The 72,089-nt window shown below is 32.7% G+C and overlaps 5 protein-coding genes across 16 annotated transcripts; 1 reads left to right on the top strand and 4 right to left on the bottom strand.

Annotated features, from left to right (window-relative positions):
• Window positions 1–7,737: 7,737 nt before the first annotated feature.
• LOC105762585 (uncharacterized) lies at window positions 7,738–8,848 on the bottom strand. The gene is made up of 2 exons (XM_012580350.2): window positions 8,483–8,848; window positions 7,738–8,407 (listed from the first exon to the last, which is right to left on the bottom strand). Exons 1-2 carry the CDS (start codon window positions 8,573–8,575, stop codon window positions 7,997–7,999), a joined length of 504 nt encoding a protein of 167 aa, XP_012435804.2. The 5' UTR covers window positions 8,576–8,848; the 3' UTR covers window positions 7,738–7,996.
• Window positions 8,849–14,227: 5,379 nt separating this feature from the next.
• On the top strand, window positions 14,228–27,930 carry LOC105762586 (uncharacterized). Of its 8 annotated transcripts, none has more exons than XM_052625133.1 (5): window positions 14,232–14,560; window positions 14,688–14,831; window positions 21,050–21,229; window positions 22,349–22,578; window positions 22,681–27,930. In XM_052625133.1, exons 1-4 carry the CDS (start codon window positions 14,396–14,398, stop codon window positions 22,553–22,555), a joined length of 696 nt encoding a protein of 231 aa, XP_052481093.1. In that variant the 5' UTR covers window positions 14,232–14,395; the 3' UTR covers window positions 22,556–22,578; window positions 22,681–27,930. The 8 variants fall into 8 exon arrangements, with proteins under 8 accessions (XP_052481092.1, XP_052481093.1, XP_052481096.1 ...); XM_052625136.1 differs by having other exon boundaries at window positions 14,234–14,560; window positions 22,359–22,578; XM_012580354.2 differs by lacking the exons at window positions 22,349–22,578; window positions 22,681–27,930 and adding exons at window positions 16,494–19,065; window positions 19,719–20,751 and having other exon boundaries at window positions 14,257–14,560; window positions 21,050–21,499.
• Window positions 27,931–29,787: 1,857 nt separating this feature from the next.
• Window positions 29,788–35,615, bottom strand: LOC105762582 (uncharacterized). Of its 2 annotated transcripts, XM_052625141.1 has the most exons (13): window positions 35,462–35,615; window positions 35,090–35,344; window positions 34,862–35,008; window positions 34,647–34,761; window positions 34,459–34,553; window positions 34,116–34,219; window positions 33,935–33,972; window positions 32,781–33,016; window positions 32,419–32,512; window positions 32,120–32,310; window positions 31,212–31,431; window positions 30,324–30,491; window positions 29,788–30,118 (listed from the first exon to the last, which is right to left on the bottom strand). In XM_052625141.1, the coding sequence occupies exons 2-13, from the start codon at window positions 35,300–35,302 to the stop codon at window positions 29,976–29,978; spliced, it is 1,764 nt and encodes a 587-aa protein (XP_052481101.1). In that variant the 5' UTR covers window positions 35,303–35,344; window positions 35,462–35,615; the 3' UTR covers window positions 29,788–29,975. The 2 variants fall into 2 exon arrangements, with proteins under 2 accessions (XP_052481101.1, XP_012435796.1); XM_012580342.2 differs by having other exon boundaries at window positions 35,090–35,530.
• A 6,813-nt stretch (window positions 35,616–42,428) lies between these two features.
• Window positions 42,429–51,444, bottom strand: LOC105762583 (cysteine protease ATG4). Of its 4 annotated transcripts, none has more exons than XM_012580347.2 (9): window positions 51,286–51,444; window positions 50,303–50,864; window positions 50,146–50,231; window positions 49,920–49,970; window positions 49,450–49,829; window positions 44,819–44,957; window positions 43,080–43,135; window positions 42,923–42,993; window positions 42,429–42,811 (listed from the first exon to the last, which is right to left on the bottom strand). In XM_012580347.2, the coding sequence occupies exons 2-9, from the start codon at window positions 50,763–50,765 to the stop codon at window positions 42,591–42,593; spliced, it is 1,467 nt and encodes a 488-aa protein (XP_012435801.1). In that variant the 5' UTR covers window positions 50,766–50,864; window positions 51,286–51,444; the 3' UTR covers window positions 42,429–42,590. The 4 variants fall into 4 exon arrangements, with proteins under 4 accessions (XP_012435801.1, XP_052481343.1, XP_052481342.1 ...); XM_052625383.1 differs by having other exon boundaries at window positions 51,295–51,315; XM_052625382.1 differs by lacking the exon at window positions 51,286–51,444 and adding an exon at window positions 50,933–51,274.
• A 9,437-nt stretch (window positions 51,445–60,881) lies between these two features.
• On the bottom strand, window positions 60,882–64,905 carry LOC105762581 (chloride channel protein CLC-c). The gene is made up of 8 exons (XM_012580339.2): window positions 64,762–64,905; window positions 64,426–64,630; window positions 64,143–64,343; window positions 63,766–63,943; window positions 63,314–63,576; window positions 62,732–63,001; window positions 61,445–62,573; window positions 60,882–61,357 (listed from the first exon to the last, which is right to left on the bottom strand). Exons 2-8 carry the CDS (start codon window positions 64,602–64,604, stop codon window positions 61,268–61,270), a joined length of 2,310 nt encoding a protein of 769 aa, XP_012435793.2. The 5' UTR covers window positions 64,605–64,630; window positions 64,762–64,905; the 3' UTR covers window positions 60,882–61,267.
• Window positions 64,906–72,089: the final 7,184 nt, after the last annotated feature.

The raw sequence follows: 72,089 nt of genomic DNA, 5'->3' as shown, positions 1-72,089 counted from the left end.
ACCCTTCGAATCGGCAGAGAGCCACCACCGATGGTGGTGGAAGATGAAGCGATGAGGTAAGTTTTTTTTAAACCTTGTTTTTTATGCTTTCTATGAAAAATAAAAATAAGAGATTAAATAAAAGGACCACCTTTTTTAACTTAGTTTTTTTTTTTGTATTCTCTATAAAAAATCCATTTTTTTGTTACAAACTATTTTCGACTTTTATAGCTGAAATATATTACAAAATAATATTATATTTTTTTCTTTCTTTTCTCTACTTCTTTTTCTCTGTTTTTTGGAGGTAGTGGTGGCAAGGACGAGGAGGTGTTAGGCCTCAAATGGCACGCTTGCTGACGTGGCGAGGCGATGGGAGCGATGGTTGGAGACTTTAGGGGGAGCTAGGATTTCTAAAATTTTTTAGGGTTTTGGGCTTTAGGCTTCGATAATTGGGCTTTGGGCTAGGTTAGCAGATGGACTCTTAATTGACTTGTTTTTGGTTTTTTTTTGGGGTTTGGGTTGGATGAATTTGGCTTGTTACAGAATGTTTGTTGTTGTTATTGTTTTTTTTTTTTTACCTTTTTTTTAAGGATCAAAATGTGAAAAGCCTCTTTTCTTTTCTTTTTTTTCCCTTTCATTTCATTTCATGTATATATACTACTTTTCATACTACTTTTCAATCTTGCTTATTTGTAAAGAAAAAGATAATAATAACATTTAATAATAATAGTAGTAATGATAATAATAATTTGGGCCCTTGGTAGGTCCAAAAAGGAAAGAAAAAGAAAAGAAAAACAAAGGCCTCCAATTGGGCTCAGACAAAAATGGGTGTCTATAGCTACTTTATTTATATGTTATAAGCATATTAATTGCTACTATATTGATTTGTTATAAGCATGCTAATTGCTATCTTATTGATATGTTATAAGCATGTCATATTGTATTGCATAGGGGTGAGACGATATGTACGGAGGAAGATCGATAGTTTAACTGCAAATATTTTGTGCATCCTCAACTCATTGACAGCTATTACTTGCAAACATGTTGTGCATCCACAACTAGTGGCAGATTTTATCTGCATTATTTTGCTATGTATCCATAACCCAGTGACAGCTTTCATCTACAAATTTTGTTGTGTGTCCACAACCATTGGCAGTTTATCTGCAAACCATTAGTTGTTAAACCACAACCTAGTGTATATGGTTATTGAAGTTCAAGGGAACTCCCATTATGGTGTGTAGCGGAGTTGGGTAGGATCTTTATTTTGATATATTGAAATTACATTGCCATACACAAACATGTGCATACATAAACTATAAATTGATAATTGATGGTGCTAATTCTATGCTATGCTATTTAGTTTTTTTTTTCCAACTGTTTGCATTGATTTTCTTATGATGGAACTCACACTAAGCTTCATAGTTCACTCCCCTTTTACTTCCATCTCTACAGATAAACCATCATTTTCGAACACTCGTTCCTGGTGTGGAGCAAGCTATATTTTGAGATCGTAACGCAACCCATTTTCAAACCTCACGCACTTATCCTGCTCTGTGGCGACCATTCATTGGGCATAACGGCTGAGCCTAAAAAGTTCAACCTCGTATTCTGCCAGTCTTTTCTCCTTATTTTAACTCGATAAACTTGAGTCTAGGGGTTTCTACAAACCTAATGCCCACATACTTCTTTTGAAAAGCTTCTTGGAAATATTCCCAGGTTATACGTTTGGTCTGCGTACCCCTTACAATAGACTGCCACCAACGGTAGGTTTCTTCCCTAAGCAAGGACACAGTTTTGTTTAGTTTTTATTCTGGAGTACAATCCAAATCCTCTAGAATCCTCTCCGTCGACTCCATCCAGTACTTGGCCACAGTAGGAGTCGTTCCAACAATACCTTTAAATATTTCTTCCCCATTCAATCAGAGCCTCTCCATAATAGATCTACGACTCCATCCAGCACTCGACCACAGTAGGCGTCGTTCCAAAAACATCTTTAAATATTTCCACCATATTCAATCGGAACCTCTCCGTAATAGATCCACGACTCCCCAATCCAGTTTGGGTTCTAACAACCTTTTGCAAAACTCTTAGCACTGCTTGCGACACTACATCGTGTCCATTCTCGTAACCTCCGCCTTCCGTTGGTAGTAGAATTTTCTACATACCCCTCAAGAATTGAGTTTTCTCCTTGAATAGTGGGTGACTCTTCCAGTGCAATCCTATGCGACCTGCCCTTACCACGTCTACCTTGAATGTTCATAATGATCTCACGAGAATCTAATATCTAAAAGGTATCTACAAGTTTCGAATAGAAGGCGTTCAAGCATTAGCTATTTCCTGGGTATTTACAATCTAACAATCATAGTTTATTTACAGTTTCAAGTGTGTTAGTGACTAAAGTAGGACTGGCATCAGAGTCTTGTATTCAATTTCCTGTAGAAAATTAATTAATTTTTTTTCAAAACTTGTAGCATGATTTTTCCCAAAATACCCCTTTTTGATGCATGCATGTAGATTCAATCAAATTTCATAGTCTGATTTTAAAAAAAACATGTAACTCTGATACCACCTAATGCAACCTCCCCAACCCGGCCTAGACATTAGACCTGAATTCGGGAGATTACATTGGCCACCGAAATGGCCTGGTAAGCTATCGAAGTTTATAAATTTTCATTTTAGAACGTTCGTATTTATTTTATGAGAAGACTTGTCCTATTTTTAAAAAACTCGCGAGTTAACAAAACTGATTAAGTAAAACATTTTCCTTGTAATGATGACTGGCTTTGAAAACTTAGTTAATTTTCAATTTATTTATTACTCAAAATTTATTTATAATCTAGCAGCAGAAAAAATGATATTCAACTTAGTTTTAATTAAGAAAAATCAGAATAATTTTATGCATATTTAATCTTAAATCCATGTTTCAATATCCTAACTTCAAATTCATTACCATGCATGGTAAATAAACTGAAAATAGAAGTCTCATGCCACAATTCAAATAAAGCGATACAATTCCAGAATAGCAGAAATTTTAAATAGTAAATCTAAAATACTTCTTAATAAAAATCAATCCAAGTCAAGCCCTCCGTATGTCGAGTCCGCGTCCTAATTCCTAAACACGGTTTGCCCCAATTTACTTGTAAAAGAACACACACCTTTCACCGGGAGTCTGATCGTAGTTCCTCACGCCTGATTCTAATTTGATTCTCTTAAATTCGATCACTGAAACGACATTTACACATGAATTAATGGTTTATTTTAAGGTTAATTAAGATTATCGAGAGATTTGTCAAGAATCGAAAAAGATTATTTAGTTGGGTTGAAAGATTATTGTCAAATAAAAATGCTATAAAAATTCAAGATTTATTCATCGGGATCGAGATGTACTTACCAACTTTTTTGGCAAAGCTAGGGGTGTTATTGACATTAATTACAAGCCAATAGAAAAACATTAGAACTGTGAACGGTTTGATTTGAGGGAGAAAAATAGTTTTCAGATTTTAAACGGTGAACAACAATTCGACTCCCGGTGAAAGGTGTGTGTTCTTTTACAAGTAAATCAGGGCAAACCATGTCTAGGAATTAAGATCACAGGGTCTCCCACATGGGCGTGTGGACCACACGACCTCTCACACAGCCATGTACCCTAAAAACCCTAGGCTAGTTCGTGAACCACATGACCAAGACCCTTCTACATGGCCTGCCACACGGTCGTGCCTCCCGTGTAGGTTAATTTTTGCATTTGCTACACGTCCACAATCTGTTACACAGCCTGGCCACACAACCGTGTAGCCCATCCACACGGCTTCAACCCCCTTACAGGGTTGTGTGACCTCTGTTTTACAATTTTACCCAAAAATTCATGTATTGTTTAGTTTAGTCATTGAATAATCCTCGAACTATTTTTCGTGTTTTTTTTCATTTAGTTGAGTCCCTGATAATATGAATAATGTTGGAACACATGATCTGATTGATTGAATTATTATTGTATATGCATGAGATAAAAATATTACATGTTTACTATCACTGTAATTATGATGAACTAATAATGTTTTCCATACCACTGTGATACCAAATGCATGACATACATGCCTACTATTACTGTTAAACCAAATTCATGTTAAGCAAGTTTCTTGCTACTGTCATGATCTGTTATAAGCATGATAATTGCTACTGTATATATATATTTGTTATAAACATGTTATTGCTACTGTATTAATTTGTTATAACATGTCATGTTGCATTGTATGGGGTGGAACGATTCAAATGGAGGAAGTAGTTAGCAGTTTATCTGCTTGACCAGTGGTTTATCTATAACGTATTTTAGTCGGCAGTCATTTGCTCAACCAGTGGTTCATTCACAACATACTAACAACTATTATCTGCACAAATGGATGGTTCATCCACTAATATTTTAGTCAGCAATTTATCCGCTCGACCAATGGTTCATCCACAATGTATTAACAATTTTTATCTGCACAGACGGATGATTCATCCACCAATATATTTTTATCATTAACAATTCTTCAGCAATGATCAGTGTTTCATTCACAACGTGGTGTAAAGGTAAAGGAAATCTGGGGAACTCCTATTGTGGTGAGTAGTGATGGGGTGGGAACCTTTTCTGATAAACTAAAAATGCATTGCATTCATAAGCATTTTCATAGTTGTGAACATTGAAATATTATGGTGATGAGTTGATTTGAAATACCGATATTCTGAATTGTTATTCAATTGTGTTCATTGTATGAGTTAATAGTCTATACGATTTGTCTACTGTTTGCACTGGTATTCTTATGATTGAACTCACACTAAGCTTTTGAAGCTCACTTCTCGTTTTTATTTCCATCTCTATAGATAACTCACCAAGTTAGGATGCGGCATTGACATATGGAGGGCTCGACTCGAATTAATTTTTATTAGGAAGTGTTTTAGATTTACTATTTGAAATTTATGCTATTCTGGAACTGTATCACTTTATTTGAATTGTGGCATGTGACTTTTATTTTGGGTTTAATTAGCATAAATGGTAATTAATTTGAAATTAGGATATTGAAACATAGATTTAGGATTAAATATGCATAAAATAATTCTGAATTTTCTTAATTAAGACTAAGTTGAATATCACTTTTCATTGCTAGATTATAAATAAATTCTAAGTAATAAATAAATTAGAAATTAACTAAGTTTTCAAAGGTAGTCCCCATTATCAAGAAAATATTTTACTAATCGATTTTGTTAACTCGCGAGTTTTCTGAAAATAGGCTAAGTCTTCTCCTAAAATAAAAATGAATGTTTTAAAATGACGGTTTATAAACTCCGATAGTTTACCAGGTTATTTCGATGGCCAATGTAATCTCCCAAATTCGGGTCTAACGTCTAGGCCGGGTTGAGGAGGTTACACCTCATATCTATTAACTTGACCACCTAGCATGTCAAGGTTGTGTCATGTGGCGAAATATGACAATTTTACTTAAAATAGTGTAAAACATTATAAATTTTTTTTCTAAAAATACAAAAAAATACAATTTTGAAAATCTTAAAATATTATAATTTTAAAAATTGTACAAATTTAAAAATATAAAATAATATAATTTTTTTAAAATTTTTTATAAAAATTTAGAATTTTAAGAAATATATAAAATATTAAAAATAATATAAAATTGCAAAATTTTACAAAATTACAAAAAGTATAAAAAATTATAGAAATTACAAAAAAAAGTAAAAATTATATAAAATTGTAAAAAAGAGTTTGCATGGGTCACTAACGTGTCACATAAAGAATTAACTGCCGATAAAAAGAACCAGAATTGGGCTAAGGTCAAAGGGGAGAGGTTCAGGTTCCCTAGTGATAGCATCGTGTTCCCACGCAACATTGATGCTTATATTGATAATATCTACAAATTGATCAATGTCAAAGATGGATCTATAAAAAAATGTAATTTGTTATATTTTCATAATTTTTATATAGTTTTATATATATATATATATATATATATTGCCAATTTTATATTTTTTTATAATTTTTGAAAAATTATAAAAAATCAGATGCACTTTTTATAATCTTAAATTCTAAAGCTTTTTTAAATTTTAAAATTTCTTATTAATTTTAATAATTTTTGTTTTTTGAATTTTTAAATATTCAAAATTCTATTTATTTATAAAATTAATTATATATATATATTAATAAATATCAAATTTCGCCATGTGGTACAATCTTGGCGTGTTATGTGACAAAGTTAATGAACATTAAAGATTTACACGGAAATTGATTTTTCAAAAGTTTAATTGATTGCTTATATTTGATTAAAGGCTTAATTGAGTGCTATTTTTTATTGAGGGCTCAATTGACTATTGTATTATATTTTACAAGAAATTTTTATATAATAAGCCTTTACATATTTAATAATTTTATATACTTTTCCATTTATTAAAATTTTATATAAAGTCGTCTTAAAATTATTATAATATGTTTTTATAGATTTGATTATTATATGTTCTAATTTACATAATATTTAAAAATAATATAATATATTATGAACTTTGAAAACAAGTCAGGTTAGATTTAAATATTGAATGTTGAAGTTCAAATTAAATTTATATTTTAAATAAATTTAAATTTTTACTTAAATTTAATATTTTTATCTACATCTTTTCAAATTTATATTGGACTTGCAGATAATTTGATATGAGTAAGGCTCCCATTGGACTGGATTTTACCCTTGAGATGAAATATTGGGTAAATATTCCTTTTCAATGGACAGATTTCTTATTTGGAAGATTTGAGAATGTGCAATGTAATTGAGCACTCTCACCACATTGTTGCTCTCAATTTTCACTGGAGCCAAAGCTATTATTGGAGAAAAATTTGAGGTTAGTTTCTTTATTACCTTTCTTCTCTCTTTTTTTTTTTGAGTTTTATAGAAAGTAAAAATATTATTATATAATTTTTGTATAACAATCTACTAAATATATAAATTTATTATCATACACATATAAGTTTAATTATATTTAATATAAAATAATTTAAATATATTTTATTATTTATTATGAATATAATTTAACAATATTTACATTTTATTGTATATGATTTTAAATCATTTTATAAAAAATAAAATTTTAGTTTATGTTATATTATGTAATATAAATATAAATATAAATATTTATTTATTATAAATACATTGTAAACTAATTTCTATAACACTAAGGGCACGTTCGCTGTAATGGAATTGAGGTGTAATGGAATAGAGACGTAATAGTAATTCAATTGTTTGGTTGAATGTAATGGAATAGAACTGTAATAGTATTCTTGTGTTTGGTTGAACGGAATGATGTTGTAATAGCATAAGGAAAAAACTAAAATGACTAGAATACCATTAGCGAATTTAAAATAATTATTATTAAATATAATTTAATAAAATATATAATTTTATAAAATTCAATATAATTATTCTTATATGAATTTACTAAAATCATAATATATAATACTATAAACATAATATATAATCTACTTTATTATTTTTAAACGCAATACATATTTAATGTGCTAAAATATCATTAGTGAAACAAATAATTTAATTATTCTACAATAAAAAAATATTAGCAGTAATAAATAACTTGAGAATTATATTTTGCATAAACATAATATTCATATATTAACAAAAGGTTACATGAAATTCATGAAATTCTATGTCATAATCCATATGTTATACAGTTTTACAACATCAAAAAGTTAGAACATTGTAATGGTATACCATCCCAAATATTACAAACAGAAAAAGTTATGAAAATATCATCAACAGAACCATGATTTTTAATGGTCAGCAAGAATTCTTCTGACCCATTCCAACCACACATCAGAAGGTAAACTAAAGAAAATGAGCATTTGCGTTGGATGATCTGAAATTTTGTTCAATGCTCGATAACGCTCATCCACAGTTAAACCTTCTATTTCACATAAGGTTGGATATAAATTTATAGCTTTTTCTTGGATGATCTGGAATTTTTCTGACTTTTGTTAAACTACCACATCGGAGGCAATACTCCTACTGATTTGTTTGCCAATGGCCCACATGTTTTCCGCCAATAAAGTGGCAGCATCATGAAATGAAGAAGAAATATGATTACTTGCATCAAAATTCTTTTTTTTCTTCTTTGAAGATGTGGAACCCCCTTGGTTTCTATCTGGTTGCGGTTCCGTAGCAGAAACATCCATGTCATCCAAAGAGACATCAACTTCGCAGTCATAGAATTCGTTTATTTCTTCATTAATATCTGTAGTAGGTATATCCTGAACATTTATTTCTTCAATAACATCAGCGGCTATTTGAGTATCTTTTCCAGTCGCTCGATCTCTTGCGTAGATGGCAGTAAGTTGGTCGTAGTAAGGGAAACTACGATGTCTGAATTGACCGGCTTCTTTATGACTCTATAAAAATGAGGAAATCATATTAGTTATAAGCTTGGTAAAAATAAGATAATAAAGACTAGAAATAATTCTTACATTTAAATAAGAGTTCCAAACCGCATCTTCAGCAACAACGAGCTGCCTATGCTCATCCCAACCAAAACCGCTATAATTTTGGCCATTAAGCATGTCGTACACGATTGACCAATCCCTTTTTAGTAATCTAATCCTCGATTAAATATTAGGTCTAGCCTTCAACATTGCATTGGGTAAAGCCTTTTCTAACATTTTTTCCAACTCGTTTAAATAACCGGCTTTGAACCCTGTATCAGCATTAAAGGTTCCAACATTGTGCAAGTCCACCATACAGGAAACCAATGCTGCATCTTTTTCTGGAACCCATTTCCTTTTGGTTCATCGAGAAGCTTGGGAAGAAACATTTGATTCTGAAATACCTGACATAATTATCTTAAGAAAAAAACAAATTAAAATTAAGTTTAATATCATGAATCAAAAGGTGAACCCTTTATAAAATTAAAATTAAGTTCAATATCATGAATCAAAAGCTCAACACTTTATAAAATTATAACACATGATGAATGAAAAGAAATTAAATTATAATTCAACAAGTTTAGTACAATACAAAAAATAATTCAAACACCACTAAAGTTTCACAAACTAGATACATAAAATAACATAAACAAATTAACTCAAACTCATTTTGTCCCTAAACCTAACAAATTAACTCAAACTAATTTCTAGATGCTTGCCATTCATTGAACATTTGGTTGGCTAGTTCCATCCTCCAAGTAGCCCATGCATCCGATGGATGAATATTTACGATATTCGGTTCATCGTCATCTACCACATTACTAGGTAATCCTTCTCCCACCTCCGCATCAATAGGATCAATACTCATATAGGTTCGAATAAAATTATGGAGCAAACAACATGCAATAATGATTCTATTGTGCACCATTACAAGATAGAATGATGGACTCCTAAGTATTCCCCATCTAAGTTTTAATAACCCAAAGCATCTTTCAATAACATTACGTGCTGGTGCATGTTTCATATTAAAAAATTATTCTGGAGTACTTGGCTGATAACCCTAACGCCACTCATTCAAATGATATTGTTGTCCTCTAAAAGGTGCAAGAAATCCCTCACAAATTGTGTATCCAGCATCAACTAGATAATAACAACCTATAAATTTTTTTTTTTAAAATGATTAATTCCCCAAAAAAGTTTGATCCTAATGAATAATTCAAAGTCCTCTAACTTTCCACTTTACCATGAGGAACTTTTAGTCCATGTCTCCTATTAATGGCATCTGGAAGAACCCGTCCATCAGCAACGAAACCTTCCCAACTAGGAAGAACATAAACAAATTGCATATCAGGTGTACAAACACCTAGCATATTTGTTGCTATGTCACCTTTTCGCATTCGATATCTTGGTTTATCAACTGTTGGAACCCTAATCTTGATGTGGGTTCCATCAAGCGCACCTAAGCAATTCTATATCACATGTTATAAAACCTTGAGTTAGAATACTAAATTTAAATTTAAATCAACTAAATTATGTACAAGCTATATATAAAACTCAGTCCAATACCTTAAACCATTTCCACCTTGTGTCTGAAGAATTAGTTGTAATTGGCTCTGCCTTTTTAAATAACACATCTTGTAAGCGTATGAAAACATTTAAAACACTATGAAATGATCTGCTAATAGTTTCCCCAGACCTATTAAAGTGATGCTTGATAACTCGATTTTAAGGTGATGAGAAATGATATGTAAAAACATTGCCACTTGCTCATCAACAAGCATGTTCCTTGACGACTTCAATCCCCCTAACGTTTGTAACATCTCACATAGTTTCAAAAAGGCAATTCTATTCATCCTAACTTGTTCAATATAGGTCTCGTCACTAGCATATATAAGCCTTTTCACATAATCCCGTTTTGCATAAAAATCTAAAATATAGGACCTAATCCTTGGTCTATAAGTATGTAGGCTATGGCTGGCACCCAATGTAAGTAAGAACCAACTCACAATTCTACAGATTTGCAACCATATTGTCAATACAATACCAATTCTTTTACGCCTCACACTTTGTGCAATAAAAGGTAGACGAGCCATTACTGCAAGATATTAATGTGTCTTCAAATCGTAGTAAAAGGGTCACATTTCTCCAATCATAATTTCAATAACAGTAAAATAAAATTAAGTAATTTAATTGCCAAAGAACTTACAGTGATTGTGTGAATACAAGACACTCAACTGTGGGTGGAGGAAGCAATCAAACAAGCCAAAGAAGAAGAGGAAACAATAACACACTATCAAAGAAAAATGAACAATACAAATTTAGAATCTTTACAAAGCAAAAAATGGAAATTAAAATTATCTTTGCAACTTGAAAATCATTTCTTTATCAAATTAGTTGTCATGATATAAAAGCACTTTAGGCCTCGATAATACAATCACAGATGGCATGCCTTAGTCTATTAACCAAAACCTTATGTAGAATTAAACTATCCTTGTGAGGTGAACAAATTTTGAAAATAGTCTAGAGCAATTTGCATAAATTCTTCGTCTTCAAAATCTTTGATCATGTTATTATGTTAATGCTTTGTAGGTATATGTATAATTGAGCTAAAATTAAAATTTCATCTATATATTGAATTAAAATAAAATTTTAAATCACATTCTACATCAAATTAAAATTTAATGTAATTTTAAGATTTATTTGAAATTTTGTTGTCACTAGCATTTATTCTTAATATTCATTACAGTTAATTAAAACAATATTTTGTTAATTAAAACAATTAAAGACTTTGTAATTATTAAACGGCATTTAATAATTAAATATATAATTTAATTAATTTTATTTTAATAAATTGGAATATTAAAATAAAAATATATAATTTAATTTAATTAATTTGCAAATATATAAATTAATTAGTTTTATGCATTTAATTAATTTTATTTTAACAAATGCATTATTTAATAAATTGGAATATTAAAATAAAAATATCCAAACTTTACTTGAATTACAAAAATAAACAAATGCATTATTTAGTAAATTGAAAAACAATTGCATAAAACCAATCCATAACAATAAAATTAAAACTTGAATAATAATTGAAAAATAATAGTTAAAATTAAAAATAATAAAATAAACTGCTTTTGCACTAACTATTACAATAGTCACTCAAAACTGATTTGCACTAACTATTACAACCACCTTAGTCAACTAAACAAATAATCGAACAAGAAATGAAACAAACAAGCTAGTCGAAACACTAGTTGCGCATATTCTCAGTAGAAATCAACTCTTAAAACTTGATCAATCCCAATTAATCATCTGCTAACAGTTTGACTTTCATGCTTATCAAACAGTTTACTAGTGTTTACTAGTGTAGATATATAGCAATATGACTATTCTCGATTAAAACAGTTTACTAGTAACCAACAAAGAAATCAGAGCTGTTATGTTTTCATTGAATAGTGATAAGAGCCCTGGCCCTAATGGATATATGACTACTTCAAAATTGGTTCAATGTTGGCTGCTTTTAATGTCACTTTGGTGCTTAAATGTCTTAACCCAATCTTTATAAAAGAGTTTCGACCAATATCATACCATTTTGTATTTTATGTGTATAACCATGATTCATGCTAATAGAATTCAAGCTCATCTTCCAGAGGTTGTTAACAATAACCAAAATGGTTTTTCATTCCTAACATACAGGTGAACAACCATGTGAACAACCATATGGAGGTAGGATCTTCCAAATATATAGGAAAGTAATAGAAAAAAATTTAGCATGCCTGTGCTGGAAATACAAGTGATGACAGAAATTAAGGGTAAGTTTGATATTATCACTGAAGATCATGTCTGAGCATCATGGAATTCCCCATGACCAACCTCTTCATCAATCCAAATAACTTGTACACACAAATAAAAAAGTCACATATAAATGCTTTATTATATGTGATTCAGTTCAAATCATCAACTAATTGTAGGTAAATGATTCCCATGGATGCTAAAAATAGAGACTTTAATCTTTTCGTAAATTCTACAAGGAAACCTCTCAAAGTCTAAACCACCCGGCATGGACTTTGATGTTAATATGTCTGCTTTATGCCCAAAATAAGAGGCAAATATAAACTATCATTTCGTATATTATAAGATACCAGTAAAAAAACTAGTCATTTACAAGGTACACAATACAAAGAACAGACGAGCATGCAAATTCTGAAATTCAATCTCAATCAGCTTTTGGCAAAACCCAAATGTTCTACATTTAAAGACCTTAGAAAGTAGAGAGAACCAATCAAATAATCATGAAGAAAACACCAAATGTCGAGTATATAAATACTAAATGAATAGATTAATCCAGGACACAAAAACAAAGAAATTTGATCTTTTTTTATCAGCCAAGGGGTTAACAAGGAGTGAATTTGCAATTGTGATTCTAACTTAATTGGCTTAGCTTCCATTGATAAGGCAGTGACACTCGGGGTTAATGAGGACTGAATTCGCAATGGTGATTCTATCTTATTTGGCTTCGCTTCCTTTGGTAAGATAGCAACACTCGAAACTTGCATGAGTAGAAAGACAATATACTATATTAACCCAACCGATGTAATCAGCTAAGCTTCAAGTTTCATTTTCCCTTATTTGGAAAACAGACAATCATAGCTGAATTGAAATTCTACATTACCTGAAGCCTCAACCTACAGTCTCTACCAATTTCTTAACTCATTCAACCTATGTTACTTGGATTCGTGTGTGAGAGTCAGATTGGGTATATTCCGACAGGAGTATGCCCATTTCCCTCCAAAGTTTTTCCATGTGTTTGAACAGTCATTGAAGGATTATATCCCCATACCCATACCCCGATATTTGTCGGATAAAAATGCTTCTAACAAAATGAAGAATCTGAGCAATATAGAATCTAACAAAAACCATCTTCATTCTACTTGAAGACCAACAGGCATCAGTCGTAAGAGTTAGCTCTTTCCTAGCTACCTTCTAAATAGGCTTAACTTAGCAACACAAACTTTGTCAAAAAGTTTAATTGACAACAAAAGTATCAGTTTCATAAAAGAATAAAGGGAAACCAAAGTGCCTTATCAACAGAATCAGTCAAACATGCAATAGAATAAACAAGTAATAGAACCACATTGAAAAAAATTTCATTTGTTCAATCGAACATGCAATAGAATCAGTCAAAGAAAAGCCGAATGAAAATCATAAGAAAGGAATCAAAATTAGGAGAACAAAAAACAAATATTCCATATTTGAGCAAAAGCAAAACTACCTGTAAAATAAACAGGGAAAGAGTGCGACCTGCTAAAAGAGTGATGGTAACGACCTGTCACTCAAAACTGAAGAGTTAGAAAATGGAGAAAAGAAAAACGAAATCGATTTTACAGAAAAGAAAAGAAAAACAGGGAAAGAGTGCGAGCATTTTTCGTTCTTGATAAAATGGAGAAAAGAAAAGAAACGTAAATAGAAGAAAAGAAACGTACGAGAAGAAGAAGCAAAAATCGATGAGGGCAGAAAATGTAATAGAAAATAAGAAACGGATAAAGAATCTCTAATCAGCACCAAATGAAGGGAATAACTATTACAGTCAATGGAGGTAATAAGGACGGAACTGATTCGGGCCGTAATAGCATTACAATCAACCAAACGCCTTTTTGGTGATTGGGCCACAGAATAGGTTGGAATACATTCCTATTCCCCAACCAAACATGTCGTAAGGTTAAGTCAAGTTTTGGTATTTGCAACAAAATTTATTTTTTGTGGCTCGAAATGGATCTGTCATCCATGGAAATGAGCAGGGCTGTCATATTAGCTGCAGTCCTTTGTTTGTTTGTTTTCGGCCGGAAAAGCTCGTTGAGAAATAAAAAGAAGAAGAAGAAATTGAGTGAAGAAAATTAGTCTTGTGGAGTGACAACTGAGCTGATTTGATGAGATCGCAAACAGCTGAAGGGGATGGAGGTGGAAAAAGTGAAGAGATACTTGGAGAGCTCAGCCACCATCGATGGAGATAAGCTGCCTTTGAGATTTTTCCAACGCCTAATTATGCATGGTCTCCGCGTTGAACTCATCGAAACTAATCGCGTTGTTTGCTCTTTTAAGGTCACCCCTCGTCTGTTGGTAAGTCACTGATCTTATTTACGAATCATCCATTTAGGTTAAGATTTCTAGAGAGCAAATTAATAGAACCATGGATATCCCTTCCTTTCATGTTCTAGATTACTGATTATAATATATTTGTGCAAAGAACGAGGGAAATTACTTGCATGGTGGAGCCGTAGCGACATTTCTAGACATGGTTTCCTCCGCAGCAATATACACTGCTGGAGGTACCTTAACTGGAACTTCAGTTGAGATCAATATTTCTTTCATGGATGCTGCTTATGCTGATGTGAGTATTGCTCCTGCTTTTATTTTATAGTAACAATTTGAATGACTAACAATAATGAAAAAGAAAAAGAAGAGGTACTTTCATGTTTTACTGTGAAAATAAATTTTGCTTGAGCAGTTTCTTTTATGTGCATAGATAGGCATGAATCTTGACCAGTTTTGCAACATTTTTGAAGTCTCATACCGTTGCTAATTGCTGCTACACGTCTTTTTTGATAGGTTACTGGTTTTTGTTAACACTAGGCTTGAAACTTTTTAGTTTCTGCTCCAAATTTCCCCTTAATTTGTTCAGTATTTTGCAATGTTCACTACTTGTTGGGTTTCAATCAGTTGCATAGTAGACATTCTTGGATAAACAAACTAGCTATTGGAAATAAAATATATGTGAATTTCTCTAGTATTATATCCTAATTAAAATCATTTTATGTTGTTATTATTGAGGAGTGAACTTGATATATTTAAACTTGATGTGAGAAGAGAAACTACAGGACAAAGAAACACAAACGGGCCCTGGAGTTGTTTTAGTGTGCCCTCCAATGATCTAGTTACAGGGAAAAGGTTTATTGAAGTGTTGACAGGGTTGGAGGAGAGTAACTAGATATTAGAAAAAAAAGAAAGAACGCAGGGAGAATATTAGCATACGAATCACATGCTAAAATACTAATAGTTAGGTAACTTCTGGTTAAGATAACTATCGTTAGTAGCATAATAATGGTTGTTAGTAGCAGTTACTTCAAGAATTTAGCTTAGTTGAGATTCATTACTCAAGCTATATAAATAGCAACTGATGTAAACAGAAAAGGAAGTCTTCTATTGAATACAATTCAGATCATTGCTTAATTTCTTTTAAGTTTTCGGTATTTCTAACACTAGAGGACTCTTTCCTTTAATACTTAATAATGCTGTTATACCTTTTGCAAAGCCTTGACCATTAATTGTTGGCTGTCAAGGTTGCTGAACGTTTCTTAATTGTAATGTGGCACAAGGTGCAATCTAGGAGATCAAGAGACAGCCCTTTTAGTTCCCTGGAGTGGCTCTCCTTCTGAGAGAAATGTTTTCACTAGGAAGAATTTCTTCTTAGAATCGTAATTTGTGTAAACGTTTCTTTTCTTTTCTTACTATGATGGCCAAAGTGTTTTTGAAATTCATCAGCATAAGAGTTGCATTTGTTCTTTCCAACTCTACTTAGCATTTAAACTATCAGCATAAGAGTTGCATTGTTTCTTTTTCAACTTTACTTAGCATCTAAACTATATCTCTCTTGAAAAATGAACTGAAATTTATTGTTGTGATCTGATTTCTGTCCCTTGCATTTCACTGTCCAGAACATGCCAGAGAAATACCAATTTAGCCACCTTTTCTTTATGCATACACTTATTTCTAAGATGTAACCAATTTAGCTACCTTTTCTTTATGCACTCGTTTATTTCTAAGATATATCCTTTCTTTTTGGCATATCACGTCTAAATTTATTGGTTTTGCTCTCAAGTTATTAAATTGGAGATGGTGAAGGTTTATGACAACTGGCCATCAACCCTAGGACATTGTATTTCATTTGTATGATTATTGTTGTTGTGGTGGTGGTGGTGTTTCTTTCCAGCAAGCTTGTGTGAAATAATAAATTAAGCCATTTATGAATTTGCGTAATGTTATTGCTATGTAGGAGGATATTGAGATAGAAGCAAAGGCTTTACATGTTGGGAAGGCTGTTGCTGTCCTCAGTGTTGAGTTTAGGAAGAAAAGTACTGGTAAAATTATAGCTCAAGGTCGTCATACTAAGTATCTACCTCTACCAAGTAAAATGTAGATAACATATTAATGAGTAATCGTACTCATATATAAAATGTATTATTTCCTTGCTTTTATGGGAGACCTTTAGTTGAATTTCACATGAAATAACTTGTGTTTTCTACATATATTGCCACAACTTGCCTTGTTTTGCGTGGTTCTTCAAATTGCTTCCTACCATTAATAATTGACATCTTTGATCAAGTAGTTAATTGTTTTATGCATAAATATGCCAGGCTGATGAATTCTAAATAACTTTTTGTTTTGTGAAAGCAGAAAGTAATAACTTTAACAATTATGAGGTGTTTGATTTACGGAATCTAAAATTACTTAGCACCTTACTCATATGTTACGTTACAATGTTTGGTTTATTTAGTTAGAATATAAAATTTTGGCTGTTTGGATGACGGAACCTAAAATTACTAGAAAGTACATCTTACTAAATGATCCTTATAAAAGTTGTTATTCTTATTATTTTTAATACATAAAGGCTGAAACTTTTAGTATTTTATTATTTTTGTAAATGGATGCATTTCTTTAATAAATTAATTTTATATCCCTTTTCTTAAATAAATAAATTGAAATTGGAAAGTTATAAATAGTTAGGGCTTTTCTTTTAATCAGAGTGAGGAAAAGAGAAAATACAGTTTTATTTTAACTAAAATGATATAAAAGAATATTTTGGACAAAATTTATATAATAGACGAAATAATAAATTTCCTCATCTTATAATAATAAATATAGAGTTAACTTAGAATTTGTACCTTAACTATACGTTTTTTATCTTGGTAAGTAAAACTTTTTTTTTTTAACAAGTAGTGCTAAACTATTTTTGTACTTTGGTTACTAAAGTTTCTTGTTTTCTCTAAACAAGAATAAATTCAAAATTATTGCTTAAGTTATACCTTTTTTCCCTCAAGTTGGCATCTAATTTTTTTTTTTTTGTCATTAGTTACTTAAACTATTCTTTCGTTCTCATTTTACATCAAAATGTTATATCTGTTAAAATATTGTAGCCAATATTAGATTGCCACATCATATAATTTTTAAAATTATTTCACTTTTTTTTTCATAATTTTTCTTCTTCCTTTATAATGTTTGTCAATGCCAACAATGCTCGAAATTTGCCCTTGTGAAGTTGAGACGTTGGCGATTCTATTTTTGAACTTCACCTCTTGCTTGCTCAACTTGATGGGATCAAAAAAGTTCTTTCATCGATCAGAACTGGATCAAACTGGTCGGAGTATCGGTTCAGAGACAAGGGCTGAACTGATTGACCTACGAATTGATATCGACTTAGATTGGTTGAACTAAGCTAAAAATCCTGATGAACCGCTTCTTTATTTTTTGAAATATATTTTTATTTTGTTATTATTTTTATGATTTTTTTAATAATCTATTTGATTGAACCAGTCAAACAAAAAATTGGTGGCATGATTGGTCAACCATTGGCTTGAATTTGAAAACTTTGATCAAAGCCATGAAGCCCAAAATGCTTACAGTTGTAGAAAAAACCTAAATGAGAGTAGGAAGAACGAAAGAAAATATAAAGTAAATATATATTAATGAAAATAGTACTTTTTGTTTTTTTTTCCACATGGTCATTTTTATTTGTTTTTTTCTTAAAGCTTAATGCTTGAACTAATACAGGTACCAACTTGGGGAAAAAATAGCTTAGGTGCCACTTATGACCAAAAAAAAAATGTAGGTACCAAAATGAAGAAAAAAAAAAAGAGAACACAGTTTAGATGTCAACTTGTAGGTTAAGCTTTGTGATTTTTTTCTTTTCTAAATTTGGCTAATGGTTGGACTAATGGAGGTATCAACTTGGGGAAAGAAATTTTTTAGATACCACTTGTAACCAAAAAAAGTTTAAGAGATAAGAAAAAAGAGTATAGTTTAAATACCAATTTGTGGGTTAAGTCATAAATATATATAAATATTATTAAAATATTATTAAAAAAATATATTAAAGAATTGGAAAATCTGATCCATAGTTTTTATCATTAATTAGTTTTGGTTTAAATAAAATGAATTCCACATTAAAAGTTGGGGCAAATTTGTCAAAATGTCGCATTACCAAAAGAACATAAGAAAAAATTTTAATGGGTCTGGTAAGAGTATTCTCTACTAGGCTGTGTGAGTAATGATGAAGTCTTGGGTCAAGAAAACTTCAAGTCGGGCGATAGAGATAGAGACGCATGGTACATGGACTGGGAAGGAGAATAATCTGTTTAAATTTGGAGCTACCGGGAAAGAAACCTTGGGAGAATGATCTAATATGATTCTTGTTTATAGTATTAATATAAGGAAACCACCTGATGGTAAATCGGGCCATATTAGGCAATCTTCGGTGGATTTATCAGGCTCTGGAGTAGTCGAATGTGGAGAATGATTCCTTGACAGAAGGTACGAGTTCGGTAACGGTGTCTGATCATGACGTTGGGGTAAGCTGTTAGTGATGTGCTTTATGACTGATGCTTGTTCTCATCATTTTTTTATGGATTTGAATTTAATTTTTTGGAATTGTTAGGGAGCGGGTCATCCCTGTTTCCACAAATTTATTTATGAATATAGGCGTGAGTTTGAACCTGATATCTTATGTTTATTTGAGACACGGATAAATGGTTGTCATGTTGATGGAGTCATTAGCAAATTGGTGTTGAGAAGTAAAGCAGTTAGCAGGGTAGTTAGAATTAGTTATATGCAAGTTAGTTTGTTAGTTAACCGAGTCTATAAATGTAGAATGCACTATTAGTATTTGAATAAGATGTATGATTTCTTGATCATTTTAACATGGTATCAGAGCTCCAGCAATTGCTATATTTTCGATGATATTTTCGATGATTTTCACTAGCCAATGATTGTGGTTATTCTGGTTGTTTTTCCTTCGGGTTGCTGATATGGTTAGATGTTGTTGTTTTTCTTTGCTTAATAATCTTTGGGCTTTATGAATTGATAAATGGGTTTTTTGTTGGAAGCTCAAATCTGGTCGTTAGACACAATTGGGTTGGTAATCTAGGGTATTTTTTCCAATTTCAATTTGTTCCTGCGAAAGTCTTATTCGTTGTTGCCTGGTTTTCTGTTTTCTCAACAACAGAGGTGGTGAATCATGATGAATCTCTCTAAATCAACTATCGATTTCAATCATCCACTTTACTTGCATTCTTCTGATACCTCAGGCACTTTGTTGGTGTCTCACCAATTGCTTGGAATTGAAAACTACAATGTTTGGAGTCGGACGATGAGAATCGCATTGTTAGCAAAAAACAAGTTGGGGTTTGTGGACGGCACTTGTTCTAAAGATTCATTGCTAGAAGAAATGGGTTATCAATGGGAGCGGTGTAATGCGGTCGAACTATCTTGGATTTTGAATACTGTCAGTAAAGAACTTTCGGCTGAAATTGTTTTCGCATCTAGTGCAGCAGTAGTATGGAGTGACCTTAGTGAGCGGTTCCACAAAATTGATGGCTCAAGAATTTATTTCTAGCATCGTGAGATCACTTCTCATCTTCAAGGTACTACCTCTATTTCGGTATATTTTACCAAATTGCGATTACTTTGGGATGAATACGATGCACTTGTGCCTTCGTCTTCTTTCGGGTGTATCCAATCCAGACAGAATGTTGCGCTGGTTTCACAACAGCATTTGTTTCAATTTCTCATGGGTTTGAATGAAACGTATAATGTAGTGCGTAGTCAAATTTTGTTAATGAATCCATTACCCTCTGTCAATCATGCATATTCGATGCTTATGCAAGAGGAGTCGCAGAGAAAACATAATTATAGTAATATTGGGGTTGATCCGATTCATTTTTCTTCCGTTAAAATGGTATAAAAGAAACGGTTTTCTGGCACTTGTGATCATTGCAGGATTAAGGGACATAAAATGGAGAATTGCTACAGATTAGTTGGTTATCCTGTAGATTTTAAATTTACAAAAAAGAAGGCAAACAACAGCTCGAATTCTGTAGTAAATAATGCTTCTACTACTACTCCTGCACATGGTAGTGAAGTAGTGGATTCTATTGGTTTTCGTTCATAGATGCCAGTGTTTACACAGGAACAGTATCATCAAATCTTGAATTTGTTGAACAAGGAACCTGCGGTTGAAGTTACTGCCAGTTTAGCAGGTATGATTGATGTTGGTCACAAATGGATTATGGATACTGGAGCTACTGACTATATACTGTCTGATCTTCAATTTTTAGAATCTCCTGTTGAATGTGCATTGGGTTCACCTTGTGTTCGACTTCCAAATGGTTTTTCTGTTTCAGTTACCCATGTTGGCACTTGTACTATTTTACCTAACCTGCACTTAACCAAAGTTGTTTAGGTTCCAAATTTTCATTATAATCTTCTTTCCGTTTCGAAACTTACTAATGATCTCAATTGCATGGTTTTTTTTACCCTCATTTTTGTCTCATACAGGATCTCTCAAGTGGAAAGATGAGGGGGATTGGTAAGGCACGAGGTGGTCTTTACATCCTAGACCCGTCTCGACAGACCACTATGGCTTCACCTACTTTTATTGCAGCTACTGCTTCTGTTGACTCGTCATATCTTTGGCATACTAGACTTGGTCACGCTTCGGTTTCAAGACTCAATAAGGTCCCTAATCTTTCTTGTAAAGTCTCAGATGTTGATAGTATACATAAATGTTCTATTTGTCTACTTGCTAAACAAACTAGGCTCCCATTTCCTGTTCATTTGTCTCGTGTTGATGTGGCTTTTTCTCTTGTTCACATAGACTTGTGGGGACCCTATCGAGTGTCTACTCATAGTGGTCATAGATTTTTTTTAACAATTGTTGATGATTACACAAGGATGACATGGGTTTATTTGTTACAAAATAAAAGTGATGCGCTTATCTGTCTCAAACAGTTTTTTGTCTTGGTTAAAAATCAATTCTCCACTACGATTAAAAATGTTTGCAGTGATAATGGGTATGAATTTTTCACGAATAAATGCAATGAGTTTTTTAATATGTCCGGCATTCTCCATCAAAGTTCATGTATTTACACTCCTCAGCAAAATGGAGTTGCGAAATGAAAACATAGACATTTGCTTGAAGTAGCTCGGTCATTAAAATTTCAGTCTCATATGCGTAGTAAATTTTGGGGAGAGTGCATTCTAACTGCTTGTTTTTTGATTAATCGCCTTCCCACTCCTATCTTAAATTGGAAATGTCCTTTTGAACTCTAGTATAATATAGCTCCAGATTTTTCTCGTTTGAAAGTTTTTGGTTGTCTTGCCTATGCTACCTCCCCTAACTATCGTGATAAGTTTTCTCCTAAGGCTGTTCCGTCTGTTTTTATGGGTTATTCTCTTGTGCAGAAAGGGTACTTATTGTTCAGTCTTGAAACCAAAACTTTTTTTTGTTAATCTTGATGTTATTTTTCATGAGACAGTGTTTCCTTTTATTTTTTCTACCCAACATTTTTTGCCTTTTCCTGACATTGATAATTCTGTTTTTCTTCAACCTGAACCTTCACCTTCACCTTCACCATCCATTTCCATTCCTTCTTCTAGTAGGCCAGTATCTCCTTTTCCTCTCCAAATACCCTTGGTACCCACTGTTCCTTTTTTGCGTCACACTACACGGTCTATCAAGCCACCTACTTGGATGAAAGATACGTCTGCTCTAACCAGTCTTTCACTTCTTGTGCCACATGTTTGTTTCCTATTTCTCATGTTTATTCATCATCACATTTGCCTGTTCATACTCAGTTATTTGCAGCCCATATTTTTTCTTCACACAAGTCTCGGATCCAAGATGGGTCGATGCTATGTAACAGGAGATTCGAGCTTTGGAGGTCAATGGTACGTGAGAGGTTATTCCTTTACCCACCGGTGTTGTTCCCATTGGTTGCAAGTGGGTTTATAAAATTAAGTATAATTCTAATGGTTCGGTGGAACGTTTTAAAGCCCGACTAGTTGGGAAAGGTTATAATCAGCAGGTTGGTATTGACTTTCAGGAGGCTTTCTCCCCTGTGGTTAAATATGTCACTGTTTGAACTGTGGTCAGTATGGCAGCAATTTATGAATGGCCTCTTTTTCAGATGGATGTTTACAATGCGTTTTTACAAGGAGACTTGTGTGAAGAAGTTTATGTAGAACTTCCGAATGGTTTTCGCAGCCAGGGGGAGTCTCAAGTATGTCGTCTGCATAAGTCACTGTATGGTCTGAAGTAAGCCTCTCGGCAGTGGAATTTAAAACTCACTGAAGCCTTAACGCAGGGAGGCTATGTACAAAGCAAGTATGATTATTCCTTATTCACAAAAAGGAGTAGGTGTAACATAGTCATTTTGCTCATTTATGTTGACGATCTGTTAATTTTAGGAAGTAGCACTAGTATGATAAATGAACTAAAACAGGTTCTGTACCAAAATTTTAAGATAAAGGATTTAGGTGTGTTGAAGTACTTTCTTGGAATAGAGGTGATGAGATCAAGCAAAAGAATTGTATTGAACCAACAAAAATATGCTTTAGAGTTGTTAGCTGATCTGGGATTAAGAGAAGCGAAATCAGTGTGTACACCGCTTGAGCAGAATCAAAAACTTACATCGGTTGAATATGATGAGTCCGTACAAACAAAGGTTGATGGAGATGATTTAATTATGGATGTTACAGTATATCAACGACTTTTGGAAAGGTTGTTATACCTAACCAATACACGACCAGACATAATGTTTGCAGTTCAACACTTGAGTCAGTTCATGCACAAACCAAAAAAATCACATTTGGAGGCTGTTTTTTTGGTAGTACGGTACATAAGGAAAAATCCTGGCCAAGGTATTTTATTGTCTGCAGCTAGCAAACCGCAGTTGACTACCTTTTGTGATTTCGATTGGGCTTCATGTCCTATGTCTAGGCGGTCAGTGACTAGTTTCTGTGTTAAAATTAGAGAGTCTCTCATTTCATGGAAATTAAAAAAGTAAACCACGATTTCTCGATCATCAGCAGAAGCTGAATATAGAAGTATGAAAGCAGTAGTAGCAGAGGTTATTTGGTTGAATGGTTTGATAAAAGAAATCAGTCTTAGTCAACCTGATAAATCTATGATTTTTTCAGATAGTAAGGCAGCTTTGCAAAATGTAGCCAACCCTGTCTTTCATGAACGAACCAAGCATATAGAAATTGATTGTCATTTTGTACGAGATAAAATCAAAGATGGATTGATTCAGATACAGCATGTTGGAACGACTGAACAACTTGCTGATTTAATGACAAAAACCTTAGGCATCAAACAACATGAGTATTTAGTATCCAAGTTGGGCGTTAAAGATATATATCAGCCCTCAACTTGAGGGGGAGTGTTGAGAAGTAAAACAATTACCAGGGTAGTTAGAATTAGTTATATGCAAGTTAGTTTGTTAGTTAACCGAGCCTATAAATGTAGAATGCACGATCAATATTTGAATAAGATGTATGACTTCTTGATCATTTCACCAATTGGGGTATCTGAACTCTTGTAGAATTGAGGCGAATGGATTCTTGAGTGGTATTTGGATTCTCTGAAATGATAATGTTCATGTTAAAATTTTGAGATTAAATTCGTAGGTTATTCACATGTGGATTGGCTCTAGCCAAAATCCGTCGAGATTCTATTGTTCGACAATTTATGCAAGTCCCCAAAGGAGTAATAGGCGTATGTTGTGGGATCATTTGAACTCGGTAGTTGATTCATGTGATAAATTTTGGCTTATTGCTAATGATTTTAATTCGCTCTTGGATGTGTCAGAAAGGAGAGGTGGCGCAGCTACATCTAGAAATGCATGTGTTTTTTTTTTCAAGATTTTCTGTTCAATTATGAACTTCAGGATCTAGGTTGTTGTGGGTCTTGTTTTACTTTGAGTAGAGGAGGGTTATCTCAACATTTGGACCGGGCTATAGGGAATGCTAGTTTTGATATTTTTGCGTCTGAATGCTTGGTTCAGAGTCTACACTGACTAAAATCTAATCATCATCCAATTTTTTATCCCTTAAACCTCGCCAGGTAGAGGGGACAAGACCTTTCCAGTGTCTTGATAGTTGGATGCTTCACTCTGAGTTTAGAATGTTGGTTAGTTCTAAGTGGAATTCTGAAGAGTCCATGGTGAATATGATGGAGATTTTTTTGAGTTAAGGTCCAAAGCTGGAACAATCATATTTACGATAACATCTTTAGTCAGAAGAAGTAATTGATTCAAGAGCTAAAGATTACACAGAGACTAATGGAGTTAAGGCCGAATAAGAGATTTCGCAATTAGGAAATAGAATTGAGAGAATCCTTAGAGGAGGTTTTGAAACATGAGAAGCTCTTATGGTTTCAGAAATCCTGGTCAGATTGGCTTTTAAATGGTGATAGAAATACCAAATACTTCCATGGAAGGACACTAGCTAGACGTCGAAGGAACAAAATTGAGGGTCTTAAGGTGGATGGGACTGATTAGTGTTTTGATCTTGTTTTACTAAAACATGTTTTGGGTGTTTATAAGAATCTGTTTGCCATGGATTATTCAGTTGATGAGTTTCTGCCTTACAGAGGTAAATTTCAGGTTTTATCTCCAATTGAAAAAGGTAGTCTTGAGATGGAAATGACAGATTTAGAAATCCGTAATGCGGTTTTTGGTATGTCCCTGCTTAAAGTTCCTGGAGTTGATGGTTTTCATGCTAGGTTTTATCAGTCTCAGTAGGATATTGTTGGTTCTTTAGTTTGTTCGATGATACAACAGGTGTTCAGAGGTTGTCCAGTGGACCATAGGATTAATAAAACTTTCATTGTTCTTATCCCAAAGGTTGTTAGTCCGAAAAGTATCACTCAATTTCGCCCAATCAGCCTTTGTACGGTTTTATATAAGATAATTACCAAGTCAATTTTCAACAGGATGAGACTGTTGATGTCGAGACTTACTCAACAAAATCAAGCTAGTTTCTTGATGGGTAGAAGCATTTCTGATAATATTGTCATTGCTCAAGAGGTGATTCATTCTCTGAGGAATTTTAAAGGAAAAAAATAGGATAATCTTTAAACTTGATCTCGAGAAGATGTATGATAGAATTCGTTGGGACTTTTTAATGGATACACTTTCAAAGCAGGACTACCACCCATGTTGATTACGATAATTATGAATTGTGTGTTTTCGGTTACGTTCTAAGTCTTCTGGAATGGTACGGTGACGGATAAATTTAGGCCTACTAGGGGTTACGACAAGGAGATACCCTATCTCCTTATTTATTCTATGTATGGAAAGATTGGAGCACTTAATTGATGAAACAGTGAATAACGAGAGGTGAAGGCCTCTGGTTTTATCTAGGGGTGGTCCAGGTTTATCACCTTTATTTTTTGCAGATGACCTAATGCTATTTGGTGAAGTGGATCCGAAGCAGCCTGATGTGATAAATAATATTTTGAATATTTTCTATCATTTCTCAAGGCACAAAGTGAATAAGAACAAATCTTAGGTTTTTTTTTCTCGCCTAATGTTCCTGAAACAGTTGCTTCAGATATATGCAGGAATGTGGGTTTTGGACGTGTGGAGGATTTGGGGATGTATCTTGGTCTTCTAATTATGCATAAGGGAGTTGAAGTTAACACTTTTGAGTTTTTGGTGAATAAGGTACGTAGCAGAATCAATGGCTAAGAAACTATCACTGGCTGGTAGAATTACGCTAGCTAAATTAGTATTACTTTCTACCCCTAATTATTTTATGTCTACTGTTCGTATCCCCATAACTGTGTGTGGAGAAATTTAGAAGCAGGCTCGCAATTTTGTTTAGGGATATTTGTTTGATTTTTAGGAAACCGACTCTTATAAAATGGGATGAATGTTGCCGCTCGATTGAGACTAGGGGTTTAGGTTTACGAAGTTTGGTTGTTCAAAACAAGTTATTCCTTTTGAAACTCGATTTCCTTTTATTGACCAAGATAGATGACTTATGGGTTAAGATTTTGAGGAGCAAGTACAAGATTTGTAAAGTGCTACCGATTTCTACGATAGGAGTAACTGCTCCTACATATTGAGGTTTTTAATGCGAGTTTGGCTATTGGAGATGGAGCCTTGACAAACTTTTGGAATGATAGTTGGATTTATCAGGTGAGTCCTCTGAGGAATTTTTACATGGGATCCGAGACACATTGCGAGTATGTAATTTAGTGGATGAATTTGGGAATTGGGATTGGAACCGTCTTAAAAGTTCCCTATCGGAACCAATTGTGAGGCAAATTGCTTTAGTTTTACCTCCCTCTCTAGATGCGGGAAATGATCATTTATCGTGGAGATGGGCAAATAGAAATGCCTTTTCCATGGCAGAAACTTATAGAGGTATGTACCAGTTTGATTCGAATAATAACTCTAATATCTGGAAACTGTTTTGGAAAGCCAAGGCTCCTCAGCGAGTTAGAGTATTCATTTCGCTATTATGGAAAAACAAGGTGTTAGCTAATTCCAAGAGAGTTATGAGACATATGGGTTGGGAGAGCTAATGTCCTCGATGCAATGGTACACTTGAAACAGAGTTACATGCTGTTAAAGATTGTTCGTTTCCAGGGCAGTTTGGAATTCAGTTGTACAAATTCATAAACAAGTAATTTTCTTCTCACTACCTTTTCATGAATGTGTTGCTTGGAACTTGCAGAATATAGGGAATTTTGGTAGTCCTGAAATTGATTGGCAAATATTGTTTCCTATAGTTTGTTGGTTATTATGGAAAAACAGGAATATGTTTGTCTTTTCCAATAATCATAGCTCTATCCAAGATATGGTAGATATAGGTATCAGTTGGACGAGAAGTTATTCATCACCCTCGATGGTTATGTTCCATTCGAATTATATGGCTTCTAATTCAAAATGGTTAGCTCCAGAAAGTGGTTGGGTTAAGCTTAATACGGATGGTGCAGTTTCAACTAGCGCTCACTTGGTTGCAGTTGGGGGAGTCATTAGAGATGTTGATGGTAATTGGTTATGTGGTTACTCGATGGTATTAGGGAAAGATGAAGTGTTTAGGATTGAAGCGAGATCGATGTTAGAAGGGCTTCGACTAGTTTAGGACAATAGTTATCGATAGGTTGAGCTTGAATCTGATAACGCTCTATTAGTAGAATTAATGTTAGCCGGTAATTCTATTGCTAGTCATATTGTAGAATTACAAGCTATTCATAAGTTGTTGCATAAGAATTGGAAGGTTTGTATCCGTCACGTTTCTAGAGCTCATAATGAAGTTGTAAATTTTATGGCCAAACATGCTACTATAGGATTCACAAGTATCCAAGTGTTCTCCATATCTTTTCAAGCTGTGAGGATTTAATTCAAAAAGATATTTTGGGCTTTTGATTTTATGTTTTTTATTATAATCGTCTAGTGTTGTTCTTGTTTACCAAAATATTTTTACAAAAATTGGAAAAAATTATATACTATTTTTAAATTTTAATATATGCTTTAAAATTTGAAATATTTATTATCCACGTTAAGTTGAAATATTTCTATTTGAATCAAATTTTATTAAATTATCCACCAACTATAAAAATAAATTAAATATATACATTTAGGAAGTAAAAAAAGTGAAGATGATAATGGATTCAATTTTAAATTTAAAATCGTAACAAAAAGTGAAACATATTTAGATGTTATCTACAAAAGTGACTTTTATAAAAATAATATTAAAAATTAATTAATTACAAAAGTAAGGTGGGGAAAAATTAATTACGAAAATAGGGTATTTGTTACAGTAACTTTGGGTGATGTTTGACACATTGACGACACCAATAAATTCTTTTTAAAAAAATCTGACAAAAAACTGCTAAAAAGTGGGGAAAAATATTTTTTTAATTGATATCTGTCAAATAACAACTCTTGATTAAATAAAAAAACTATTGTTTTAAGAATTAAATGCATGGAAAAACATTAAATGCATGGAAAAGTCAATTAAGACATTAAATGTAGGGAAAAAGGCTATTATTTGGTGTTGGAACCACAATCCTATTTTTTTTATTTTTCACCTTTTCAGCTTCTTTTTTGCTATCAGATTTTTTTAAAAATTAACTAGTGACTTTAATGTATCAAGCGGCACCATAAAAAAGTAATTCTTTTTCACTTTTTTTATTTTTGCCAAATTTTTAAAAAAAATTTCATTAGCGGCACCTAAAACTACTGTAGCAAACACCCTATTTTTGTAATTAATTTGTTCCCCACTCCATTTTGTAATTCATTAATTTTTTAATTTTATTTTATAAAATACTACAAAAGATGGTAGTTATATTTTCTAATAAATATTTACAAAAGTAAAGTAGATTTAAATAATGGACATCCTAGGGTCAAAATTTGCATACGCTTGAATCCATTGTAAATAGTAATTGAAATATTTAATTTTGAGTATTATTTGAATCCGTAATATTTGAATTCACAAAAACTAGTCGAACATCTATAGATATCCAAATCTACACTATCTATTGTCATTCCTACCAAAAGCTCAATGTAATCTTATCAATAAAAATATTTTTTATTTGTTATTAAAAACTTATTTTCACTAAAATCAATAGAAATTATTTTGTTGACTTAATTTTATTAAAATATATTCTTCCTTTTAATTTAATGAAAATTTAGATTTTGCTTTTTTTTTTATATAAAAGAAAAAAGAAAAAAGTGATGTTACACTTTTTTGTCGATGATGTTACACGTTCCTTATTCGAGTAAAAAGGAAAAACGGGCATGAGAAGTGCATAGAAAAGGGGCATGCGATTTCTATGAGATTTCTATTCACATATTTGAAGAACCACAGGAGGATATTGGCAGTAAGCTGTTAAAAGATGTGCAAGGAATTACTATAGCAAGGCTAGTCATTTCTAACAATGCTTTAGTTTAAACTCTCGTCTTTGTACCAAAAAGCAAACGATAACCCAACACCATCACTGCTGGTATCAGCCACTAAATCGGCATACCCCTCACTGGTGCTGCAATTTTGACAAGGATGAAAGTTTTGTGCTCTTCTAAACTACCACATCAAACCCAAGCAAACGAGACGTTGAGTGTCACCGGAATAAAGGGATGAGCCAACTCCGCCAAGCTAGATCAAGCATAGAGTTCTATTTTTCCAGTGAGTGAAATGAAAACCGAAGAGAAATGAGAAAAAATGGTGAGGGCAATGGCATAGACTAAATGGCAAGTAAAAGCAAAGGAAATCAGGGGAAGTAAAAGCAAAAGATGTAGGCTACCTGCTATTAGAATAGCCAACGACCTGTAACCAAAATTTTTAGTGAACAATTTTCTAGTCTAGACTTCTAAAAGTCTTACAAAATATCGTGGTCACACTACCAGAATCTTTTACATTTCCTTTTGGCACTAAGAGTAGCTAGAGCAAAATGTAATAGGGCGTAAGCTCAATTGGTTTTCTTGTCATCTTGATCGGCAATGGCAGACGTCTGACCATGCTCATCCTCACCACCAAAACCAAATTCATTTATACGTTTCTTATCCACAGGATATACCCATCTCTGGTACAGGTAGATTAAAAATATAAGATCTGCAAAAATTAAGCATCACAATCAGAATGAGAATGTGATTTACACCAGAAATATTCAAGGAAAAACAACACGTTTCATTTAATACAGAATGATCTTCAACTCAGATTACAGCAATTTTTTTCTTTCCTCCTTTCCTTCCTCACAACCAAGCAAAGCATATTTTTTTTCCTTTTATATTAAAAAGAAAAGAGAATTATATCTTACCATCACGGAAGACAGAAAGCCGATGAAGTGTTGGCATTTTTATGACGAATGCAAAGAGATCATCAATGATAGTGTTGAGGAACTTGTAAGTCATTTGCCTCCAGGGTAAGTGAGCTACAGACTTAAGCTTATAGTTTATGAAAAGTTGAGGGCACATCATAATAAAACCTGCCAAAAACATAGGAGTGCAGATTTTTGCGGTTTAAGTTGGTCAATTGAAAATCCAGCAGCAAATAAATAAACCTCAAACTTTCTGTAACAGTTATTAGATTTAAAAGGAACCCAGCATCAATATTAGGAAGCAAAAGTTGAAGATCATTGCCCAAACCAATTTTTTTAGCCATAAGAACAAATAATCAATTTTGCCATCCCCTTTCGATCATGATATATAACTAATAAGCCTGATAATAAAACAATTTATGTAATGATCAGATATTATGAAACAGGAAACCCAAGTTGAATTTCAACAAAATGGACCCAATTTCCACTAGTAATGTTAATGTAGACGGCTCCTTGCTCACCCCGTTATAAGGTATAACCTTTTGTCTTCTACCTAACAACAACACTAGGTAGCTTTTTTCTAACCCTGGCGACACATGATTTGCCATAATATTTTTGTTGACCAGAATTTTTATACCAGCAACAGACTTGAGAGAAACATAGAAAGAGACCAAGGATCAAAGGTTACATAAAGAGTTTTTTTTTCCATAAAAAAAAAAGCAGATTACTACACTAGAAGGCCCCTGAGGAAAGAAATTTTTTATAGGAATTGTCATGGTCTTGTCCGACTTTCAAAACATCAGACTTTCACTATGTTTAAGTTGGAGTTGACAGTGGGTAACTAACAGAAGTATCAAAGCAAGAAACATGAAAGGACAGATGGCTTACCAAACATGTATACACAGCTAGTGAGTGAAGAGAGAATCCAGGAAGACCAGCTCTTATGGCGCTCATACATAAGAGAGTAAACAGAAAAACATGCAACAAGGAAGAAGAGCACATAGGATAGATATTTCATCGCTATATCATCATATTCCTTAGTTTTATTACTTGCATACGAATCGCGATCTCGAAACCTCAACATAGGTATCCTTCCACTTCTATCAATCTGAAGATGAAAAGGAATTGTTACAGATTTACTCTTCAATAAATTAACTAAGAGTTTGCAGATAACCAGATTTAGCCTATACATAACACCATCAAACGCTAAAGATCAAGTTTCAAATAAAAGGTAATGACGACATAGGATCCACATAGCATTTCATGCACACTTCCAAAAAAGGACAGAATAATAAGACTTCCAGAGTAGACAAACAATTAGATTGGTACTGAAGAAAAGTAAGAAGAATGATTGTTCTATTTTTACTTTTCAAGCAACAACAAAAAAGAGAAGAAGAATGAGGTATCTAAACAAGAAACATGCATGGAAAAGGCATTCATGCATAATGTGCCTCCTAAATATTAGACAGCAGATTGAAAATGACGGTTTCTGCATTCAGTTACAGGTAGAATATGAAAGCATAATCAAAATACATTTACAATCCTCAAAATAATGGTCTTTCAACATAAAATACATTTTAGGAGTGAACTCAGTTAACCAAGAAGAAAGCATGGTCACCTATATCCTCACAGCATCAGGAAAGTTTAACAGACACACCCACAGAATGATCTCATTCAGTATCAAACTTATGGAATAAATGCATCTAAAAACAATCCCTTTTTGCTTTTTCCTTCTTGGAAGGATGCTCACAATTCAAATAATACCTAGAAAAACAAATGCAAAAATGAGCTCATACCTCTATGTGCATTGCTTTCCCTATTTTCCAAAATTCGATGCAGACACCAATTCCTGAACTTGCCAGTATCATCCATGAGGTCTCATTATCAAGTAAATAGAGGAAAACAACGAGCTGACACAGAAAGCTCACTACAACAGACTTTGCAGACAGTCCTTCCATAGACTTATTTTTGTTCCAAAATTGGATATCTGCAGAGAAGAAAGCCAACATCCTAAACCTTTGTTTCTGTATGAGAAAATTACCAAAACTCATCCATGTATGGATAAAAAATTTCCAAAACTACAGAATTATTTTACCATTTTTGAAAGCCAGGAAATCAAACACAGAATGAAGCAGAGAAACAACCATGGTGATCACTAGCAAGTACGGATTTCCTTCTAAGAAGACCCTCTACAAAAATTGATCAAGTATATAGTTAGCACCCAGACAAATTAGACGCAAATAAAAGAATTCTTCACCTCAAGGTAGAAGTTCAAGGTTTAAGGTTAGTTGCTCTCATGAAAAATGAGATACTTTTTAGTGTCTAAATTCTTAAAATGAAACTTTGACATAAAAAAGTATATCATATGAACATACTTTTAACCTTTTTCGATAGTCATAAATCATACACACTTCTGAGATATCTAAATTTTCCACAATAATAAAAAATAAGAATTACCTTTAGTTCATCTGCCTCGCCTTCAAGCATGCTTCCATAACTACGATGAATTTGGAATGATTGGTCAATTTGCAGGAATAGTTGCCACTTCATCATGCTTATGGGGCCAACCTCCAAATTTAATGGCAACTCTGTGACCGACTCATTAATTGCAATCAATTTATCTCTAAGTAACCAAAATTCGTTGAAGAAGATGGTCGGGTAGTAATTTCCTGTACTAGGCTCAATATTTAAGTCTGCAAATTTGAAGTCAAGAAACTCAAAGCTCTGCAGCTGCAGCTCATTTACAAAATAGGAAACACAGGAATTTCTAAAAAAAATTAAGGCATTGGTAAGCCAAGACACAACAATAAAATTATTTTCTATAAAAAAAATATACAATAAAATTAGGGCATTGGTAAGTCAAGACACAACAATAAAATTTTGATTGGATCAATAAAGAATCAATTGATCATCATGGCACAAAATTTTTCTTTTTAAGAAAATGCATAGAGCCTTAATTAGTTAGAATGAAGAGTTGACCAGAAAAAGTCATAATGGAGAAAATTCATATAGCCAAACCCAACTGAATGGGGAAGTGAATAAAGGCTTAGTTGGGTTGGATAAGTTCCATTAAGTCTTCAAGTACAGAAATGCTATTACAGCTGAGCAAAACTATAAAAGTCTATATTCTGATCAATCAACAATTGCTGAAAATACATATGATACGCCAAAGTAGCTTCAAACTATGCTTTGTAATCCTGTAAATTCCCTTCCTAGATTAGCTCCAATACGGTACTTATTTATACTAATCAATGACAAGAATGGCTGAGCTAGTCTTCAATAGTCACTATCTAGTTACAATCTATACTAGTGTCAAGAAGAGTGGCTGAGCTGAATTGTCATCCTTCAATAATCTGACTTTCCTTCCTAGATTAGCTCTTATACATAACTTCACTTTCATATAGGACTGAGTCTTGACCAAATTTATATTTCCAAAAGAAAAAGATGTCCCAGAATCCAAATCATACCAGGTAAAACCTAAACATTCTTTGAAGAACAAATAAAGGACTCATAAGACTACAAAAATCAACTAAGAAAGTGCAGAATTATATAGGACTCAATAAACATAACTGAGATAAGGAATGACAAAACTGTAAGGAATGTAAGGATACAAGGAGCAATATTTGGTGGTACAGCATTGTGCCCATATCTGGAAAAGAATTAAGGCAAAAGAAAATAGTTAGTTTTCCAAAACCACTGGCATAAACTCATACCAAATAATAAAAAATAAACAACATGGAAGCATATGTTTACAGAACATTTATAGAAGCAAGACATTAAGTAGAAACTTACCGTGTGAAATCCTCAACCAAGTTAATGGTGATATTTGGTTTCCAATAAGCAATCCACTCGTCAGGGCCATCATCTTTAGAGTCAGTTTCAGCATCATCAGCCACCTGAAGCAACATGATTCCGTGCTAAAACCATTATCATTATATTGTGGCATAATTCAAGGGTATTGGAAGCACATATGAGAACAAAAATGAAAGAGATGCTATCATGAAGAACATTAAACGAAATTCAAAGTTCAAACACATAAACACCAAGAAAGATTAGGTCAATTCTACTTGAACCCAAACTTCTTAAAAGAAAGAACATCCATCAATGAAATAAGTTATACTAGGAAAGAACAAACCATAGCCACAGATTCAACTGCTTCCCCTTCTTTGGTGTTTCCAAGAAGACTTTTCCTCTTATCTGATCTTGACTTGGGTAAGTATGCCACAACAGCTGAAATGAATTAAAAGGAGGTTACTTGGTTATTTGATCACCATTTTCTCCAGCAATTGGAAAAATAATCTTTTGAGAGAAAGGGAGACTCACAGTGAGTCCTCCCAAAGGTAGCTTGAGGCTGGAATTCAGGGTCATTAGGATCTGGAGGGTAACCAGAGCGTGCAAAGAAAACGTGGGCATAAAGACTGCCATTGTTTTTCAAGGCCTGAAAGATTAACGCATATTGTTCATGTTCGCTAACTGTAAGAGTGCAACAAACAACCAAACTGCAAGCAAGTAAAAGGAAACATTCTTAAACAAGTTACCTGGGAAGGATAGTATTTCAAAGAAAGAGTACGGGTACTTTCAGGACCCCAAGTGACATAAGGAATGTTAGTTTCATGCCATACAAGAGAAGCTTCGTTTCCAAAATCATTGAACTTTTCATGCTCAGAAAGATAAAGCCACATATCCTAAAAACAGAACCCAAAAAATCATTTAAAACTGTGGGTTTGGGTTAGTTTGTTTAGTGAAATTTGATGAAACCAACATACCAGGGGTTCGCCCTTCTGGAAGAGATTGGAGATGAGGTTAGAGGGATCGGTAGGCTTTTTTGGAGAAAAGAATTTGGAAGCAAAGTACCAAAACACGGCGATCCTAATAATTCCAGTTATGGTCTGTCCAAATCCATTTTGTTGCTGCTGCTGTCGCGGCTGCTGTCCTCCTCCTCCTCCTCCTCCTCCGCCCGCTGCTGCTGGCGGCGCCATAGTTTTCCTTTTCTCTGTCTCTCGGATTAGGGTTTATGGGAGCTCCAAGATCGAAAACAAAAGAAAAAGAAGACTTTTTTTTTCTGAGTTGTTCAAATTAAAACAAACATACAAATACCAGAGAGATACGCTTATTTTATCAAAGGAGAAGTTCGGTACCAGCGTAGATCTGTCTTGGAATCTTTCTAACTTATCTTTTGCACTTCCTTTTGCTGGCGGAAGTAAAGCTAGAGGGTAAACTGCACATATAGTAACCCAATTATCATAAAATTTTATTTTAGGCATCTAAATACAATTTGCAATTTAAGTACTTTTAGATTCATTTTAGTCACTATGGGTATATGGGTTGGCAGAATCCCAAACTCACTGCCAAATCAGTGTTTCTATTTTCCACTTAGTATTTATGTAATATCCACCTCATTATTTTTTTAGTCACTATGGGTATACGGGGTAATTTCTTTTTATTTAGTCATCAACAAAATTTTAGTATAAAAGGCTCTAAACTAGAGTTGTCCATGGGTCGGGCCCAACCAAAATTTTAGGCCTGGCTCAAAAAATGGGTCTAAAATTTTACCCTATTCCGGTTCGGATAAAAATGTTGAAACCCGGATTTGGCCCGGCCCGGCCCGCCCATATTAAATTTTTTATATCATTATTATATATATATAATACATCAAAAATACTAAAAACATTAAAATAAATATTTCTCAACAAATTGAAAATAAATTAAAAAAACAATATGTACACTTAAATAACACTAAGATAGGTGTAACTTAACAAGCAAATACCTCTAAAATAGTAACAAAATTCACAATAAAACAAAAGTTATACAATATCCAAATAATAACAACAAAATAGTATCAACATAGTAGTAAAATGGTAGCAAAATAGTGAAAAAAACAAGAAGAAAATAGCAATAAAAGCAATAAAAAAAAAGAACAGTAAGAAAAACAAAGCAACAATCTTTTTTTTATATTCAGGCTGGGCCAAGCTTGGGCCAAAAAAGTTTTACCCAGGCCCAACCCGTTTTCTAAACGGGCCTTATTTTTTTTCCAAACTCATTTTTCGAGCCTATATTTTTACCCAAACCCTCTCACTTTTCGGGCAGGCCTCCCGACCCGGCCCATGGACAAGTCTACTTTAAACCCTAATTGCCATTATTGTCAGATCTGCCACCGCTTGTCATCGAAGCATCAATCAATGACCATTGGTTAGTAGTCCAAAGTCGCCTCTTTTACCATATGTTTTAGATTTCACTGAAAGATGTCTGAAATTTTTGAAAACCTAAACAATTGTTTGAAGCCAAAAACTCTGATTCGCCACTGAGAGCCATTTGAATGGCTTGGTTCCGAACTTTATCACTCCTTTTGGTTGAAACTACTCTTTCACTATTTAGATCGTTAAACCATTGCCTGAATCTTATTGATCGGACTTAAGATGCTTCCTCTTTTTTCGCCTCTTTTTTTTCTTTCATGACTTCTCCTTTTCTTCTTTTTTTCAACTTTTGGTCTGGGGTTTCCAAAACAATAAGCATTTTAGCTTTATTTTTCTTTGGTTGTTGGTTACTTTAGGTGTTGGTTTGCAGGTTGTTTAGGTAGAAGGACTATTAGGTTTTTTAGTTGGATGGTGGAGTATGGTAGTGGTTGATTTTAGGTGCAGAGTATGATGATGGCTTTGAAAGATGGTTTGAAAGGAGGATCAAATGAGAAGGGAATGGTGGTGGTTGAATATGGAGATAATAATGATGATTAATGGTGAAGGAATGGCATGGAGGCAATGTGGTGAGGTTGAGAGAATCAATTGGGAGAATGGTGGAAAATTTAAAAAAGAAAAAAAATTGTGTTGGCAACTTGGAATTTCGTCAGCCCATATACCCATAGTGACCAAAATGAAAACGAAACTAAAAATAAGTGCTTAAATTGCAAACTTTTTTTGGGTGACTACATGTGTAGTTTACCTAAAGCTAAAATGATAAAACGTTAAAAACCTAGGTAAATTAGAAAAATAGTCACTTATGTTTGGTTAAATTTACATTTTGGTCACTTAACTTTAATTTGTTATGAAAAGTGACCAACATTATCAATTTCTAACATTTTTATCGTTGTTTCATTACCTTATGATAGTGTTGTTACCGAAATCTCGTGTGGCCTAGTAAACGTTGATGTGGCTTCCATGTCATCACCACATAATTTAAACTTAAAAAAAAAACAACTTTTTTTTCTTTTTCTTTTTCTTTTACTTTCTTCTCACTCCTATTTGTCTCTCCCTTTCATCATCATCACCTTTACTACATCACACCCCTCGCCTCACCATTTACCCCAAGCCATCTCTATCATCAAGCACCCTTCCTCACATCATCCGACCATCACCATCACCACCACCTCTTAAATCGACACATGCATTCATCACCACCAATCCATGACCTTGACTTTGACTTCACCACCAGTATACAAGTTCTTAAATTCCCCTATCAAACCCAACAACCACTCACCTTACCACAATCACCATTGATGTCATAATGATCTTGTTTCTAGTGGTGTCAAAAAATGCAGTTTTGGGATTTTGTTTTCGTAAATCGAGTTAGTAAATATCAAATAGGGATATTTACGGAGTTAGTATATTGATGAATTAAAATTTTTTTAAGTAATTTAGTTGATATATGGTTAATTAGGGCCTAGGGACTAAATTGTAAAAGTTTAATCGCTATAGGTTTTAATTAAGATAAGGATTAAAGACTTAGACAGCAATTATCCAAATGACTAAAATGGGAAATAAACTTATTTGATATTAAATTTCATTAGCTTAAGTTAATTAAAGATTGAAGTTTAATTAAGCATGATTAAGTTAATTAATTAAGCTTAATTAAAATTAATTATAGTGTAATAGCTCGTTTTTCAGTGGTGTCAAAAACACGGTTTTAGAATCCCATTTTGATGTTCGAGTTCATAAGTATAAAATTAATTATAATTTGGTCCCTTAATTTTGTTGAATTGATAGTTAATTAAGGTTCATGGACTAAATTGTAAAAGTTATCACTATAGATTTTAATTGACCAAAAGATTAAGGACTTATATATAAATTAAATCAAGGTCTAAAATGGAAAATAAAATATTTTAGAAATATAGTGGACGGGAGGTGAGATATTTTTATATAAATAATATTAAAATTATAATTAAATTAAGTAAAAGAATAAAAATAGATATATTAAACAAATTAAAGGTGGAAAGAAAGATAAGAAGCTTTAAACTTCATTTATCTCCACCAAATTCTCCATGGAAGAAAAAGCTTTGAAGGGTTTGGAGCTTTCGACCCTTAATTAGGTATTTTAATTAAGTCATTTTCTTGTAATTTTTATGTTTTTGAGGTCGTGGGAGCTTGATTTAGCTAGCCCATGTACCAATTTGTAAACTATTAAAGCTTCTAAAAGTTGGCATTGATGAATTCTTGATGAAATTGGTATTAGATGGTTAGGTTTTAAGCTTAGATGTGAAAAAGGACTAGATTGTAAAGTGTAATTGATAGTTTTTGAACATAAGGACTAAAATGTTTAAATTTCAAAATTAATGTAAAAATTCTATAACTATAGATATTAGAGGGTCATAGAAGGACATAATTGAGATCGATTTCGAAGCCGAAGCTCAAATTTGAAAGATATGACAATTTCAATTTTAGGAACTAAAATGAATAAAATGCAAAACTTTAAGGGACATTGAAAAATGAAATTGAATTGATTTATGTATATAATAGGATATTATAATCCATGTATATAATAGGATATTATAAATTATCGTTTAGATCAAGAATTTAACTAAACCGATGATAATTGAGGAAAATGCAAAATTACCGATTAGTCCTTACAATTCAACTTGTTTGCTGTTTTGACCATGTAAGTTCATTAGGTATGATTGTATTTAAATTTTTATATATTTAATTTTGAATTTGTGTATGTACAAAGGACTCACTAATATGATTGTACTCACGAATACTACATGTACCTTAGGAATTAGAGAGAATGACGGTGAGAAAAGTGAAAATAAGGTGTTGAGTTTAATTGGGACATCGGGGGAGTATTTGGAACAATATAATGTGCCAAACTATTTTCGTGCTTAAACCATTTTGTTATGCCTATTATTGAATTCTGAACCAACCTAAGCCGCAGAACATTATAACCCGAAAAGTCTTATGTGACCTAAGTATACACTGCATGGATGAAAATTAATCTAAGTTTTGAAATTTTTTACCACTTAGGGTACTTTTAGCATAATTGTATATTTGTGTATTTGTTTTGATGGAATCTTATTCTTAACACTCTTTAATTTGTTTGCCTTATAATTTATTGAACTAATCGGTCTAATATTAAAAATCGGGAGCTAATTACATATAGCACTAGAATTACATAATTATGCATAACATTTTGTTTACATCACTCTGATCTAGTATCCTGTACAAAGCATTCTCGAGTACATTACCTTTGCATATTTCTTTTCGTTTTTCTTAGTTTCTAGTTTTCTTTTTCGTTTGCTTGAGGACAAGTAACAACTTAAGTGGGGGGTATTTGACCTGCCACAAATCATAGTGGCAGAAGTATTTTTCGGCACTTAACGAGTTTGTTTTCCAGGCATTTTAATATAATTTATTGTATTTTTTCATTTTTTATTTTAGGATTAAAATACTTCAAAATAAGCGTTTTTACGCATTATTTCGAGTTAGTTGACCTAATCAGGCCAATATCGGCCTTAAAGTGGTTTTAATGAGCTAATTAAGTGTGTAAGACATCCCTTTGAAGACCCAAAAGCATCAGAAATTATGGTTGGGTCGTAACACAAGCTTTTGGAGTCGCAACACAACAAAGCTAATTAAGGAATTCATATTCGAAGTTGTGTGTTGCAACACGTAGAAGGCTGTGTCACCACACAGGTGTGACGTGGGGCTGAAAATAAGCAAGGGTGTTTCCGTCCGCACAACACATCTTTTTATGTAATTAAGGCTAGTGTTTACCCTAATCAAGGCTGCTAAACTCATTTATAAATAGCTAAGTTGTGGAAAGCTTTGGGAGCTTTTTGCCACATTAGTTTTGGGGTTTATTTTAATAGATTTAGGTTAGTTTAGGTTTTACTTTGTTTTTCTAAACAATTTTTATTTCTTATTCTTCGGCTTGGATTCGATTTGAATCCAATTCTTCGTAATTTAATATTTCAGCATTTTTCTTTTACTTTTTGATTGTAAATGACGAGATCTCAAGCATTGCCAAAGGATTTTGCTATTTCAAGCACTCCAAGATATCATACGGACAATTTTTATCTTTTCTCTTTTATATTACTTTGTGTTATTTGCATGATTGATTTAATTATAGAAAAGATGGTTTTTAAGACAATGAGTGGCTAGATCTTTAGGGAAATTAACGAGCAGATGTGGGAGTGATTAACAGAAGAGTTAGGGCTTTTTCAATAGGATTAGTTGGTGTGAATGCATGTGTTTTTAAACCCTAGACTTGACGACTCTAGGAAGTAACATAGGTAAACGGATCGAAAGATGAGGTTACCAAGTAAACCGTGTATTTACCCTAGTCAGAAAAGTGAGACCGAGAGGTAAGTGTGTAATGGTTGATTAGTTAGGCTGGCCAAGAGGTAATACTGTCTAAGTAATAACTAATCTTCTCATAAAAACCCTAGTTCTGAAATTGATTATAACCACGAAAGCAAGTTAATCTTTTGTCTTGTATTCGAGGGATTTTATTTTGTTAATTTTGTTTTCGTAATTTCGATTTTTAAATTTGTTTTATTATCTTAGTTTTTAATATTGTTTGTCGTAATATGATTTTTAATAATTATTGTTTAGACTTATTGTTGTAGATAATAATATTTTATATTTAATTCAATCTTCTTTAGGTATGATTATTGAATACTTCCCTATGTTCCGTTGTAACATTAACTATATTACAATTTGACTTGTTCATTTGTAAATACAGCATTGATTTGATATATTCTCATTTATACAATTTATAAACTAAACGTTCACATATTTAGAGATGATCAATATTATAACTCATATCTTATTATGGATATCGCAACTCCGAAAAGAAATGTATTCGATGATGTTACTATCCCCAAATAAATTTATCTCAAAGGTTTTCACGGGCAACTATAACTTCATTTATTATGTTTTAAGTTTTGGGATGTTAAATGGCCTATAAGTAGTAGCATGTAAAAGCTTATACATCAAGAAATAATACAAAAGTTCTTTTGATAATTTCTCGTTCTTTTGATATTTCTAGTTTATTTTTATTTGAATATTTTATAACAAGTAAACCATTATAATTTATCTTTAAATGCAATTATTAATAAATAAATAAATTAATTAAAAATTAATTTAAATATTAAAATATAGTACCAATTAGTATAAACAATACGCGTCGGTACGAGTTGATATTGGGGCTTAAACGAATTGAAACGCATCGAAATTTTGACCTAAATGAAAATTAAACTACTTGGTACCAATTTAAAATCAAAACGATATATACTACGAGTGATATCGATTCAATTCGATGAAGTTTTTTTTTTTAGATTTTTTGAATAATTCATAATTCGATTCAGCTCGATTTTTCACATTAATTTTTATTTTGAATTTTTAATTTATTTTGACAAAATAAACTTTATTTTATGATTACTAAATATTGTTTAACAAAATTTATAAATCCTTTTCACAAATACTTCTTAAAAATAATTTTTCAAAACCTTTCAAATTATTTCAACTATTTTAAATATAAAATACTTATTTTTATACCATAAAAATAAAATTAATTATATATTAAAAATTAAAAATTAAAATTAATTCAATTTCAAGTACATTCAATAAACCATCCAAATCTTAATTTTTCTTGCTCAGCAGTAATAATGCAAATTTTGAACTTACATTTTATAAACCATCCAAATCTTTAATTTTTCTTGCTCAGCACTAATAATACATACAGACTAATACAACCAATAACGAGACAATATCTACTACCATGTTATAAACTCGTAATTTTATGAATTTCAGAACATGGCATGCTATACACTTAATTTACTTCATCTTCTAACTAATATAACATTGAAATAGAATGCCTGCCAAATAAAATCCACGTATCTGTTGATCACTGGTAGTCAATTATATAAATTATAACTTCGCAAATAGTTTGAAATTTAGTGAAAGAATCATTACAACTCAAAATACTAACCTACACACGTTGTAATCATGGTTCTTCTATTACGTCTACATAACAATCCGGTAAAAGATACAGAAAGCTCCGTCAAAGGAACTGCCAGTCATCCTCATGACTGTTGCCATCCACGTCACCTGTAGGCAGTACACGAACGGAATCATCCATTCGATCACCACCGGCATTAGCCATAGTATCACCGTGGTTAATAGGCTTAAAAACACTATGAGTTTGAGCAACAGTGAACAAGGGAGCACCATTCGATTCATCAGCTAGTTTGGATGCCCGGAAACAAAAATCATCGAAATCATCTGCCAAAAAGATCAAGATAGAAAGAACAAGCTCATTTCATAGTCAATAAGTAGGCCTGGTCCAAACCTATGACGTAAAATTGTAAATACCAACAAGATTAACAAGAAAACCTTTGTCTCGGCAGAAAAATCCAATTGCCAAGGATGGATCAAGTGACTCCAGAGGAATGTATCGTATAATACTGGAGCATACAAGAGACAACAAAATTAAGGGGGAAAAGAACCAATGTATGTAAAACATACAAGTTAATCAGAGAAAGGTACTTACTTGCAGTGATAAGATGATGTATCAGCCTCCAGATTTTCCGTACTCAGATTAACTACCTGGTAAAGAAAATTTCAGTGTCACTACAACTAACATAAATGCCTAAGTTCGATTTTAACCCAACTAAGATACAGCAAGCATACACAAAAGCACATTTGGATATAGTCAAGCAATTGGAATTGGAAAAAGCTCATGTTCGAACAGGCAAGTTTTAGAAGAGTTGTGAGAAAGTGATGTGAAAAGTGAAAGTGTCCAAGAAGAACCTGTCTTTGAAAAGTAAATTCATTTTCTTGAATTTAAGTAAATTATTGTGAAGATATTATACAAAAACAGATAATATTGTGGATGTTACTCTTAAAATTTTACACTAAAAATTTTTACATTGTCTTTAAAAAAAATTGTTTCAAACTATAAATTAAAACTCAATTATTAAATATGTAAATAATTAAAGGAGTAATAGAGTCATCCAAAAAATATAAAATGGGTATTTTGGTAAGGGCCATAACATGTTTGGGACTGCAAATGAGCTGCCAAACTCGTTAGCCAGAAGGGCAGCAGGAGAACGTAAGCCTTACTCCAAACATAACAGATATTCCTAGAGATGAGATAAAAGGACAGCAACAAGAAATGTACCATTAAACTTCTCTTCAAATATCGAATAGGATTGAAATGACATTTGTTACAAGTTCACTGGAAACTGATAATAAAATATTTCTAAGGTTCCCTTTAAACCCACTGCTAAATATAGATTCTGGATTCAAAAAAAACAAAATGAACATTCTTCTTTTACTATCCTCAGCCTGTATTCATGCAAACCAAGAAAAACTCAAAGTAAAATCAACAGAGAAAGCAACTATGAATAAATGCCAGTATTGGAAAGAAATGACAAAGTGACTGCCTTCTTGTTTTGTTATTATCTCTTACGTCTAACCAAGTTGGAAAATCTCGGACTAATTTGAGTCGTCTTTTACACTTGATCCACTCTACATTACAAGCAAATTTTTGAGAATATGCATTGCTTCTAATGATGAAAGTGTACCAAGTAGATCCAGTAACCATCATTGAAAGTTAGATGATGACATTCTACAGTTTTTTTGGTAAGTGACATTCTACATTGTTTATGCAAGTATAACATTTATTTTTCAGAAACCTAAGTTGTTAAAAGGATGGAGAAACCAGAAATATGTATTTAAGGGTTAGGAGAAAACAATGTTGCAACTCCAGTATAAATAGTCTTCTAGACATAATAAGCAACCATTTACACTTGGATCTGTTAAGGTTTTACAATCTTAAAACCATTTTATTCTCCTTACTTCTATTCCAAATTCAATTTTTACCCTTGGCTGAGGTTTTTTCATTCTTTCTACTTCAGCACTGCATGAATAAAGGGCTTGAATAAGATTTAAGAAACTAAGTTTCAGACCCTCTTCACTATCATGCCAGTGGATGAATAACAGGCTTTAGGCATCTGAAGTTACCAATCAATTCTGACTTGAAAAAATACATATAGGTTTGGTTCATACAAGGATTTATGTTACTCCTATAACTTTTCACACAAGTGGCCAAATAAACAATTTCCAGAACAGAGTCTCAGTGAAGAGAGAAGACATTCATCAGCAACAAACCAAACAAGCAAAAGAAGTTCCCCAGATGAGTCTATCAGCTTAAGTACTTATATCACATTTAAAAGAACAATAGAATGTAACATATGAGTGCTGATGTCAAGAAACCAAGTAATTTACCGGCTGAACATCATGTGGATCAAGGTAGAAAACATTTTCTTCTTGAATGCCAACAATGTAAGTTGAGGCACCAGGTTTCCCACCCAAAATGCCAAGGCACTGCGGAAAGGTGAATGTTGCTTGCAGCGATGGAATATACCTGATAAAAAATTTAGGAAATTCCAAGTGATTAGAAATATGGCAGTTAAAGTTCAAATTAATAATTTATTACTATAAAGATACTTGTTTCTGTGAGGAAAAACAATGAGTACTAATTGAAGTATATACATGTTTTACCAACTCTAAATAAGCAGTAACCTTTTTTTACCAGCTCAATGCTTAAGGAAACATGTAATGCACTCACATTGATAACAAAACGTGCCCATTTAAAACAATTACTGATTTTCTTTCTTCAAGAAGATCGAATTGGCTGCCATGTCACTCAGACTCGGAGGTGAGTATTTAGTGATATGACCATCCTTTTCCAAATTCTTAAATATATTTGGAGTATCTCAGTCCCATATTTATGTCCAAAAATATGTCAAACAAGAACAGTTCAAGGAAAATGACGAGCATGAATAACATAATGGCTGTGGTAAATTTGGAGGTTTGATAGAAAATATCCTCAAGTATTTAAAAAAAAAGAGGAAAATACTTTTAACATTTAAAAATAGAAATGAGACCAGCAATTATGGAGTAAAGGAAACATAAATTTGTTTCTTATCTGGTCAGGAAATCTTTTATGGACAAAAAATGAAACAGACAATATAGATGTAAAGTAGCATACTAAAATCTCCACATCCTGAATACAATGAATAGAATACTTTATTATCTCAACAAGCATTCCAAAAGCTGAATTCATCTTTTCAACATGTAGTAAACAGTACATGTATAAGGAAACACAGAAATGCACACCCCTGTTTAACTGAGATCTCTTCCAAGATATGTCAAGTCAATCTAGGGGAGAGCAGGGCAAGATTTAACTAGGGAATGAGAGTGAACTACCTCCCTCGGTATGGCTCAAACCTATGGACTTCCATTCATACAGAATAAAGACAGACGCATGCAAAGCAAGATGGTCATTACACTAGAAAGTGTACAGGGGACATTACTGGAAACAAAACAAAAAAGCATAAAAATCTTTTTCAAATACTAAAAGCAATTATCAGGTTCATTTATAAAAAGAGATTTAAATTGCAATCACAACCAAGTTTTCAATGACACCAAATTTATTGTGGATGTGGTCCAAAAATGAAAAATAGATGTAATTAAACTGCTTGTCTAAAATATTCTGTCAGTTCTGCATAACCTACCATTGAATGAAGCAAAAAATAATTGTGCCACTCGAAACTTCTAATTATGATATCTTAAGTAATTAATTACGTAATTCTTTAATTTACATGATAAAATAAATTATTCACATTGCTTAGCTATACCTTAGAAGTTAATATGCACATTTAAAAAGGTCGTACAGACAAACCATGGACATAAGTGCTATAAATATATATGATTAAAAAGGTATCATATATAAAGTCAACTTCACATTAATTTAACCGGCAAAAATAAGGGATGAACACTTTAAATAAATTTCTTTCTAGGAAGACATAAATATTGAGATGGGGATTCAAGCGTGTCTTCGTAAGCAAGGATAAATGCACTTTACAATTAGGCCACATGCCCATGTGCAACACTTTAAATACTTAATTGAAAAAGAAAACATAATCATTTGCGAGATCAAACACATACAATCAAGAATAACTTTAATAAAACCCTCCACTTCAGTTAGCATTTTTTTCATAGAAGGCTACACCAGATAAAAAATATAAACTTCCACTGAAATTTCAAAATGTATTATACAGTAATTCAAATTAATTGTTTTCTTAAAGGAACATAAATAAAGACATAAAAAATATTAGATTATGGCACACCAAGATGTGGGTGAAAAAATATTATGTAACAAATATATTTATCAAAAATTTATTAAGAACCAAATAAAGCATTGGATGAAAAAGTAAAGTTGAAGATTTAAAATTCATAGAGCTATTGGTTCAAACCCTACCAAAGGTAAGTTTTTATTGATTTATTAAAATATGAAAAGACAAAAACACCCTCATAATAATATAATTTTGTAAAATGAATGACCCTTTTTTCACTTTCCAACTGAGTTGGTGCCTGATTGACTCGTGACACCAACTCTATCAAAGGCTTTAAATAATAGTATAGATTCAGTCACCAACAATTGACAATTGTACCAAATTTTATTCAAAATCTCAAATTCAACTAGCCATTTTCTTTTCCCTCCTAAATTTTCAAAAAAGCAATGAAAAATCAAATCTCTTTTAGGAGAAATTATTTTATGAACCCTTCTTACCACATCATCCATGGTCCCTACCAATTAAAAATAAACACATCATCTCTTTTCCACATCATATGTACAGTTGGTAAGAAGGGAAAATGGATGGTGTGAAAAAAAAGATGATGTGTTTATTTTTAATTGGTAGGGACCCTGGATGATGTGGTAAGGAGGGTTCATAAAATAATTTCTCCTCTTTATGCCACAAGAAACACAAGCCTCCAAAATCCTCCAACCATAATATTTCTCTTATGTATTCATTTTCCTAAGATCTTGTCCATTTTTCTTCCTCATTCCATAGTAGAACCACCTAAGTCCAACCCAACCAATCACTCTCATACCTCACCCGCACCATCATGGCCTCTCTTTAGGATTTTCAACTCTCAAGTCTGATCTATCTCTCTCAAGAATCAAGACTACAGAAAATTATGCATAAGCTAAAACCCATGATCGTGGAAGATACAAGATAGATCTCTCCATACCCTTCCACAATTTAAAACAGCCATACTCATACCATCCACAATCTAAAGCCAACCACTCTCACACCTCACCCACATAGTCACAGTCACTCTGTTTCAACTCTCAAGTCTGATCTCTCTTTCAAGAATCAAGACTAGAGAAAATGAATATAATCTAAAACCCACGACCATAGAAGCTACAAAAGAGATCTCTCCATGCCATCCACAATTTAAATTCACAAAATTGTGAGAACGGGTAGCCTATCTGAATATCGTTTCTTACCTGATTAATTCCCAATTTTATTTTGATTCTGGTTGAACTACTTGGATTTGGATGAGTTCCCTCAGTTTTGGTATGGGTTTTCCTTTTGGTTTAATTAAAAAAAAAAAAAGAAACTAATAATAGAGAAATATAAGAAATCAATCATAGCTTTAGAGTCCCATTATAGCTGTTAGTTTCTTTTATGCTGCTACGCATATAGATCACATTTTACACCTCAATTGCAATGAATAGAAATGGTGAAGGGAGTCGCTACCACCATTATATAGTGCACGCTATGCCATAAGGCTGATAATCTTTAACATCATGTTCACTAGTTATATGGTTGCATCAACTTTTTCTCAGAACTAAAGATAAAAATATTCTCCATATAACTAGGTATTTACTCTTAATTTACCACAACTGGAAAGTTATATGGATCTTACAGGCCAGATCATAAATGATTAAACCAATAGTTTAATCATGCAACTTCAATGGCAAAACAAGCATACTAATAAAACATAGAGAGGCTGTTTAATGCTAAAACATATACAATCAAACCAATTTGACATAGAAGAGAAAATATTCCAATCATCTCCTTGTTGAAGAAAAGATAAACTATGGTCAAATAGTAAATGACTATTTTGGGCGAAACTATAATAAGAAAGTAGACGACTGTTTTTTGCTCATTATTGCTTATTGATATTCCACAAAAGGACACTATTTACATATTCACTTCACTCTGAATGCATAAACATACTAATCCTTCTATATAGAATTTATCTAAGGGGAAAAAAATCATCAATCCAATTAGGTGGTGCCCATACAGCCAAAGAGGGGCAAATACTCTTGATCCACTTTCTGAGCTCATACAACTTAATAAGGCCATCTTAGGATTATAATTTTAGGGATACACGTGGCCTAATTTTCTAACTAAGGGAACCAACGGTGGGATTTTACCAATAATTCCACCAAAATAACAAGTACTAATTAAAGAAGTAGCCATTTGCAAGATGCCTTTCTGAAATGAAACAGATCAATTACTTTGTTAGGATCACTTCCGGCAAACATGTCTAGCATAAAAAATTGAAAACCCACTCAGACTTTCCAATCTATCTTTTGCGGTAAGCAACAGATGGTGTTGAAAAAAATGTTCAAAAGTTTACTTAGTCTTAAACTTCTTTGCTTTGAAGAACCTATTCTTGATTCCTTCATTAAATTTCACTAAATCAATGCACTCATCTTCAATATAATCACAGCTCAGGAATAGGAGACAACAACCATGCTATGATAAACTGACCTAGAATTTATCCAATGTTCTTACCTAAGAATTTTAGGAACGTGCCAGTTGATTATTTAGCACCAAATAGGAGTAAGAAAATCCTATCTTCTCACTATTAAGTGGACAGTCTTGCAATAATACTTAAAGAGGAATCCCTAATTTTAGCAATCATAGGTGTCTGAAGATTGAACCAGACTGAAGAAAAATTCAGAATCAGAAAACAAATTGATACAAACATGATAAATCAGTTTTTATCAAACATGAAAGAATGAAATGAAGGAACGTAATAAGCTCACAAACCTGGGATTTACTTTGTCAAGTCCAAGAACCAAGGGTACAAGCAAAAGAATAGGTGTCCAGTCAGCTTGGTGTCGTGAAAATTCAAAACAATGTCTAGAAGCATCTTCAATGCAGACAACTGGAGCTCCTCCTCTCTCACCATCTTCATCACCAGAAACAACATAAACAGCCATAGGAAGTAACTGGCATTCAAGGTCAATTTCCTCCCTCTTACTGCGAGCAAGAGATTCCCATGAGCGACACATGGCATATGGGCCTACCCATGACCCAGCAGCAAGTCCATAATTCTTTCCAGCTTCAACAAGATTATGAATGGAGAAAGCTGAGGCCTCAGAATCACCAAACTGATGCAAAATCTCAATATATGCTAGGTCAAATGGCTGCATAGGCAAAAAGGTTAGAATCTTAATCCCAGATGAGTAAGAGAAGATAAGCAAGACCAGGCCTCAAAAATAAATCAATCAAACAACCTTTTGTGAAGGTTTTCGCCAAGATCTCCCCAATCTATGAAAAAGCAATGCCTGCAAGGGAAGAAAACCACTACATGAACTAGCTAAAATAAACCCAAGATAACAGGCAATGAAAGCTAAAATAATCCCAAGATAACAGGCAATGCCAATTTTCATGATCAAAAGTCATACCCTAGTGACTATTTGAACATTCTCGAGAGAAAAATAAAACAAAACGAAAATACACCTGTGCAACAAGCATCTGGCTACTTCTAAGCATGCAACCCCAACTGGCATCACTTGTGATTTTTGTCTCGCCAATAGCATCAAAACCTGTAATCAAACAACTTAGAAAATGTATTATCATCACGCATCCTGTAAAGCACAAACTTGATGACGAATACCTTTACGATATGTCATCAATATTCGTGATGAAAAGTCTTGTTTGAATGCAGCTAATGCACTGGTGGCATCCACATCTCCAGAGGACTCCTGTGAAATTTTATAGCAGAGACCTAGAAGCCATATGTCGCTAGTTGAGCTAGATATTCCAATCTTGCTCGGCCCTAAAACACGCTCGTGAATTCTCCTCATTGAGCCACCGGAGACAACCCTCTTCACAGCTGCTGTCCACCCATTGGTTTTAGAAAATGAGGACTTCCTTTCACAAGCCGAAGATGAAGACGACTCACTGTATGTGTCAAATACTGAGAAAGCAGAAGCAAAGAAATTTGACCAGAGAGAAGTCTTTGAGAACTTAGAGTCGTTGGGACCTGGTTCTGATCCAGTTCCAGGGGTAGGTGAGCTATCAATAGAAGCTTTAGAAGAGCAATTCAGAGAATCATTCCTCTCATGAAAACCCTTCATTACCTACTCATGCAGCAGACTATAATATCAAGCCGGAATAGGCTCATATCATAGAATCCGATTTCGATACGGCACGGCAGATCCCTGGCTAAACGATACCTGAGACATGAATGAAAAAAAAATTTAAACAATCATCAGGAAAAGCAGAGATGCCAGAATTTTATTACCGAATTGAATCGCACGATCCCTGACGCGGATTGTTGGCGATCTAATTCGCAAAATCAAGGTATTCGCAGATTTATTTGTACAAGCAAAGAAAGAACCGAAATCAAAATTGAAACAGAATGCAGGAAAAAAAAAAAAGAAAATTGGAAAGCATCCGTCGCAAGTCCCCAAGGTGTGAGACACGTCTGAAAGAAAAGACATGGCAATGGAAGAATTGAAGACAAGAGAAGACGCCTGATTCAAAAGGAAGTAGGGACATGGGATTGATAAGGGTAACCGAGGCTTAAGAGCGAGAAGGAGAAGCTATGGGTAGAAGAGGAAATAAGAGAAAATTGGGAAGCAAAGAAACACTTACACAACCAACCTGGAGAAGCAAAAGATTCAACCAACATTATGCAATGGTCTGACTTAGGAGCTAGCCAAAACAATAACAGAAACGCGATTACCGTGCGGTTGATAGAGGTACCCACACGTGCGAATGCTGTTGATACGGTCTTATAGCTCTTTTGGATGCCATGAACTGATGGACACCGGGGTGTAGTCCTGTTTTTTTCTAAAAAATAAATAAAATGGATACAATTTTATTCCTAAAGAGAACCTATCATCTATAATCTTAATTTTAAAAAATTAACCCTATCATATCAAATTATATATAATATAATAATAATGTGTACGTTAAAATTATGTTTTTTATGTAAATTTAATTTTAAAAGAAAATTTATAATGTAATAATATATAAAAATACAAATTTGGAAAAATTTTAAATTAATGAGAGTATCCTTTACTTTCCATAATATTATTAAATTTATATTTAAAAATAATTATAATATTTAATTTAGAATTATTAATAGTTGAAAAAGTTAAAATAGAAGTTGGATAATTATACATTTAAAAATCATTGTCACGCATTTAAAAGTAATTATAATTTAATTTATAATTATTAGTTAAAAATTATTATAATTTTAAAATAAAGTTAATACTTTAATAGATTTCTAAGTATAAAATATAAAAACAATTATAATAATTATAATCATATATATTAAAAGATGTAAAATCCAATGCCAAGTTAGACCTCCTATTATTAAAATCCAATATTATTACATACTTGAAATGTATAAAATGTGAATTTTAATATATATATATAATATTTATAATTTACTGGTTGATAAACATCTATTGTTCTACCAAAAAAATTTAAAACATGAATATCAAATAAATCATTATGAGCGGAAAAGATTTATTTTAACCATTTATTTTTTATTTTATTTTACCATTTTAGTCTAAAAGTTTTGATAAATATCTCATTATCTTTTTCTTAAATAAAAATATTACGTCATTTATCCTAAATAGTTTATAAATAAATTAATAAAATAAGAAGATAGGTACTTTTAGATATATTTTAAGAAATTGAAAATTTAATTTTAATCTCGGATCAATTAGAAAACGATCAAATGGCTCACACTTTCCTATAAATAATGGTCAATTTCTTTATTATTTTCATAAACTCTTTAGAATTTATGAAAGAGTGCTTATAGTTTAGAGTTATTTATATGTTATTGATATATAATAATATATATTATATGAAAGAGAGAAAATTAATCTTTCTATTGGTTCGAAAATAATATGGAACTTTTACAAGACTAAGATTGTAAAGTTTGCAATATGGTACTAAAATTTTTCAAGTATTAAGGTTTTCAACTAATACAATATTAAAATTTTGCAAATGAATGGTGATTCCAATAGTCATTAAGTGGATGTCCATAAAAATCAAAATAAATTTGATGTACTTTAAGACTCTAATAGTCATTAGAAGTAGAATATTATATCATGTATACTTCATATGTCTATAAATATAACTTTTGAGAAACTTTGTAAACATCTCTATTGATCAATAAAAATTTGTTGATTAGAACCAAATCTGGTTCGGCTGATTAGAACCAATGAGTTCCTTAGTATGGGACAAAATGATTGTGAATGGGTAGATCGTACACGGTTAAGGGTCGTGTAGGAAGGGCTATAAATACCCGAGAAAGGACTTCTTGGGAGACTTATTTTCCAATCTGATTTGTTTATCTTCTTCAACTTCTTCCTTAGTAGCTCTTATAGGAGAAGGATACGAGAAAGCTTTGCATGGAGAAATGATTGGGAGGTTTAAGTTGAAAAGGTAAAGAAACCGGTAAACTGGTAAAGTCTAAGCCCTTTGGTATATGTAAGATTTAGGAAACAAAGTTAGGAGTTTTCAAAACCATTTTAAGGGTTTTGCATGTTTATGAAATTTGAGGTTTATAGTGGAAACACCGGGTTCAGCCTATGATTTGGTTGTCATGCTTAGCTGCAAGGAGAATGGAAGCTTTGGCATTGGGAAAAGCTAAGTTGATGAGGCTAAAAAGCATCAGGTTAGTTTATTTGTATCTGCCATGTTAGTTTAATATGCATGAATAAGAGAAATCAAGAAAGGGCTTAGAAGAAGTTAGGAATGAGAACATGGGTGATTTTATTAGATACTGCAATACAACACTGTCGTATGCACTAGTGATGAGCGAAGCTCTAGGGCCTTGCGGAGGAAACACTGCGGTGTTCGAGCATTAATGTATAGGATGGTGAAATGGAGGAATGGGATGAATAAATAGGATGGATGAATAGGAAAGATCATGGCTAGGCCATGGAACTTACCGGAGTCTATATGTCTAAACTGAGTAAGACCATAGCTGAAAGACATTGTTGACAATATAATGAGTAAGATCATAGTTGAAAGACATTGTGGCATCGTAAATAGTTTGACAAGACGTTACACATGAGATATTTTGACGGCACGTTAAATATGAGATAGTCCGACAAGATGTTAAACATAGGGTAGTTCGACGGGACAGTAAATACGAGGATTAGAGAGGTAAGACCATAGTGTTGCTAGGACAACCGATGGAGTCTGCTAAGACAACTAATGTGTAATCATATGGCGTAAGAACATGGTTCGACTATGGTAGCACAAGATGGTTCATTTGGATAACAACACGGGGGAATAATCAGAATAGTAATCATGGGACAACCCACAGACAAGGAAAAAATGGTTGAAAGGAAAATAGAAATATAAACCAGTGACAAACGAGCAGCACGCTGAAAAAATCTGCCAGAGAATGGGAACTTAGTGAGAATGAGAAAGGACTAAGAGAATAGTAGTCATGTAGCCCAGAAGGGCATAAAGATTTTAATAAGTAGTCATGGAAGTTTAAGTACCAGTGGTACCTAACATTCAGGTGAACGAGAATTGGTTTAACAAAGGATCATGAATGAGGGTCAGTAGTAAAGGATATTTCGAGAGCGCTCAGAGAAATTGCACAAATTAGTAGCATAATATGAGTACGTCAGTTAGCCCTTGAGGAAAAGGAGGGTTAGAACCCATCAATGAAGAAGAATACACAGAATGATGGACTTGTTTGTCAATACTATTCCTCTCTAAAGGGGAAGAACTAGTGTAAAGGTACTAGCTAAACAACAAGTTCGGTAAGGAAACAATATGAAAGAGAATTAGGGAACCCAAACGGATACTCAACGATAGCGACTAAGTATTGTAGGCCATAGTGATCCATAATAGAAGACGATGCTATGCTTAAGAGTAAGATAAAATGATTAAGGCAGACTACAAGGAAGTAGTCTTGCCGCTATTTAAGCTAAGCAGGATTTAATCCGCCAGGGTGGCGTGGGATTTTGTTGTTCATACCGACAGAAAGAAGGTGAATAAGTCATACGAGGTTAAGATAAGGACCTTTAAGAGAGTAAGCTGGAAGGTCGCCTTAATAAGGTATACTGTTGTGAAAAAGAAAACCACAATGGGAATGAAGTGAAAGAAAGACTTAAAAAAAAAAGAATGATAGAATCAACAGAGATGGAGGGACAATCAGAGAATCTGTCAAGGTCGGGCGATGGTGGGTGACATGGTCGGACAATCAGCGTTTGTTGTTACAACATTTATATGAATCACTATATAGTGAAGTTTATATTAAAATCTTTGAAGGGTTTAAAATGTTGAACGCATGTATAAATTCTTGGAAATTATTTAATATATATGAATTAAATTGATTTGAATATATATGGTAAATTCAACTCAATAAGTAATGGTTGAAGGGAAATTATAAGATGATCTAACTTACACATGTATAGCAGGATCATAATCAAAGTTTATTTTAATTATTGTTGAAACTCTTAAAGAGATCAAAATATATTTCCCAAAATTCTTCCCCACTCATGACTTCCAAAAGAATATCAAACATGTTTAAGTGATTATTTGAAAAGTTAGTATTCAAGATTGAAATACGTAGAATATGAGATATTATATGATATTTTCATGAGGGGGAGTAAATACGCGCTATACTCTTTTTTCCCTTAATTGAGGTTTTATCCCATTAAGTTTTCCTTATAAGATTTTTAATGAGGCAATATGTTATGCATATTATATATAAGTGCACTCTTCTTCCTTCGCTAATAATTTTTTTCCCGCAAGGTTTTAACGAGACACATTATTTACCAATGGACATCCAAAGAGAGTGTTGTGAATATTTTATCATTAAGTGGATGTCCATCAAGATCAAGATAAGTTTGATGCACTTTAAGACTCTAATAGTCATTAGAAATAGAGTTTTATATCATGTTTACTTCTTATGTTTATAAATATAGACTTTGGAGAAACTTTGTAAACATCACTATTGATCAATAAAAATCCGTTCTCTTTTGCTCTTCTATTTCTTATTCTCTTTTACTCTTTCGTTTTCTTGTTTTTACTCTTTTTATTATTTATTTCATAACAAAAATAAATACAAATATGATACTTTGATATTTTTCAATTTTAAATTAAAACTTCATGTTAAATCTCTAATATTTTAATTATTTAAAATAATATATTAACTTCCCATAATTAAAAGTGTTTAAATAAAACAGTTAAACATATTAAATAATATATTAATTTTCCTATAATTAATATAGTGAGTATTTGATACACTAATAGTGCACTTTTTTAATCAAAAATTGCCATGTGTTTCTATTTTAAATATATATATATATATATTTAATATTTTACTATACTCTTATTTTTATAGAACACTTGTCAACTCTCGACTTCGCTTGTAGAGTCTAAAACTCTACTAACATTGTACTAAATAATTCCTCATTAATATATTATTTAAATCATTAATATCTTAAAAGATAAAGTTCAAATAAAATCAACCTTTAGTAATTTAATCAATTTAATTGTCTTAAATTTGAAATTTAGAAGGATAAAAATATTAAGATAATTAATATTTTGTATTTTTAAAATTTAATTATTTTATCCATTTAACTATTTTTAAATTTTGGATAATATATAATCAAGATTTAAAATGTAAAAAATTATGTTAACAATCTTTTAAAAATTATAATACTTTGTTTTTAAATATTAAAATTTGATAATGTATTTTAAAATTAACAAAACCGGTAACAATTAATTGATAATTCAATGTAAATTAAAAATTAATTAAAATCATGGGAAATAATAGTATATAATGGAAAATCAACATAAATTTAAATTATTTTAAAAATCTATATTTTAAATGAAAGATAAAAAACAACAAAATTATCTACTAAAATTTATCAATTATTTTAAAATTTTCAATACTCATTAATTTAAAATTTAGTATGATAATAAAATATTATATAAAAACAGTCATTAAATAAAGTTATAAACCTATCATTTTGTTAGTTTAAGTTTTAAATTTTAAAATTAAGATAAAGTATATCATTCATGAAATCTAAAGCTACTTATCCTCTCTATATATTGAAGTTTTAGAATAATTTTCACTTATTCTAGATTTTTTTATTAGATCTTAATTTATTATATTCTTCATCATGCTTATAGGGTTTTTTAAAATGTCAACTTAATATATATTTTAATATTTATGATTTCAAAATTAAATTTTACAAAAACATATGTTTTAAATAAAATTACACATTTATTTTAAATAAATTTATTCTTTATATTTTATATTTATTAAATGGCACAACTTTTATATATCTATTATTTTTAATTACACACCGTTTTAATTTATTCTTTATCCAATTCCTTTGTATCAATTTATGAATAGCTTATAATTCTATAAAATGACTATTAATAGATTTACCGGCCAAATTTATTTCCACCAAGAGGGCATTATCAGATTCAAGCTCAACCTGTTGATAACTCTTATCCCAAACTAGTCGTAGCCCTTCTAACATTGATCTCGCTTCAATCCTGAACACTTCATCTTTCCCTAATATCATCAAATAACCATATAACCAATTACCATCATTATCTTTAATGACTCCCCCAATTGCAACCAAATAAGAACTAAGTGAAACTGCACCATCTGCATTGAGTTTAACCCATCCACTTTCCGGAGTTGACCATTTCATATTTGTAACCATAGATCTCAAATGAAACATAGACGTCGAGGGTGGAGAGTAACTTCTCGTCCAACTTATACCTATATCTGACTATCGAAAAACACAAACATATTCATATTTTTCCATAGTAACCAACAAACTATAAGAAACAATGTTTTCTAGTCCACCTTATGACTACCACAATTCCCTATGTTTTACAAGTTCCAAACAATCCATTCATCAAGAGGTAAGGAGAAGAATAATATCTGCTTATGAGTTGGTACAATTAAAGTCCAAACTACATGTGGAAATGGACAATCTCTGATAGCATGTAACTCGGACACATGGGTAAAGCTGCATCATGGATAATGGCCCTTACAAGCCATATGTCTCCTAACTTTCTCCTCATTAGTTAACAGTATGTTCTTCCACATTAGTCAAATGAACACTCTAACTCGTTGAGGAACCTTGGCTTTCCAAAACAACTTCCAGACATTAGAGTTATCATTTAAACAAATTGGTACATACCTCTATAGGTTTCCGCCATGGAAAAGGCATTTCTAGTCGCTCATCTCCATGATAATTGATCATTTCCCACATCCAGTGAAGGTGGCAACACCAAAGCTATTTGCTCCACAATTGGATTCGGCAGGAAACTTCTAAGACGGATCCAATCCGAATTGCCAATCTCATCTAATAAATCACAAACTCGCAAAGTGTCATCTGGTTTCTCGGATCCCACATAGAAATTTCGTAAAGACCCACCTGATAAATCCAATTATCGTTTCAAAAATTCATCAATGATCCATCCCCAGTAGTCCAATAAACATTTTTCACCACATCCTGTCAAACCCACGTTAAATACTTCCATATATAGTAAGAATAATTACTTCTAGCAATAGAATTCAGTAACACCTCATGAATCTTATACTTACTCCTCACAATCTTAACCCATAAATCATTAGTCTTGGTTAACAAAAGGAAACCAAGTTTCAAAGCAAATAACTTGTTCTGAATAGCTAAACTTTTTATACCAAAACCCCCAACCTCAACCAGACGACAACAATCATCCCATTTTAAAAGGGTCGACTTCCTATCATCAGAAAAGAATCCCCCAAAAAAATTGCGGGCTAGCTTTTCAATCTCACCACACACAATTACAGGAATTCAAACTATAGACATAAAATAACTAAGAATAGATAACAACACAGACTTAGCTAACGTAATTATGTTTGTTAGTGATAGCTTCTTTGCCTCCCACCTATTAAGTCAACTACTGACCTTATTCACCAAAAAATCTAAAGTGTCAACTTTGACTATCTTATGAATAATCGGAAGTCCAAGGTACATCCCCAAATCATCTACTCGTCCATATCCCACATTCCTACATATATTTGAAGCAACAGTTTCCAAAACATTAGACAAGAAAAAAAGTTAAGATTTGTTCTTATTCACTTTTTTTGTCTCGAGAAGTGACAAAAGGTATTCAAGATATCATTTACCACTTTAGCTTGCTTCGGATCCACTTCAACAAATAACATAAGATCATTAGAAAAAAAAATAAATGTGATAAAGTTGGACCTCCCTTAGACAGAGCCAAAGGTTTCCACCTATTGTTACTGATTCATCAATTAAGTGCCCTAATCTATCCATACATAATGCAAATAAGTAAGGAGATAAGGGATCTCCTTGTTGTAACCCTAGAAGGCCTAAATTCATCCATGACTGCACCATTCCAGAGGACTTGGAACGTAGCCGATGACAAACAATTCATAATTACCGTGATCAACATGGGTGGCATCCCTACTTCTAATAGTGTATCCCTCAAGAAATCTTAACGAATTCTATCATATGCCTTATTGAGATCAATTTTTAGAATCATCCCTGACTTTCTGCATTTAAAATTCCTCAAAGAATGTACCACCTCCAAAGCAATAACAATATTATCTGAAATGCTTCTACCTATCACAAAACTAGCTTGATTTTGTTTAGTAAGCTTGACATTAACGGTCGCAATATTTTAACAATTGACTTGGTGATAATCTTGTATAAGACCGTACAAAGACTAATCGGGCAGAATTGAGTGATACTTTCCTGACTATCAACCTTAGAGATTAGAACAAGTAGAGTTTTATTAATCCTGCAGTCCACTAGACAACCCCTAAACACTTGTCGCACCATCGAACAAATAGAAGGACCAACAGTAACCCACTGAGTTTGATAAAACTTCGCATGAAAATCATCAAGTCTTGGAGCCTTTAGCAAAGCCATACCAAAGACAACATTACGGACCTCTAAATATATCACCTCCATCTCAAGACCACCTTTCTCCACTAATGATAAATCCTAGAAGTGACCTCTACAAGGCAGAACCCGTCAATTGAATAGTCCAAGGCAAATAGACTCTTATAAAAATCCACATGCTGTTTTATAATTACAAGATCCTTACAATTAATTTAATTAATTTTATCTTCCATGTCAAACAAAACTCATAATATTTTATTTATTTCTTTACCCAAATGAAGAACAAGTAACTAATCTAATTAATTTAATTAAAAGTAAGTTTTTTCCTTTACTTTTAGCTTAGAATGGAATATTTTAGATTATATGATCAAAAGAAATTTAAATTTTATAGGCAATTTTAAATATGATTTATTTGAGTTGATTTCATTAATGATAATTGGGAAACATAAAATAAAAATTTAGAATTTAGAATGAAATGAAATTAATTAATTTCAATATTATAGTAGCAAATTGGTTGACATTATCGATGGATAAAAAAATTGCAAGGTTTAATTTATTTTGATGTTTTGAAAATTAAAATTTTAATATTGAAAAAGAATTTTAGAATTTTCGGCAATAGGATAAACAAGTACAATTTGACAATTTTGTGTATTATTTTAGTTTCTATCTCTTTTCACTTTAATCCTTAATGTTTTTTTACCCCAATCAATACTTAAAAAAGACATTTTTGATAACTAAAATAAAACGACCTAAAAGTTAGGTGACCAAAATGAAAATATAAACATAATGCGGTGTGTACAATTAATTGTTGTCGGAGATTTATTACTTGAATGACTTTAACAAAAACACCTTAAAAATTAGTCGATGAAATTACAATGACCAACTAAATACACAATATTAACGGAAGCAAATAAAAAATCAAAGTTTAACTCTGACCGTCTTTTTTTTGTTTTTTCATGTTTTTCTTGCTTTGTCTGGGTTTATGTTTTTGAGACTATTGGGAATGGCTGGCTCCCATGGCTCAGGATTCTCGAGTTTATTTCTTCCCTTCCCCTTATTTCAATAAAGCTAGTTAATTATTCAAAAAAATTAAGTTTAAAATGATATAAAGCCCAGAGAATATAATATTACACGCTAGATAAAAAGTTATATGTTTTGATGGTTTTTTATAAAAGAATTAATCTAGCTATCTTAATTTTTATTGTAAAGCACATGTGATGTAATCATGAACTAGAACTACACAATGAAATGTAGCTCTCATGTAGAATCTACCACCGCTATCTCAGAATTTAAATCTCAAGTTCTTGCAACACAAAGAAATAATTAATATGAAGATTTTTTACTTTTTATGAAAAAGAAAAAGGCAACAATGAAAACAAAATCATCATCACCATGTTCATTGTAAAATGTAAAGCCTCCTATTACGCCAACAACAAATTCCATGGCAATTATGTTCAATTGCTACCAACAACAACTTTGCATGCACTCTAACATGAGGAAAAGAAAACCGACTGTTTATATTTGAGGGAAGGCTGAATGCTTATGATGTTTTGCTTCAAAAATGTTTGCCTTGAGATGATATAAGCCCTCTTCCTAAATACTATGCTTCCAACAATGTTTGGATTTCATTTCCAGCAAGGACGCCAAACATCCATCTTCAACTTACCATAAAACATTAATCCACCAATACAAACTCATTAGAATCATCACTGTTGGAACCTGATGTGAGGGTACAGTCCTAGAATATGCTCTGGCTGGAAGTCATGCCTTGTCAAGATTCCGACAATTGGAGGTCTCTGCATTTAGCATATATAAAATCGATTAGTTCATACAAAATTTCCTGCATTTAGTACACACAAAAATATTGAGCGCGAGAGACTTACCCCCTGACTCTTTGGTACAACACACATGTGGCGAAGACCAAGTTCACGGAAGAGAACTGCAGCTTTGGCGAGTGACATGGTCTCAACAACGGTGTATGGTGATGTATTGGCGATAGGATGGAGATCAACATACATGTCCCACTCCTCCTCTTGAATGTCTAGGTCCTCTAGTTTGAGTCCCTTTCCTGACCCAGCCTTGGCAAAGTCTAGTTCAGAAATTTTACGTAAAACCTTGTTGCCCGCGAGTACCCTGTCCTTTGAAAAAGCCTTTCCCTTAAGCAAAACAAGCAACTTAGATCTTAGAACAAGGCCGCACAATTCAGGTGCATCTGAAAATGGTGGTTCATCAATCACAGGGAACCCATTATGTCCTGTATTTTTCAATGCATGTAGAATGTTTCCCACCTTTTCAACACCAGAAAAGGTGATCAAAGGACCAGTAACAACATCCCGAGCTATTAAATGTTTCATGTAAGGTTCTGGATGAGCCTCCATGTACGGCAATCCTTTTAGTTTTACTATTTGGTCGTACACACCCTTGTTGAACATATCACCCATGGTTTTTGAGATAAGGAGAACCAACATTACAAGGGGAAGCATCAATAAATCATTAGTGAGCTCAAGCAGTATAACACATAGGGAAACTGTCATTCTCATAGTGCCACCAAGAAATGAAGCTGCACCAAGGAGAGAAAAGAGCCCAACATCAAGTTTAGAGATTGGTTCAAATAGTCTACCAACAAGGCGGCCATAGCAAGATCCAGCCAATATGACAGGGATGAAGAGCCCAGAGGGGATAGCTATGCCATAAGTGATAATGCCAAGGCAGTAAACAGCAACAAAGAAGATGAAAAGAGAGGAGATATGAAATTCTTTCACTGTATTGGTACTCAATAGGTTGCGAATAGCATCATCATTAGTGTTTAGAAACAGTGAAGCCAGGTCATTGTAATGACCAGGTGGACACTGGAAGCTCTTGTAGTTGCCAGATACATCAGTGTTGGGGCAACTTGTAGATGCATCGGCGGGGCAGGGGATGCATGTAGCCAACCACGGCAAGCCGTAAGAACAGATTGATGTTAACAGGGAGATCATAATAACAAGTAAGATCTTAACAGCAGCTCCTCTTCTGCAGAAACAGAACCATTAGGCTGTAGGACTTTTCATCAAATGAAAACAAGTGATAATTCACAAGCAAAGATTATTGACGGGGTCATGTTAATAACGTTAACAAAATTAATGAACTACTTGAATACTCCAAGATCTATGATTGAATGTGTTACATACTCATTGATGATGCTGTAGGTGCGAAGGACCTTATCCACAAGATAGTTATATAGGCTTCCAAGGATTCCTCCAATGACCCCTAGAAGTATCACAGCCAGTATATCTGGAGTGCTATATACAACTTTGGCAGCACTGATATCATACATAATCAGTCCTCCTTGCCCAAACAACCCACAAGTTCCAGTAGAGCACAATTGTATGAAACCTCTCAAAACTATAGCAACTACAGCTGTTGTGAAAAAGGTTCTCCAAAGAAGAGCACTCCTCCACCTGTAGAAAAACAACGGAAGAAATACATATCACTAAAGAATATACGTGTAATATCCATTCCAAAATGCACTCTTTTGAAACATCAACAAATCCTGATGAAATCATATATTCAAGCACCATTTAGGTCATGATTATTGTTCACAAATGCTCCAGTTTGCACCTGCATATCAGACTTCCAAACAGTTCTCCAAATGATCACAATATCATGCTTTTTTACCTTGTTTAGTAGAAGAAGGTGTTTTGAGACTTGCCATTGAACAAGTAAAAATAAAAAAAAGGTTACGGCCTCAATAGCATGAGATAGGGGGTTACCATGAAGCTGCCTCTTCAAGAGCAAAGAGGACACCACCAACAGGAGCACGAAAGGCAGCAGCCACACCAGCAGCAGCTCCACAGGTTATTAAGTCTCTCCTGTCACGATCATTTTTGAAATATCTAAGCCATCTCCAAGTCAAATGGTATTTACGGGAACCTCCTTGCCCAATCAAAGAAGCTATGCAAGAACCTGTGTGAACCATAGGCCCTTCTTTGCCAACAACAAATCCAGCAGCCACCCCAAAAATTGAACCAAAAATCTGCCAGATATAAACATAAGAAATTTCATCAGTCAAAGCATCCAAGATTGCCTGCTGTCCCAGTATTGTTTTGTATGTAATAAGATATGCATAAAGGGTAAACCAGTATATCAGGAGCACAAATAGGTAATAAATGACAGGTGAAAGAAATCTTCTTAAATATTGGCTTACAATACCAATGACATTCACCTTTACAAAAAGAGTACTTGGAGCCAATATGGAATAAGCATCCACACCATTCAGGTACGCTTTCACTTCGGGAATACCAGAACCCGCCGCTGCTGGAGCAATAAAAGCACAAAGAGCTGCAGCTGATGTTGCCAGACCTAAATTACAGCCAGCATATGCTGCAAAAGCCTTGAAATATCTGCACTGAATCAGTAACATGTCCAAATTATCATACGGAACTGTCAAGTAAATCCAATTAAACATCTAACCCACATTAGAATTGATAGTAAAATGATAATAGTATGTTTCCAATTCAGTAACATAAGCAGAACATAGCATGAATAAAATTAAGGCATTGAGAAATTAAAATGTTGCAGGCAATAGAATAGCTGGCTTACTTGTGCTTCAGCATGAGTTCTGTGGTGAGCAGCAGCTTGAATCCAGCAATATTCTCAACTGCTATATTGTTAAAGATGCCAACTAAGCCAGTGCTTAGCCCTATAATAAGTGCAAAGGCCCACTTAAGCAGAATATACTGAACTATTTGAACCGTCCTCCTTGACCGCCAATCCTCATTCACTAATTCATTTTCTGGAACCCTGTCATACACAAAAAAAAGGGGGGAATTTGGGTATACTTACAGAAATTAAATGAAGAAACGCAGGGGAAAGGCTTGCTTACTCATAATCAAGGCTCTCAACGGGGCAAACATTAGCACCCACAATAGCGATCTGGGATGTGGTGTTCACTCTCTTAATCAAAAGCGGTTTACTGTAAATCCTCTCCATAACTTCGCTTTCAAAATCATCAATCTCTAGTCTCTCTTCAAAGTCCATCATACTACTATCAAGCTTCTGCATGATAACTTTTGCTTTCTTTTATCAACCTGCATTCCAATCCAATCCAATCATGATATTGGTAAAATTAAATTCAAAAAGTGTTCAAGCAAATGCAAATGAGAAAACCAGAACCAGCAAAGCAAGCCAACTCTTGTGCACAAATTTTGGCATAACTTACAATTTAAATAAAAAGCAGCAAATTTCTTCAGTGAATCCTTGATTCAATTGGTGGTTTGCATGCAAAAAAGAGAGAATGATCTGCCCAAAATCAAAGCAAAATATAAGAACCAGAGTTCCCTTACCAAAGGAAAAGATGGAAAGACTTATGTCAGCAAAATTTTCTGTATGGTCAAAAAGAAATACAATATAGGATTCAGTTATTGTTGGCGTGTAATTGAAATTTAAGATATCTTTTCTTTTCTAAGAATTCACTTCAATGTATTTGAATTTATGTAAAACAATACTTATATCAATCCAATTAAAATTCAATTCACGATTTTTATATATATTTTAATAAATATATTTATTATATAATCATAGCAGTTTGCCAGTATTAGATAAAAAGATATTTAAATATTTGAAAGTAACATTTTTTTTAAATTTTTAATAATATGTTGTGCTAAATATACAATATCAATATGTTTCTAAAGATACTAGTATATAAAAATTGACAAGACATAAATAATTGTCTTTTATTAGTGACGTGAACGCATGCGAAAGGAGTGAGCTCTTCTAGGGAAAAAGAATCATCATCTAATGATTGAAGGGATATCGACTCAAAAAGATAAAAGAGAAGACATTTAACTCTTGGACTGTGTGAAGAAGTGGGAGAGGCAGAATTACAAAAATGGAACTTAAAAGTCAAAACATATAATTATTTTGATTTTGGGTACCTGAATACTATTACTTTCCATTACTTTTGACGACTAACACCATACCATACCACATCATTTTGTCTTTTCTTTTCATGTTTCATTTACTTCTAAAGGGGTAAAGCCATAAATTCTTCCAAATAATTATGCCGTTAACAAGCCCCGCATCCTAAAATAAACAAAATTCTATATCAATTTTTTAAAATTTTAAATTAATAATGATAAAATTATACTTTGACTCTCTCTAAAAATATAAAATTTGATTTAATATTTTTAAAATTATTAAAATGATAAAATTATTTTTTCTAATTTCACCCCTGCTAACAAGTAAGAATACTCAACAACAAATATTAGACATGATACACTGATTTCATGTATTATAAGCAACACAAAAACTTGGCTTAGTGATAAGATTTTGGTGTTGTGTAATATGAAAATTTAGATTCGATAACCAATATTCAATAAAAATAAATTATTAATGCATTTTGGGGTTGAACTTGGTAATAGTTCCTACATTAATGTTTAAATTCTTTTTTATCTCAAGTTTATTTTTATTTTGGTAATTGTTCCTTCCTACGTTGAGGCTTAAAATTTTTAATGAAATATAAGGACTAACTTGAATAAAATAAAGTTTAAGTCTCAATGTGAGAATAATTGTCAAGTTCAGGGCTAACTTAAATAAAAAATTTAGACCTAATGCGGAACAATTATTAAATTAAAAATTAACTTAAACAAAAAAAATTCAAATCCCAATTTAAGAATACTTGTCAAATTCAAACCCCAAATAGTGCATTAACCCAAAATAAAAATCCAATCTTGTAAAGATTGATTTTAACACTATAATGTTGTGTATTTTTCATTTGTGGTATGGTGTTAGTTAAATAAAAGAATGAAAAGGTTTTCGAAAATAAACTGGAAATGAAAATACAAAAAAGATCTTACCAAATCTGGTTTGGAAAATAAATTGAAAAAAGCCTTGACCCTAAGAAATTTCAAATTTTCTTTTCCTTTGTCGACGAGCATAAAAGGTTGCCTTGATCGTTGGCAGCAGCCTCCCTCAAGCTCTGCTTCTTTTGGGGAGGGGGTGGCGGAGGCTGGGGGCGTTTTTAATTAATTATTAATGGCGGTAGACCAAGACTCTGATAATTTGTTATCCACCGCCCGTATCTGTAATTTTCTCAAATGAAAAGTGGGTCCTCGACGGCCAGCCGACTCGCCGAGTCTCGTTTATGCTCAATGTCAAATTTAACTTCTGAAAACTTAAGTAGTATTGATTTCTATTTTATAGTTGAAGAAATTAGAACACCCCAACACTAATCTAAAATTAGTTAAAAGAGTTAAATATGGAAATCGAATTAATTTGATTCTCAATTTTTAATTATTTACTTTATTAATCAAGTGTCTATCCAAAAGTTAAGTTCGTACACACATATTTTAGGTTAAATTTGACTCTCTATTCTTCACCCGTTATCCATTTTTCCTTGTTTATTTATAAAATCAACCATCATCATCTATTTTACTATATTTAATTGGGTCAATTTAATTGAGCATTTATCAAAATTATTCCTTTTGTAAAATAATAAATATTATTGTAGTGATACTTTAATCTTTTGAAATAATGTGAAATAGATTTGAATCCAAAATGTTTAACATTTCAAGTAATTTTCAAATAATTTTCATTATAAAAAATTTATAAATATACTTGTTCCACTCATTAATTTAATGGAAATTATAAATATCAAATTATATTTTCATATTTCTAAATTTTTCCATTTACTTTACTGTTTTATTAATTTTAAAAAAGTCAATCTGTTGCTGATGTTGATATATATGATTGGTAGAAATATAAAAATAAACATTAAAAAGGTTGTTGAAAATGAAACATCAAAAGAAAACAACAGTATCTTGAAACTGACAATTTGTATTATTTATTTTCAGGTATTTGTACGACTTAGGTGCGTTAATTAGTTTGCATTTACATGCAACTGACAAGTGCTGAGTCAGACATTCTCTTTTTTTCTTCTTCTATATAATAGCTGAGTTAGACGGCTAATTTATAGATATATGATGCAAATATTTTTTTTTGAGAAATTATATTTTTTTAATTTATCGATTTATGTCTTTTTTTTTTAGAGTGAAAAGAAAATGCGTCCTACAATGTGCGCTTTCATTGATACAATGCGTTTTCCTTTCAACGATAACTTTTCGGCTGCTATAAAGGGTTCAACAACCATAATTTTTCCTATATAAACCCTCCAAACTTCATTCTTTTCAACTCAATACTCAATCCTAAATCCTCAATTCTTAATCCACAATTTTTAATTTTCAATTATTTTTTTAAATCTTTCTTTGAATCTTATTCTTTTCGATTTTATTTTATTCCTTATAAATTGTAAAATGGAAAATCAGCTTATTCGTTTGGATCACAAACATATTTTTGGTGTTCAATTACAAATGGTAAGAAAATATAATTAAATTATTTTATTTTAAATATTTAATTATTATGTTGTCATCATTATTAATTTTTTTATATTTATCTACTCAGGTCGAAGATCGAATTTTAGAGACGTACATAAACAATTTAAGCGAAGGTGCATCAGATGTCATTTATGGACACTTGCGAGATGCATGATTTCTATACGTGGCTTGCATGCTCGGGGGGGGGACTAAATTGGATCCCCCACTTATTAGTGCTTTGGTTGAAAGATGGAAACCGGAGACACACACATTCCATCTTCCTTACGGTGAGTGTACAATTGCACTCGAGGACAGTAGTTTACAACTCGATCTACCGGTCGATGGGGAAGTCGTTACGGGGTCAGTGGTGAGTGTTGATTGGAGTGCAACATGCGAGAAACTACTAGGGAATGTGTCAAACAAGTTTAGGGGTAACCAGATCGAGATAAGATGGTTAGAGGACAACTTCAAAACTATGGAGGCTACCTCGAGTGACGTTGAAAAAACATAATTCGCGCACGCATTCATCTTGAGGTTGATCAAGGGTTTATTCATGTTAGATAAATCTCAAAGTCTGATACATTTAAAGTCGCTACTACTACTAGCCGACTTGAAAGAAATGAGACAACTTAGTTAAGGATTAGCGGTGTTGTCGACATTATACTAAAAAATGTGTCGAGCAACGAAACTAGAAAAAATTAAAATCAGAGGTTGCATGATAGAATCCTAGATAACTTCAATACAAAACCTAAGAAATTTCAAGTTTGGTAGACATTTGTATCACTAAATTTCCCAATGTCCCAAGTTCCCTTTTATTGCAGATCACTAAGGCGGATTCATCAGTTGGTTACTCTGTCGAGAATTCTATCAGGAAAATGCCTCACAGGCATACCCAGATCTCACGCAAGGCAGACTAACATCTCACCACTTAATCAATGCAAAATTCCCTTTATAGATTTTCCAGATAACACGCCACAAAGGCTTTCCACAATATTAGCCACAAAGGTTTTTCCACAAGATTAGCCACAAAGGCTTCCTAGATATCACACCACAAAGGCTTTTCTAGGGAATTCTCGAGTTTATAGTCTCGAGGGACCTACACAATGGATGTCATGGTCTTACACCGTCTCGCCATCTTGGCGTATTACCAAATGGGCCTCACCTATATGGTCTTACACATGTCGTATTTTCTCGCAATGTCGAGCCGTGACCTACCAATCCGGTTTGTAATAAAATTGTTCTACCGAAGGCATCACAAATAAAGCTTCGTTTTCACAGTGATCTGTCTATATGGTCAGTAATATACCTGCCCTCCCGGAGGCTACACAACAGATCTCTTTCTCACCTTTTTACATAACCCAGATTTGTCAAGTTCTGGAACCATATAATAGGAAAATATTAGATAGTGACTACACAGACGCCAGCAACAACATCTTATACTATACAACATCATATCATGTTGTACATTGTTCACCTCATTTACGTATTTGTAGATACCTCTCAGAAAACACACATGTACATAATTACATGACATGCAGGAGTCAGGTTTAGAGACTCACTAGATACCTACCTTAACCTTAGCTGGAGCTTCCGTTTCAAATGTTCATCCCAAACCAGTAGAAGCAACAACTTAAAAAATTACAATAATTCTATTAGAATCCCCATTACATACATTTTACTAACATTTCAATTACATGCGACCTCCAAGTAGGGCCTTCCTGCAATACATTTTGCCTTCTATAATAGTTACGTGCAAAGCTGTAAGACTTACCAAAAGGCTGAATCATCTACTTAGTAAATGAGATCTTAGTTCAATCTTACAAAGAAGAAGAAGAGAATGTTGATGTTAGAAAGGAGAACATGAACACTACGTAAATAGAAAAACCATATAAAATGTCCCCTTCCATAATATACTTTTGGTCCCCCTGATTTCCCTTCCAAATCCAAGGTAGGTAAAATAAAATATGATGAAGATTTAACTTACTGTTGACCAATCATGGGGAGGGTCAAATTAATCTAATTGACCCTTGTTACGAAATGGCCAGCCATGCTACTTGTGATGATTTGTTTAATTGACTTGTTTTAGTGTACAAGCAATCTTTCATACATCTTGTTACTATGTTCTTTACTTTGATTTCACCTTCTATAGTTGTAGAGTCCCAACAACTCCCAACCAAACCCGATACAAGATCCAATGGAATAATACTCATGCTAACCGAACGTACTATATCTTGGCGGCAACTCTCATTCGGCATGGTCTTAGAGACAATTAAGTCTCCTAAAGCTTCCTCAATACACTTGACATGCTTTTAATGCTCACACGAAATTGTTTTCATTCTCGAAAGTTGTCTCCATTAAATTTATTCTTAGTAAGAATGCTAATAAGAGGAGTAAGAGACATATTTGAACTGAAAATAAAGATTCACTAATTACTATATTTGTATTAAGTAAATATTTTTCATTTCAGCAATATATCAAGAATGCAACATGATGCATGCGTCTTATATTAAAACCTTAAAAAAATATTTTTCCGTTGTTACGATCATTCTAACACCTATCAATCATGTCGCCTTTCAGGTCCCATGATTAACTAGCAAGAACATGGATTACATCTAATCAATTCATGAATCTTAATTCTCAAGACTCCACACGAACCAATGACTATTTAACGTTAGACCATCATCTCTATCTAAAATATCATTTCTTGGGAAAATATTAAATAAGAGAAGATCTTGAGTGTGTAACCATTGACTCACCACCCATCATGAACATAATTTCATTTGTGAGTCATCTTGGGACAATATCATTGAGAGTCATGCATGACTAGTTGTCCTTAAAAGGAAATCTCATCCAATGAACTCACCTGATAAAATTTACCTTGGGTGCGATCAGGGTAAGAACCGGTTCAAAACTTTATCATGCAATCACTTAGGGATCATCAATGGAGGCTGTAGGTCTTGTTCAAAGACATTCTTTAACTCATTATTTTAAAATAACATGCAAGGTTTCTTTTATCTCATATTTCAGGAATGATCATATAATAGTCTTAGTGGTATTCTTACCTAATCTATATGACATGCTTCCAATATATGCATGACATGCTATGGCAATTTTATAATATTCACATTCGTTTATTCACAAGAATCAATTAATCATAAAAACAAACAATTTTGATTCTTCACAATTTTTCTTTTGAGGGAAAAATTGAAAAAGTGAATGTGAACCGTGCACCAAGTAGGGTCCCAAGAAAAAAATGTGAGTCAAATTTGACCGTTTAAAAATCAAGTCTTTCCTAGCTAGAGCCAATCCTAGACATACACCTTCTCATTATCATACTTCTTACAGTAATCGAATAACCTAAAGAAGTGAATAGAACAATACAACACATGTATTTTCTCATTATCACACTTCTTATTTTTTAATCGGTCAACGGTGGATCATCTCATATATATACCACAATTATAACATTACATAACATAAATATTATAAACAATTATAAAATAGATACATAAAGAGATAGGTAATTAAAATAAAATTGTCAACCAAAGTTTCCATGGTTCTATTTCTAGAAAATAAATGAAAAATAAATAAAATTACATAGTTTTTCGCCACAAGACATTCATTGGGTCCTCAACCATCATCACTCCATATTCTCCTTGTCATGGACTCATTTTGGAAAAATTACATTTAAATTCTATGTCCTTTTTTAGCTCACAAGAATTTTATAAATTAAAATAAAAAACAGTTCTACGTGGAGATGATAGTCCATGACCTATTCCCTAAGAACCACAAAATTGAAAAAAACAAATATATAACAAATATATAGTATCGCATCCATTCCAAAATATAACTCAAAACATGCACAAGATCTAAAGAATGTCACTTTCTATATAATCAAATCATTTAAAAAGAAGAGAAATTTATTTTGATTATCTATTTATACTTATAGATAGAGCACAACCTGACTCTGATAACAATTGTTGGAAAAACGAGTTTGAAAAATGTAGCAAAAAATGAATTTAGGGAAAAACCAGAGTTTTAAAAATTTTATTTCCAAAACAAAAACTTGGTTGTAATATCTAAAGTATTAAACACTTAATCAAAATTGTATATTTTCGATTCGTTTAGGATGAACGTTTCGACCGAGTAGTCTTTTTCGCTATCCTAAAGCTCACGT

This window comes from Gossypium raimondii, chromosome 12, assembly GCF_025698545.1.
Source record: "Gossypium raimondii isolate GPD5lz chromosome 12, ASM2569854v1, whole genome shotgun sequence".
In the NCBI taxonomy this organism is placed as follows: Eukaryota; Viridiplantae; Streptophyta; class Magnoliopsida; order Malvales; family Malvaceae; genus Gossypium; species Gossypium raimondii.
The sequence above is the reverse complement of the archived record's forward strand: the minus strand, read 5'-3'. Positions and strand labels throughout refer to the sequence as shown.

Excerpts from the sequence above, each read along its gene's own strand:
- LOC105762585 (XM_012580350.2), bottom strand. The coding sequence starts at position 8,575 with ATGCTTAATGGCCAAAATTATAGCGGTTTTGGTTGGGATGAGCATAGG. Across the intron at positions 8,408-8,482 it reads TTTGGAACTCTTATTTAAAT|AGTCATAAAGAAGCCGGTCA; the intron begins GTAAGAATTATT and ends TCATTTTTATAG.
- LOC105762586 (XM_052625132.1), top strand. The coding sequence starts at position 14,396 with ATGGAGGTGGAAAAAGTGAAGAGATACTTGGAGAGCTCAGCCACCATC. Across the intron at positions 14,561-14,687 it reads AGGTCACCCCTCGTCTGTTG|AACGAGGGAAATTACTTGCA; the intron begins GTAAGTCACTGA and ends ATTTGTGCAAAG. Across the intron at positions 14,832-21,049 it reads TGGATGCTGCTTATGCTGAT|GATCTCTCAAGTGGAAAGAT; the intron begins GTGAGTATTGCT and ends TGTCTCATACAG.
- LOC105762582 (XM_052625141.1), bottom strand. The coding sequence starts at position 35,302 with ATGGCGCCGCCAGCAGCAGCGGGCGGAGGAGGAGGAGGAGGAGGAGGA. Across the intron at positions 33,017-33,934 it reads ACCACCAAATATTGCTCCTT|ACTTAAATATTGAGCCTAGT; the intron begins GTATCCTTACAT and ends TCAAATTTGCAG. Across the intron at positions 32,513-32,780 it reads GCGAGGCAGATGAACTAAAG|AGGGTCTTCTTAGAAGGAAA; the intron begins GTAATTCTTATT and ends CAATTTTTGTAG.
- LOC105762583 (XM_012580347.2), bottom strand. The coding sequence starts at position 50,765 with ATGAAGGGTTTTCATGAGAGGAATGATTCTCTGAATTGCTCTTCTAAA. Across the intron at positions 50,232-50,302 it reads ATTGATGACATATCGTAAAG|GTTTTGATGCTATTGGCGAG; the intron begins GTATTCGTCATC and ends GTTTGATTACAG. Across the intron at positions 43,136-44,818 it reads ATCCACATGATGTTCAGCCG|GTAGTTAATCTGAGTACGGA; the intron begins GTAAATTACTTG and ends TTTCTTTACCAG.
- LOC105762581 (XM_012580339.2), bottom strand. The coding sequence starts at position 64,604 with ATGCAGAAGCTTGATAGTAGTATGATGGACTTTGAAGAGAGACTAGAG. Across the intron at positions 62,574-62,731 it reads ACCTACAGCATCATCAATGA|AAGAGGAGCTGCTGTTAAGA; the intron begins GTATGTAACACA and ends CTGTTTCTGCAG. Across the intron at positions 61,358-61,444 it reads TTGTACCAAAGAGTCAGGGG|AGACCTCCAATTGTCGGAAT; the intron begins GTAAGTCTCTCG and ends TGCTAAATGCAG.